At 41.3% G+C, this 65,531-nt stretch overlaps 1 protein-coding gene across 1 annotated transcript; it reads right to left on the reverse strand.

Moving 5' to 3' along the window:
• Nucleotides 1-25,343: 25,343 nt before the first annotated feature.
• Nucleotides 25,344-59,925, reverse strand: SH3BGRL2 (SH3 domain binding glutamate rich protein like 2; the record flags this gene model as incomplete). Its single annotated transcript, XM_082276988.1, has 4 exons — nucleotides 25,344-25,429; nucleotides 26,526-26,606; nucleotides 39,340-39,525; nucleotides 59,881-59,925. The coding sequence occupies 4 exons, from the start codon at nucleotides 59,923-59,925 to the stop codon at nucleotides 25,427-25,429; spliced, it is 315 nt and encodes a 104-aa protein (XP_082133114.1). The 3' UTR covers nucleotides 25,344-25,426.
• Between the last annotated feature and the right edge of the window lie 5,606 nt (nucleotides 59,926-65,531).

The raw sequence follows: 65,531 nt of genomic DNA on the forward strand, positions 1-65,531 counted from the left end.
GGTTTTAAAACCCTGGCTTCCCCAGCTCAACCTAAAACACTCATCCTTAAAAAAAATATCTTATTCCCTGGTTATTGATGAGGGTGAACCTCCCCATCAGAGCACATGCTGCTCTGCCTTGGGGATCGCTGACACAGAACGTGTCTGCCAGGAAACTGTGTGATGTGTTCTTTGCACCATGACTCAGACTATTGCATGAAAAATCAATTCCAACACATTATGTCATTGTGAATAGGGCAGCTTATGTATCTACTTAGCTCATCTCATCCCATCCCTATATTTTTTAATTCCTCTTTGAAAGCAGCTGGCTTTCTGCATTCAGCTGAAGTTATGCCAGAATTTATATCACACATGGGTAGAAAGCAGTGTAACTTTGTTCATGGCCAGTTTGCATCACTTGTCCTTGTGCCCATGTAGTCTGTACTGGAATAACTCCATTCAGGGAGTCCCAGGAGGGATGAGAGTCCCATCAGGGATTCTTTCTCTCCCATTTTAACTCATTATTCTCATAAGTAGGGAACAAAGTTTGACAGATACCATGAGTATCACACAAAACCAGATCATTCACACAAATCACTTGGAATTATTTAGATTTCAAATAATGCTTGGGAATAGTGGACTATTGTTCTGAAATTCATGTCAGAATAAAACAGCCCTTAACACCACTGTACTGCTCTAGACAGTGACACTTAGAGGCACTTGCTCTACAAACTACCATGCCTTGTAACTCTGCCTTCTGTGCCACTGAGTCTCCCCCTAACTCAAGGGACTCAGCACAACTCAGCAGGATAAGCAAGGCCAGCTGGTAATGATGTAAGTAAAAATAGCAGTGAGTGATGCCACTTCTCCATTTTGAGTACACCCTTGTTGCCCTGCTCAGTTCACAGAAGAGGTTGAAAACCACCCACTACCAGGCCCCATACCTGCTTTTTAAAAATGCAGCATGTCACATTCCCCCTGAACCAACAGGGCTGGGCAGAGCCCAGACCCAGTGCCCCCTTCAGACAGCACACAGATGTGCCTGGTGAGGCTACCACATACCTGAAGAGAGGACAGGACCACAGAGGCACCTGAGCCTCCCTTTGCTGCATCAGCCCTCCAGAGATCTTCCAGGGAACCATTGCCAGTACTGAAGTGGAGTTTGTTATGGATCTCCTGCAATTCCCAACCCAAAGATTTTCAAAATCTTCTTTATCATGTGGCTCACCATTATGGAAACAAAATGTTGTTTCAGACTAGTTGTTTTATTCATGCAGCCATGTCATCCAGCACTTCAGATTTTCTGCAAGAAGGTTGGCTGGGTTTTCTTTGCTTTCATTCTCAGTTTACATCATATTTATTGTGTCAAAAATATCCTTAATTAAGAGCTTTATATATAATGTCCATATGCAAAGGACTCTACCTCACCATGTTTGACAAAGCTGCTGACCGTAGGCAATAAAAGGAGATTACAGTGTTACAGAGGACAGAACTGTCACTGCCACCACTTTTCAGGAGTATGAGAATGCATAGCCAAAGCCTTACTCTTCAATAATCTCTCTGAAACAGATTGTTCCCTCTAACCTATTACGTAGCCTAGAAAAAATTAACTACGTCGTTGATGTGGAGACACTAGAAGGATCACCCTCTGCTGCCCAGGGATTCCTCTGCACTTTACAGACATTTGTGCCAGTAATGCCTACTGCAGGGATGGAGAGGAAAAAGAAGGGTTTGAATATTAGGAGGCTCAGATAAACATATTCCTGGAGAGGCTTTTCATATCACTATAGTCTGATAGAATAATTTTTACAAATGAGAGAGAGAAGGGAGGGAGAAAGTCAGACCATGATCTCTACCACCGACACCCCTGCAACTACAGATATAACTGATACAATTTTCAAAAGAGCATGAATAAGTAAGGTACAAAAAAAAAATCTTTCAGTTTGGCTAAATTTGTTCTGTACAAGGACTCTCATAAACACTGCCTAGCTTCCAATAGATACAGCCTTACTGTAAATTTTTTTGCTTCTAAGACACTTCTGCACATGCCTCTGCCACCTGATTTGAGACAGACACTCCGATGTCTGTACCTTTGCTGATAACTCTCAGCAACACTTCAGGTGTTTTCCTGGCTGAGGCTGGAGAAGATCCTAAACACCCACTGTCTTGGCAGATGGGGAATTCATTTGCTGTTTCATGTGCTAGGCCTGGCCCAGAGGCATTCTGGAGAACACCAGCTGCTTTGAGCCTCTGCGAAACCCCACCGCAGAAGTGTTGCAGAGGAGACCATCTTTCCCACGCTTGGTTCCCCTTATGAATGAAAAGGACCTGAAAACCTGTAGGAATATGCTTAGGTAAATGCTTGAACCAGGACATGTCCCAAATTACCTCCCTGGGTCAAAATTGTGTGGTGGCACACATATTACCTCCCATGGTTATTTAAGGGGTGAAACACACACATCCTCATTGCCTCAGTTCCATGCCTAAGGTATCATACCTTCTGTCTCCTCCTTAGCTAGATGGATAGCTGTCACTAGCAGACTTCCTACTCTTCACATAAGCAGCAAAGAAGCTAATATTTATCATGCAAACAAAATTGTATGTGCCACTGCCCTGCTTTCCAAAGGTGCTCCTGTATGTGCAATGATTAATTCCATTTATCTGTAATTCGAAAAATTGGAGCTGAGTAGTGAAATTTCTCCAAAAGAAAGAGAAAAAACTCTGGGCTTTGCACTGAGTTTGTATTATTGTAACTGAAGATGAAAAACTTGTTGTAGTTGGGTTGGTAAGGACAGCCAGATATAGCTACAAGTCTTCCAGGCAAAAGAAGGCCAATGCTCCTCTAAAATTCTTGAATTTTTCTTTTGCTTCTTTCACTAGGAAAGCAAAAGAAAACTTGAGAATTCAAAAAGCGCATCTAAATTCACAGTGAAATGAAATCCAGAATTGCCACACTTTATAGCTGATCACTGGAAAATAAGCTAAAATAACAGTATTTGGGATAAAAATAAGTATTAAAATAGGCAGTATGGAGTAAACTTTCCCTTTTTTCTTACTATCTCAGAAATAAGATACTTTACAAGGTGGTTGTTGCCTTTCAAGGAAAATCAAGTTCCAGCATTGCCATTTCTTTGTGACTTACCAGAAAAAAACCCTCACAGGAACATCCAGCAAAGCAATCTGACTGTTTTCCAGCAGAGATAACACATCTTAATGGGGCAGTGCTCTCAGAAATGCTGAGAGCAGGTTGTATGCCCTGCTTTTATGAAAGATACCTTTCAATCACACAGCTTCCTTTTATGCTGCTTTGGCCATGGCAGTCAACTGAAAATCGTGCCAAATGGAATAGAAGAATAGAGTGACATAGATCCAACCTGAGAAGTGACTTTTTGAGCTATTTGGCAAGAAATGGAAGGTAGGACTGCAAAGATAACTGAATTTAATATTTCAAAGTTGTAATTATAAATGATGAGTGCACTCGGAAAATGGAAAATACTTTGAGAGAATCATCTGTCAGAGGAGGAAGAGAAGAGTGACCCAGCAAGAGCACAGGTCTCAGTGAGTTACCCAAAAATGAAAACAAGGGCAGGAGGATACAAATAACAAATATCTAAAAGACACTGACAAAGAGAAAGGGAATTACTCTTTCTCATTTGTCCTTGTTCCTTCCATCTAATTGCCTTTTTACACTGGCTTGCTTGCTGGGCTGTCTCCTTTCCTGGGCAATGTGCCCAGGTGGCCAAGAAGGCCAATAGCAGCCTGGCCTGTATCAGCAATAGTGTGGGCAGCAGGACCAGGGCAGTGATTGTCCCCCTTGGCACTGGTGAGGCCACACCTCAAGTCCTGTGTCCAGTTCTGGGCCCCTCAATTCAGAAAGGACATTAAGGGGCTGAAGCGTGTCCAGAGAAGGGCAACAGAGCTGGGGAAGAGTCTGGGGCACAAGTCCTGTGAGGAGCAGTTGAGGGAGATGGAGTTGTTTAGCCTGGAGAAGAGGGATCTCAGGGATGACCTTATCACTCCCTACAACTTCCTGAAAGGAGGCTGTAGCCAGCTGGGGGTCAGTCTCTTCCCCGTGTAACAAGGAACAGGACAAGAGGAAATGGACTCAAGTTGTGCCAGTGGAAGTTTAGATTGGATATTAGGAAAAAATTATTTGAAAGGGTTGTCAAGCACTGGAACACTGGCTGTCCAGGGAAGTGTTGGAGTCACCATCCCAGAAGGTGTATTTAGAAGCTGTGTATCTGTGGCAGCTGGGAACATGGTTTAGTAGTGGACTTGGCAGTGCTGGCTAAATGGTTGGACTGGATGATCATATAGGTATTTTCTAAACTAAATGATTGTATGATTCTAACTATTTGATTTTTTTTTTTTACTGTTGCTTTTCCTCTTGATGCCAGGAAAGTGAAACATAGAAATACAAGATACTAAAATCATGCCAGAAATACAAATCTGGTAAACAGTCTCATGGAATCTAGAAGAGAAGTGAAAACACAAACATATAAATAATGTTGTATACAATATAGATAACATTATGTAAATAATAGAAATTATATACAGTATAAAAATATATATATATGTGTAGTTTTGGTCATTAAATTATAGATTAGAAATAGAAAATTATTGAAATGAAGCTATTATCAGAATTCAAATGAACCAGTCTCACAGAGGTATAAAGCTTTCTTTCCAATGGATATTTAAGAAGAATATCACTAAATAAATTAGAACTGTGAGGCACCTGCAAGAAAAGGCCCATTTCTAAGTCCTGCCATGATAACCTCTGGAGACAGTTCAAAATAAATGAATAAATAGAACTAATACATGTGCTTTTTTTCAAATATGAATCTTGCAGTGTTAAATAGCTCAGGGTCAGTAAAAATCAGTGGCTCCCATCTCAGTGTGTCTTCAGGGGAAGTCTGTGCGAGGGGACCCTCAGGCGATTGGGGGAATACATGATAGCATGGCTTGGTCCATCATGCACACTGCTGAAGTGCTGGCAAGGGAGGAACAGTGACCCCTGAGGAAAAGACGTTGGAGGGGAGCAGGGATGGCATTGGGGACAAAATACTGGAAGGGCCAGAGGTCTGCTTAAGTATCAGAACTCATATCAGACAGCTACTTGTGCCTACTGAGAAGGGGTGAACGGCCCTGGTAGATGTGTGTACGGGTTTTCCCCAGGGGGATCTCTCAGCAGCTGTGCTCTGCAATGATGCCTGGGTGAGTTGGCAGACAGGGAAGGGATGAAGTTTGCTACCAGCACAAACAATTCAGTCTCTTTATGAAGGTGAACAGGGTAAGACATGGTGGTACTTTTAAATTAGGAAAGGAGTTTTAACAGTAAAACTGTTACTCAATCTTTCACTAATCTTTACCAGATCCACCTTAAAAACAAACTCGGGCATTCCTCAGTTCCAACATAGGGAAATCTGTCCTTATTCTCCACTACCCACACATGCTGGTTTCTCATTTCAGTGTAAAATAAGAAATAGAGTATGCTTTCATTTCACAACAGCATTATTTTTTCTTAGGAAAAACCAGGAGACATCAGAAAAACCAAATAGGATAGAAACAAGCAGGGACAATACCACTTCAAAGCCAGGAAAAAAAGTCACAGCACAGGTGGAAAGAGAGGTGGACAGTTAAAACTCTCCAAAGCTGAATCCAGTGAGAGACATCATGCAAGGGGCTTTTTCAACTGTATCATCAGTAAAAGAAAAGCAGGATAAATATGGGCCTGCTGAGGAATTGTACAGGAGACCTGGTGACAGAGGAAATGGGAAAAGCCAAGCTTGATGCCTTCTTTCCTTGGTCTTTATGGGTAAAACCAGTCTTCAGGAATCCCAGGTTCCCAGGACTAGTGGGAAGGTCTAGAGCAAGGAAGACTTACCCTCTGTGAAGGAGGACCAGGTCAGGCATCATTTCAAGGAATTGGACACGCACAAGTCCATGGGACCTGATCTGATGCATCCATCAGCGCTGAGGGCATTGACCAATATCATTGTAAGGTCAAGCCTGACCATCTTTGGAAGGTCATGGCAACTGGGAGAGGATCCTGAGGACTAGAAGAAAACAAATGTGAGTCCTGTCTTCAACCAGGGGAAGAAGGAGGATTCAGAAAATTACGGGCTGGGCAGACACATCTTCATCTCTGGGAAGGTGAAGAAAAAGGACAGTGTCCTTAATATCTTCTTTGCCTTGATCTTTTTCAGTAAAACCAGACCTTAGAAATACCTGGGATTGGATGTGGCTTCCTTCTCAAAGGGAAGAGGAACTATAAAAGACCTAATATTACACCAAGTAAATGGTCATTATAGTGTCCATGTCCGAATAAATAAATATTTAAATTGAGGAAACAAAGGTTGTATAATGAATATTTTTAAAGATAACTTGAACAAGTATGAAAATGCATCATATCACACTGACTTTTCAAGATAGAGGCATAATTCTATTCCACTCCACCCAGTCAGTCCCTTAGAATTTACACTCATAAATATATTTCTTTTTTTTTTAATCTAAATAAAATAAAATGTATAGGAAAATTTGTGCTTCAGGGCATTCAATGAGCACCATGGAAAAGAAATCCCTGACCTTTACCTGAATTTAGTGTTATTAGTTCTGCTGAAAAATGCACATTTGTTTCCTCCTGCAACCATTATTTGCCTTTTGTCAATTTTGTCAAACTCTCCAAATTACAGCAGATTATCATCACTATTGCACCCATATTTCTTCTAAACACTCACACAGACAAGGCAACCACACAACTCTGATGCAGTAACAATAATTTTGAGCAGGGCCAGCATGCTGCCTTTGCAGTCTGAGACCTCTGAAATTTGTGTGGTCTGAGATGACCCCTTGGGCAAGGTCAGCAGAATCTCAGCCACTTGCTTCCCAACCAGCTTAGCCAGTAAGTAGATTATGGATGCACTTGGAGAGTTTCTGAGTGCTTAACCCAATGAGAGCCCTGCCGTGTTTTGCACTGCCTGGCCCATGAAGATGTGCAAGGCTGCAGAGGCTATGCCATTTTTGATGACAGTGCTCAGTGCTGAACTATTATCTGCCAGGACAGCTGGTTAATAGGGAACCATCCAATATTATTTGCTTAAAAGCCAGCTCATAAATGATGAACACTACTCAGTCACTTCTTAATCCATTCATGTTTCGTCATCATTTATCATAAAGAGGAAAAGCCAAGTTAACTATGTATCTGTCAACAAATGTTTCACCTTACCTGCCCCTGCATTAAGAAACACCTATTGAATGCAAAGATTTTTTTTCACAAACAAAAAGAATGTTCAAAGCCTCATGCAATACTTATTTTATTTTTAGCATAGGCTACATGAATTTTATTATATTTATATTTAGGATGGATGATAACACTATGATTTTTTCCACTGAATGACTGCAGTTTTATCTACCTGTTTATGAAGCTGAAAAATGTAATGGGAAACTCTAACAGACTGACAGATCACACCTGGGTAATTTCCAAGGTGTTCCAGTTCTGCCACTCCTCCCTGTGCCCTCCCACTCCATGTGTCCCTGTAGTATGCTTCCACTCTGCTCTTCCCTCCCACACAAATCCTTTTGACTGATGGGAAGTCCAGCGGGTTATCCAAGGTGTTTCCTTCAGCATCCCGGTGGGCTTTGGATGTGCCCATCATCTTCAGCACTACCTGTAGGTGTCCATGCTCCTGCCAGTGAATTTCCCACCTCCTGATGTTCACAGAATGGTTTGTTGCTGCCTTCTCCTTGGTTTTTTTCCCCCCATTTCTGCTCTTCTTTTCACCACCCTTGCCTCCCTTTCTCCACCCAGTCTCCTCCCAAACAAATTACCTGGTTATCCCTGTTTTGCTACATTTATTTCCAAATGCCTGACACCACTACATGTGCAATCTCAGCATTAAATGACATTAATGATATGGTTTCCTAGGCACAGCTGCCCTTACAAGGCTCAATTTCCCAGAAGATCTTGAATTCCCCTTGAATTGCCTGGTTCATACTAGTTTCAGTTGGCTTGTCTTGGATGCTTTCTGAGACACAATATCTTGCCTGTGTCTCAATTCCCCCATTCAGCTTCAGGTAAGCTCAAGCACTGTCTTGTTCCATATAAAGTTTCTCCTGTAACATGTTTTTCTCACCTTGTTTTGTGTTCACAACACATCCTGCTCTCCCTTCCCTTCCCAGTCACAAGTCATTAGCCTGAACATGTCCTGGACACCATCCTGCTTCCTGCAGAGGCACCATCTCAACACCATCCTTGTCCTCTGCAACCCACAACGCTTTCCTGGTGTTGGAGGGACACCCAGTCTGAGCACTGTGCCAGTCCAGGCAGTGAGGCAGGGGCAGGGCACCGGGACAGATACAACCTCCTATTGACTGGAAGCTACACAAAATGTCCCTGGGACTCAGGTCTGTCCAGATCTGTCACTGCTGGAGGTGGGTTTATCTGCATCAAGGTTTGTCCTTGAACAGATGTGCATGCTGCTGCTTTGTTTCAGGGAGGAAACAAATTTTCTGGGTGATAGAGCTTTATGGAATGAGGGCATTGGTGGACCAATGCCGCATTTTTTCCCCAGGGTCCCCCATGGAGGCACTTAGGCGGCACTCCGATAGCACCTATGCACGCACCCGATCTCACCCTCGCAGGCAGTCGTGAACAGCCCCTCACACACACAGGCTGTGCACAGACCGGAGACAGAGGCGAGAAGGATTCTCTGCATGCAGTTCCAAGGCCTTTCATGCAACCAACACACTTGAAAGGGAACAGAGGCAAAGAACCAATAACAAACCCCACGTGTGTTTTTATCCCGAAGGGTCCCAGGGGCAGGCAGAGCATCAGAAGCCAATGGTCTGAGGGCCAGGGGGCAGAGGCAAGGGTGAGTGACATAACAGGGGCCAGTGGGAGAAGGGATGGGAGGGGGGAGAGAGCCAGTGACCACTGGAATCTCAGTAAAGGGAGAACTTTCTAGGACAATGGTGTGGGGGGAGACCACTTTGAAGTAACATGGGGGTTATAAAGTGGACTTAGCCACTGCAACACAGCTTTACTGAGAATTGACCAAACGTGGGTTGGCTAAAAAGGGGAGTAAGAAAAGCAAAGCATTGTGCCACATTACTTGACACCTGATGGGGAAAATGCAGTTTTCCTTTGTAAGTATCTGGGGGAAAGTATTTTCTATTGGCAGATATCTTGCTCAGAGGTGATAAATAATTTATTGTAGTAATTTTAGTAGGAACACAAGTTTTGGGAGACCTCTCTTGTCCCTGCAGCCGGTCAATTCCCCTCTTAGGCACCGGCTGCAAATTCAAGACAAGCAATTTTGTAAACACGAAAATAGGGTGTTATGATCGGGACATCTGATGGAAGGGGAGAGGAAAACACAGAAGAAACCTGGTCTTCCTTAAGTGCAACAATTAAAAACAGGTGGTGATGTTTCACTACAAAAGCACAGGTGAACAAGACTTCATTTTTATTCCTATAGTTTATAAAAAATTTTATGAAGACAGCTGGCCAGTGTGAAACAAATCACTTGCTCCATTGATTGATCTTCCTTCCTAACAGCTAAACTAGATGAAATGGCAGTTGAGCAGAAAAGCCTGAGTAAGCATTTTCCGTGTAAGAGGTTTCATTGTATTATCTGGAATCAAAAAAGACCTGATTATATTCTTACCTGATATCAGTAAAGATCTGATTATATTCTTTCCTGATCTCTACTTCATAGGAAACATTTTTAAAGGTTATCATTGCTCGTGTCAGTGATATTTCTGCTAAGCTCCGTGCCTCTCCTGTTCCCTCCTTTGGTGCCATGGCTGCATTCCCTGTAATCTCATCTAAAAGGTCCTTCTGTGTTGTTTCTAGTTCCATAATCTACTGTGGTAACAAACCATGGACAGTGGTAGTATTTATAGAGGTAGTCGGAAGAAGGAAATTAATTAAAAGCCATTTTGAAAGGAAGATGGTCCCATTGCTTTAAAGAAAAAGATATCAAGACCTCGGAGCTGTAACTGCTTTGGAAGGTTTACTTTCACTTTTAAAGCAGATGTCTCTGTTGTTATTTAATTAGGAATAAACTGGAATAGCTGGATGCTATGGGAAATCTGCTCAAGAGCAGATGTCATCCAAACTGTTTTAGTTCATGCAAAGCACTTGCAAACTCCGGAGGGTTATGGCCTCTTTTAGTTAAACCACAGAGCCTGTAACATGTAGTGCTTATTGTTTTATTTAATGCAATTCGTTAAAAACAATTTATCAGGGAACGTTGAGATTGTCCCACTCCCTGACTTGTCTTGTCCTTCCCTCAAGAACAATTCAAGGATGTTCTGCTCTTTTTTGATATGTAAAATCAGGCACAATCAGGTAGTAACCTTATTAGCACTAAGCGCATTTTCAGTCGAAAAGAAATGTAATGCAAACGCACAGGTTCGGAGAAAACCTTAAGCGCAGCTGAGACCTTCGAAGTTCTTGTAATACCAAATTGCTTTGACTGGCCTTTCATTCTATGCTGAAATGAGTTTTTTTCACTGACAGATGGAACTTCTAAAATTACTCTAAGCAGACTTTTTCTAATTTCCCTCCATCCTCAAACTCTTGCCTCACAGTCACTACAGCAAAGTTTTGGGCAATTGTAGTAGAGTGGTGAATTGAAGCAGGAAGAAAGCGTGTCCCTGGAGGTCTGGGAGCTGTGACACTGGTGCATTGGAGATGGACATGGAATAAAATATGAAGAACTGTTATTTTTTCCAGAGAATACAGGATTTGGGTCCAGGATTAGATAGCCTGCATTCAAGTAGCCTTCCCTAGATGTCCATTTGCAATAATGAGATGCCTTGTTCACATAAGAACATTCATTTACTTACCTTAAATTGAGCTAAGCTACATCCCACCATTGGTATGTTTTCTAAATTGAATAAAAGGCTAAAGGATGAATTCAGTTTTTGGACTGTAATTAATGTCCACAGAATGATGACACATTTATTCAGTAGTAATGCCAACTGATGAGGTGGAGGCATCTATAGATCATGATGGAATGATCATAATGGAATCGTTAATGTTGAAGGGTTGTAACCAATATTTAAACAATTGAGAACAGTGCTGTTTATGCCTTGTGGCTGCTCTGACTATGGTTTGCTTTAACAGAGCTTGTGCTTCAGCTGGTTTGGGTTGTGAGAAAGCACACTGCTATTTTCAAGATGTGCTTGTACATCTGTTGGTCCCTCTGCCTACACGGCCAAGCAAGCTTGCAGGGGCACCATTTATGGAAAGCTTCTGCTTCCTGCAAGTGCATCTTTGAACCCAGCAATAAGGAGGGCTAACTTTACTCCAGGAATTTTGGTGAACTTGTGTCTTTCTACATAACTTCAGTCTGGCTGTTCAGTAATGTGTGTAGGAGAAGCAACAGAGATTCAGAGGGTCCTGTCTAATTGCAGCCTAATTTTCTGTCTTGACAGCAGCAGCACTGAAATTCTCTGAGGGGTTTTTCCCATTTCTGTGCGCCTGTGCAAGGAGAGGCATTTCACTCTGCCTCTCCCCCAGCGGCACAGAGCTCCTGTCAGCCTCAGCAAAACAGCTGCTTCCCTGGAGAAACCACTCCTAGGCAAGCACATACTGCTGTGGAGCAATAAGGCAACTGGCTTAAAATTGCATTTTTTAACTTGAAAAACGTCTGGGGTAAATACTTCTCTCTGCATATAATTATTAATCTGTATTTCAGCTTTTCTTTAATCTATTTCTAGGCAAAGTAGGGATGAAAACAGGACTTTATATAACCCTGATGAAAACATCTGTCAAGTAACAGGAAAGAAATAAGTACAAAAGATTTGTTAATAAAACAGTAAAACTATCTAGAGACATAGCATTACAATGAGGGAGCTTAGTGCTCTAATTGAACCATCTGCTTTTAGAATTGATTTCCTTTAGCAACTGGCTTGATTGCTGGGGCATCCCTGCCTAGCACTGAGCTGAGCCCCCAAACTTGCCTCAATCAGTCTTCCCTGGCTGTGCAGGCACTGTCCTTCACACCAGCTGCTCAGATGGTGCAAAACAGCCCCCAGAGCCACCGTCCTCATGCAGGAACACTCCAACGAGGTGCCTCCTGTCCCAGGGGGTTGATGTCCCCTAAGCTGGGGCCATTTCTACCTTGTCCATACGTCTCCTTCACTAGGGTCTATGCTGAAACACTAAATGACAGCCCCATCGTTTGGGAGAACAGGGAGGAGGAATAAAGTAACCTTCCTCCATCCACTGAAGAAATTTCCTTGGTTTAAAGATAGTGGCTACTGACTGGTTTATGACATTGAACAATAAATATTTTGGAGTTTTCATCCAGAGCTTAACTGGAAGAACTTTGCAATTTTAAAGCTTTGTGAAGAAGTCAATCCCTGTGCCATTCAGCTCTGCTGAAACATCATCAGGCGTCCACTGCCCAATTTCTTTTCCAAACATAACATGCTTTCACTGCAGATGAGCAGGTTTTCCTGCTTTCTTTTTTGTTGTGTTTGTCTGCTTTTCCTGGCATGGTGGGCAGGAGAAGCAGAAATGCCATTTCTACTACCACAGGCATGAGGATCATGCTCATAGTTGACTTCTTTTTACTGAAGATCTTTCACCATCTAATGAAATAAAGTAAGTCCCTGCAAATGTCAACCACTGGGATCCAATGCTTGCAAAACAAATGTGCAGGAGCCTCCCCAGCAGGAAAGTAGGCAGCAGTGGGGATGGCTGGCCAGAGCCAGTATGCAGAGCTGCTGGGAAGCAGTGGCACAGGTTACACATACTGCCTTACCTGCCCTCGCTGAACTCAGCCTTGTAAATCCAGAGAGCAAAGCTGAAAGCATGGGAAATGCTAATTAAATGCAGCACTCAATTAAAGTCCCTCTAAAAATTTTTATTAGTTTTGTGCAAAACAGTTTACTCATCCTTTTACTATTCTTCTCAGTTTCTTTATGAGGACAGACTGTTTAGGTGAGCTGAAAAACCAAGGTGTAGGGTAATCCCTGAGCCTGGGCAGTTAACCCTTTATGTGCCAATTTGATGTGGTCTAAGCAGAGTGCTGAGCTCTGCATGTATGCTCAGCTACCCAGAGAGGAATCATAGAACCATAGAATACTGGGTTGGAAGGGACCTCATGGACAGTCTGGTTTAACCTTTCTTGACAAAAACATCATCTAGGTGAGATGGCCAAGGACACTGTCCAGCCAAATCTTTAAAGTGCCTAATGCTGAGCAATCCACTATTTCCCTGGGGAGTTTCTTCCAATGGCTGATTGTTCTGATTGTAAAAAACTTTCCTCATGTCTCTGGTCAGAATGTCCCCAGGAATAACTTTTACTCCTTACCCCCAGTATTTTCAATGTGACTCCTTGTAAAAAGGGAGTCTCCATCCACTTTGTAGTCACCCTTTAAATACTGGAGCATGGAGTTTCTCAAGGTTGAACAAGCGCTCTTGGCTTTTCCTCATGTGGAATCTTCCCAGTCCTTAAATTATCTTTGTGGCCTTTCTCTGGACCTTCTCCAGCCTGTCCACATCTCTTTTTGCCTAATGTGGACCAAAACTGAACACAGCATTCCAGGTGTGGTCTCACAAAGTGCTGAGTAGGATAATGACTCCTTTACTGCTGCTGGTGATGCCCTTGTTGATGCAGAAGCTTCTTGGCTTGAAGTGATTCCTGACCACTTCCTGGGGTGAAAGAATCCAGCCTAGCCCAAAGAGCTGCAAGCAGTTTAAAATAATCCCTCTAAAGCTTCCTGGAAAAGGGTATGAATTGCTGTTTGAGCCCTTTCTGTTGTTTTCTACACAGTGTTGGCAGAAAGACACACAGAAGGTGGTATGTCTGTAATAACTTTTATTTTCTTCCCCTTCAGCTATGCCAAGAAGAGGAGCCTAGTGTGAAAATATGTCTCTAAAATTAAAGCTAATTTATCAGGAGCACCCCTAGTTATTTTCTTTAATTTTAAAAGCTGCCTTATGTTGCATTAACAGAGGCTTGAACAACATGTTCTTTATAGGCAGGCGTAAAGTGCTTGTAACTCGGATGACAACAGGATCACACAATGCTCCTGGATGCTCCTCCAACCAGAGGGATCCCATCCAGCCCCCAGCCAGAGTCCAGTGGGGCAGGGGACACACCCTGTTGTGGGGCTTTTACCCTACAGCACCCAGCAGCACCCCACAGCCTCCTATCCACACTGCAGTAGCACAGGGTGCCAAGCAGTGCCCATGGACCCCGGCATTAGAGACAGAGGGCTCTGCCAACCCCTGACCTATCTCAACTGACTGAGTAAAGCCCATGGGCTTCACAGCCATGGTGGGTGATGGCTCTGCCAGCATGTTGCCCGTGAGGAAACTTCTGTTGCTGCGAGTTGGTTTGGTCAATCTCAAATTTTGTGTTTGCTGCGGAGAAGACGATAAAGCACGCACAGAAGACAGCAGTGCTGATGCCTCACAGACTACAAAAGATGCCATGTCAGTGTTCACACTGGGTAAAATGCTTAAAGGTGGCATGAGTTTGGAAAACCAGCAAGTTCCAGGTGCAAGTATCTCTGTGCCTGTGAGTGGTGCCGGGCCAGGGGGCGCTCACCATACTCAGGGTTTGGTTACCTCATGTTTCACAATGTACAGACTGTCTGTGCTGTCCTCTAGATGTCAGTGACAGCACATCCCAGCTCCCTGCTTCCATCCACACCCCATCATGGCTGGGCCAGGCTCTTCCCTCCTTCCCTTTCCCTAGCTTCATTGTCTCTGATACAGGACTGACACTCTGTGGCAGCACCAAAGGAGATCATCCTCCAAAGCACACCGAGATGGAAATCTGTGACTTCCATTTTTTGAAAAAGCTGGTTTCCAGTTTTCCTGTGGGTTGCCACTCCTTGGTAACACAGTGTCTCACTATGCACCAGTGGACCGTCCAGATGTCCATGATAAGATGGCTGTGCTTTCCCAAAGCAGGTATGCTCTCCTCAGAGGTGATCAGGTGATCCCTGACCAAGATGGGGAATGCCACACCAGTGTGTGCTGATGGTGTTACAGCAGGACCTTCCAACAACGGATAGCTAAGGAGGTGCAGGAGAAACAGAAGGCTATTGAACAATTTCCTGTGCTAATTTATATGAGGCAAACTTATTATTAATGGAACTGCTGGTAAAATAATTTTCCATCAAAGCCTTTCTCAATGAAAAATGAGGTGAGTGAAAGTACACATAACCAAAGTCTCTCTTTGGGGCTTCTATCTTTCAAGGAAAATGTGAAAAATAATGATTGCATTGGCTTGTTTTCCATCTCTTTATTCTACAAGGAAAGTGGGTGATGTTTTTTCTAAACATCTCTAATGTGAAGATCTTCAGTCAGCACAGCATGAAGACCATATTCACTAGAGACCTCATTCTCTAACTTCACCCTTTCTTCAGCCCTCCACCTCCCTTTATATTCCCCAGGATGTGAAAAAGGTCTTCAGAAAGGTACAACAATTACACAGTTTGCCTTTATTGATCCCCTATAGTGCTAAGTCTCTAAGAGCATCTTTTATAAGGACTGCTGCTGATTGGTTGAAGATATTGCTAAGATACTGTAATGCAGTTGGGTGGGATAGAGGAAGCTAAGAAAACCTGAAATATTTTTCTAGTTTCAACTATCACCATCCCTGGAGATGTATAAATTTTAGGTCATCCTAACCCTGAGAGGATGTTGAGCAAGTCTTCATGGTAAAGAAGGTCCTGTAAAGTTACAATGATCAAAACTCTCCCCAGTCTTTATCTGGGAAAAGCTGCTGAAGCAGTCACCATTTCATGTTTTATTCTCCCTGGTTTTAGGACATATGCAACAATGTTTTTCTTCCTATTATTATTGTTAAACATAAGAGCATACGTCCCATTGGGGTTTGGAGAGCATGAACTCCACAGCACCCCTTGGAGCAGTGATGCATCTACTCTGGGGGCTTTTGGCTGCCACAGTGAGAGGTGTTTTCTCATGAGCAGTGCATTGCAATGGCAATTGATTACCCTGGGAAGAAGATCATCAGTATGTTTGTTACATTTCCCTTATAAAATATCCCAAAACTTCTCATTCATCTTCATAACTTCTCAGCTGGTGACACAAGGCAGGGAGACTGATGTGAAGCTGGGGGTGGTGGCAAAGAGAAGACACAACAGCACAGAGATTGCATTTGAAGGTACAAAAAGGTGTAAAGCAAGGAGAAAAGACAGGAAAATACTCTGATGAATGTGTTGGAATTCCAGGTAGGATAGTACAACAAGGGGTGGGGGATTGAGCTGTGGGAGCCTGCTGAGAGATGCATGCAGGGAGTGGGTCAGAGCAAACACCACAAGAGTGATTTTGTTGGGACAAACCCAGTGATTTTGTGTTGACATTAGGAAATCTAGGCAGCAGCACTGTGCTGGGGATGAATGAGAAGCAGCAGCAAAATCTGCCAGAGAAGGGGAAAAGGGGAGAGCCTGAGCCCTGTGCAGAAACAGAAGGCAGCATTCGGCTGCTGAAAGGAAGGAGACAGACTGTGTATGTGCTTGGGGAAAAGTGGCCATTGCCCTTGTCTTGCTCACCACAGCCCACAAAGAGAGCCATGACCACAACAGATCCCAGGCCCCTCACATACAGGGTTTTATGTTGGAGTAGCTGCTGTCTGCCAAGGGTAGTCATGTTCCTTGTTCAAACTAGTGGGGAATAGGGATTTGCCTTTACAAACATTTTTTAATATATATGTCTATTAAACTGAAATAAAATTTTTAAAGTTTTTTAAAAGCTAGCTGGCTACCCATGGTCTTTCCAGATCTGTATTTCACTCCTGCAGCTGTTGTAAGTTCAAGGAGCGCATCCCTGGCTATCGATTTTTCTGACACCTTTGAATTAACTGAAGGTTAAAGTCTATCAAGAGAATGTTTAATTCATGTATTTAGCAGGCACAGTTCTTTCATCTGCCAACACAATATGCCAGGAAATATGCTAAATTGGAGCAATAGCTCAATCAGGGCTAAAACAAGAAACTGTTAAACAGCAATGCTTCTGCCAAGACACTGAGAGCTAGTATCAGGATCATCTCTAATTATGAATTCTGCTAGCTGAAGTAATTAAAGAGCTCATTCTGGACTTGCTTCATGGAGCTTCTCCATGCTATTGACTAGTGGGAATCTCCTCATCCTGGCAATCTCAATTGGCCCTGGATGTCAGTGGTGCCATCAGGAGAACTGGACTCTGCACCAACTCAGCCACTTCTTCTACCTGACAAAAGCACAGCTAAGGCAGAAGAAACCAGCTCATATGATAGGTAATTCTGCAAGGGAGACTTATTCAAATGAAAGAACAACCAGGACAATGAAGACAAGCTGCCCACGAATAAAGTTCAGCTGGAATTTGGAAGAAAGTTTATTTTTTGCTGCAAGAGAAGCAGGATTTTGAGACAACCTTCCAACTAGCACAGCAGAGCCAAAAAAACTACAGGAAAAAATATCAACCCAGACCCAATGTTGTGCTTTTAGCTGGCGTTGGGTAGTTTTATGAAATAGACTCTGTGGCAACATAGGAAACAGCATAGGTCTTGGCTCTGTAACCCAAGAATCTCCTCTAGGCTGATTATTTAATGCAGACCATGAAAATTGTTGCACTAAAATGCCATCCCCTGTGTAGGTTTCAGTGGGTGTGATGGATAACCACACTTTGCTCAGAGCAAGAATGTTCCAAAGGACATGAAATGGCCACTTAGGGCTTAAGTATTATAGTCCAGCTGGAGCAGCACTGATGCTACAGCAATTTACCTTAATGATTCAAGAGCATATTTCACAGCAATGCTATATAGCTCTTTCAACCTAAAAGCCCTTTCATGGCTTAAACTCAAATTTATGCCACTCACGGAATACATCTAAAAGGAAAAAAAAAAAAAAAAAAAAAAAAAGCATATCCACCAAAACCAGGAAGAAAAACAGAGGATTTAGAGCTGTGAAAACCCAGAGGTTAAAATGTGCTGAAGGAAAATTGTACAAAGAGTGCCAATGATTATAGAAGTCTCATAGTAGGAAGACCATTACCTCAGGGGTCAGCAATGAAAGCCATTGAACAGACATTACGGGGTACAGTGTGGTAGGGCAGCAGCAGGATGCCCAGACTCTGCAGCACCAGTCAGAGGCAGTGCTTGTGGGACTTCAGCCAGCTCAGCAAGCAGCTTTGCTGTCCTTTGGAGATGGCACATGGCTGTGTCACTGCTGCAGGCAGGTGATATCACCAAAGGACTCTGCGAGGGCTATTCCCAGCAGACAGCCATTAGGCAATAGCTGAAAGAGGACAATATGGGTGGGTGGGCAAAGGAAGCTGAAGCAGAAAAACTAGAGCCCTGTCCAGATACAGCTTTAATTAGAAAATCCACCATTAAATGATAAAAGTTATGTATCTGAACACATTAGTATGCTGTTTGTATCATGCTCAAGACTGATTCAGCTTTCTTAGTTCTCACACCTGAAAGGCTGACCTCTTCACAGCCACATTCTTTCCACCTCCCTCCATGAAGCATATAAAACTGAAATTCAGAGAATCTAAAGAAAAAAGAAGGGAAGAGCTGGTAGCCTTAATATCAGGTTTCATGGGACGGATTTTGCAAGTGAGGGATGGACTGGTGCTTATGTGCTGCAGACTGGAGCCCGATGGTGGCAGCACCCATGCCATATCCAGCACTGTGTGTGCTTTCCTTGCAGCTTTGCCCTGTGAAAGAGAAGTTGACACACAAATTTGCAGGAAAGAAGGAAAATTGGCTGAGGCTATCTTGGAAAAGCATGCAGAAACCATCAAATCTGATAATTAGCCTTTTCCTATTGGGAAGGTGTGGACTGGAAGTATTTAATGGAGAGGAGTAATGGGGTAGCAGCAGGTGGAGAAGCAGAATGGGACAAACCTGAGCCATTATCTTCAGCAAACCTCACCTGCTACAGCTCCATGTTATTTGTCTGGCCTTGCCCCTGGGCTCCTGATCACCTTCTGCAGGTTTGTCTCCATGCCAGCACTGATCTGCTCCTCACTCCTCCAGTGGTGAAACAAATCCCTCGTGCCTAGGTGCAGGCAGTGGTGGTCTGGTCCCTTTGGGAGTCAAAAACGTAGTCATGGCTTTTGCCTGGCATCTGGGGCTGGAAGTCCTCTTACACCCTCAGCTCTGGCACTTCACAGTGATGTGATTGCAAAATCTTGCTGATACTTAAAGTCACCCAAAGAAACCAGGCAAAAAAAGAAGCTACTAACTTTTTTTTCCTTTGGGTTCCCAGCAAAGTAACTCCATCTGCCAGGTTTATTTGTGGAAGATGCTGTAACACAGAGAGACGTTGTCTCAGCTTTTATTTTACCCATCTTGATATTCATTGATTTCAGTGGAATTGGTCTTGATCTCCAAAGAGTTACAAAAGAATGATAAGCACTGGTTGCTGTGCAGGATGGTTGAAGGGGATGGAACCGGACCTGGAAGTGTGTGCTTTCCCTGGAGAGTGAGGTTCCTCTCCTGAACTAGATGTGTGTACTGTGCACAGCTAAACTGGATGGGGCAACCAAGCAGCTAGAGATTGGCACACATTTCTCAAGGTCTCTGCTTCTCAACTCCCTGTTTCCAAATCAGAATGTAACAATTTCTTTCTTGTCTTCTGAACACAATTTTTCAAGGCTCCAGATGACCTTTTCTTTACAGTACTAATTCCTTAAACCTATAATTTTCTGTTTCCCAAATTCACCAGGGGATTGAATCACATGCAGTGGGCACCTGTGAGGAAATCATATAGAGGACTTGCACCCAAAATGTTTGCTTGTGCTGCACCATGCAGCCTGAGGAGGCTACTTCATATGAGACCATCAAGGCACCTTCAGTTACAGCTTGGTTGAAGTCTATGGAATGAACAAGGCAAGTCCTTCTGGCACCTAAAAAGCAAATCAAGCAAATGAAAGTTCAGGAGGAGCTTGTCACAGCCCAGACTGACTGCTCTGGGGTAGGAATGAGATGCAGACAGACTGGCACACACACACGCTTACATGTGTACAAACACAGCCAGGACTTTCAAGCACTTTTTTCCACTGATGCTCCCCTGGCACAGGGAGCAGACGCAGAGCTGGGATGCACGGAAGGATGACAGCCAGTGGCAAAGCATCCTGCTCCGTGTGACCTTTGCCTGCTTTCTGCTCTCAGTGCAGTCTGTGGCAGCCAGGTGGGAGGAATGGCAGTGCCACTGGTTTTCACAGAGTGCAGGCTGTGATGCTACATGAGCAAAGTGACCCAGAACATCACTTCCTCTGCAAATCTAGAAGCTCCTGCCCCCCCGTGCAGCAATATCTGCTTCTACCCACCATGACATAAGAGCTGAGCTACTACAGCTCCACTCACTTCAGAGCAGTGCTACTGATCCTACATCAGCTGAGGACCCCACTGCAGGCATTTCAGGTTTGCCTGTAGCATCTGTACCTCTTTTATGCATCCTGCCTAAAGCAGGTGGCACAGAACCTTGCTCCAGGGTGCAGCAGAAGTCACAAATGGAGTTTTCGCAGCAGCACTCACAATAGACAATGGGCAAGTTTTAGACAGGAACAATAAGGTATTGAAAAATATTTACTAGACTGAGAATCAAGGAAAGACTGTAATGATAAAACCTGTACCTTTGGTTAGCCACTTAACTGGTAAAATGTATTTAATTACATTTATGGATTTAAATACATCTATGGATTGGCAAAGTGGATAGGCAAACCAGGAACTCACATTCCTTTCAGACAATAAAAAGCAGTGAAGGTTTTAGCCCTAGGAACAAAACTTCTTTGTGTGAAAACTTCCTGGCGCCCAAGTCCAAGCCACCCCAAAGGATCTGCCCTTTATTTCTGTGGTATTTATCAGCTAACCCAAATATAAAAGCTGGAAGACAATAAATCATCCCTTTTTTCTTTTTTTTCTTTACTGCTCTTTACCTGGGGAGACTCCAAAGCAGCAGGTATTCTGGACACATTGCAATTCCCATGCAGCCCCCGGGGTTCAAAGCCAATTAACATCTTCCAGAATCAGGCTCACCCATCCCAGGTGAAAAGTTCTGCAGTGCTTCCACCTGCAGAGGCTGCCCAACCCAAAGCACCAGGCTGTCACCAGAGCGAAGTGCAGCAAGAATAAAGACTCACATTTTTTCATTGTTTCTTTTAGCACATACAACAAAGTGCAAAAGTCTTTTCTGAATTACAATTTTTTATTAGATGAACACAGTTTAATACATAATGTGTACATGACCTAGGATGCAACATGCTCCCTCCCCTACCGAGTTACAGAACATTGATGCCGTGAGGGGGAACAGCAGCTCTGCATTTGTGACCTCCCAGGGGTGTTACAGGTGGCCGGGAGTGGAAGCTGTGCACACAGGCAGGTCTACACAGGACAGGATGACACACATGAGGAGGAGAGAAAGATTAGGAAGAAGGGAGTAAGCTGGATCTGCCCTGGCTGAAGGACTGCTCTCAAGATGATGTTCTCTGTTCTCCCTCCCAAATTTCTTAGGGAGCAGGAGGGTGAAGCATAGGCCATGATGCAGCTGGAGTCCTGGAAAGCAGTGCTGGGTGGTGTCACACATGGCACTGCCAGCCAAGGGCCCCTGTGAGAGCCACTGCTCAGGGTGCCAGAACAAGCCGTGGGCCATTCTGCACTGGGTCTTCCACTCCTGCTCTCTGTGCAGGGTGAACATATGGGGTTCCATCCTCCTCCCATTCATGCCAAGACCTAGTGAAATCAGTGAATAAGTCACTGAAGATTAATGAGATTTGGCATTTTCTTGGTGATCACTCCACTCTTGCACTCCTGTGAAGGGCCACAAGGCCGTTTCAGGGTCCTGCTTCTGAACCATGGTATTGCTTGAATAGGACACCTCAAATAAATGACCTGATGATGGAAAAGGACAGGGAGGGACAACCAAGAAAGCCACTGAAAGCTTGGCAGCTACTCTTCACTTCAGTGAGTTGGGCTGCTCAACATTAGAATCAGATACTTATCTTAAAGTAAGTGTAAACTTATGGGCTTTAGTCCAGGTTCCTGTCCCTTGGAAGGTTTGGTTCTAAATAGTCAACAAAAAGGAAAAAAAAAAGAAAGTCACCTAGGAAAAATCAAGAGTTCAGAAGACTCATCAAAAACTGTTTCAGTCTTACAAAGCACGTGCCTTTTGACTCAGGCCTCAAAATAAATTTACTGTGTTATTAAAAAAATAGCAATATAGAAACTACCCCTTTCTCAGTTCAAAGTTTAAGCACATCTAAGAAGACCCTACAGAAACAGTCCTTTTTCTGGCAAGGCACTATCCAGTAGTGTGTGGCACAAACAAAAATACCTCTATCAAAGCCACTGATACAGTGAATGTGCATGTGCATGTTAGCCCACACAGCAACTTTAGCTAGGTACAAAGATTAACAGTTTCACTCACACTGCTCTCCATTTTAAAAAGTGGGGTAGTTATCAGTATTAGCTAGACATTGGGATCATTTGGTTCTTAAGCATAACTTTGTATGTCAAAATTTTAAACAGAATTAAGGATTTCCTATTTCTTTCAATAAATGTCTCTAGTTTCCCCAGACCTTTTCAGTTACCTGATAGTTACATTTCTTTACTACAAAACTGATTTAAAAAATTCCAGACCATCTTGCATAACAAACTAGAAGTCTACTTGCTTTAGTTACAAAAATAAGGCTGTTGTACAACAGACAAAATTCACATCCAAATATATATATGTACTTCTTTTTTTTTTTTTTTTTTTAAACTAGCCATTTATAATTCAAAAGCACATATTCTACGGGACTTACACTGCCAATCCATACAAGCAAGCAGGATATCTTTGGAGCTAGTGTTGCCCTTCATACAACTGATTATGCCCACATGTGTGCTCCGAAATAAGCCAGGTTTACTTAACAGCTGAAACAAGACTAACTCTCCACTAAATGAGAGCCTTCTACTCTACAATTATCAAAATTCAAAAGGAGGTTTGTGAAACTGATTTCACCCCTGGAGAAATCAGTGTGGTTTTTCCTTTCACATCAGTAAGCCTGGGATTTCACCCAGGATTACTCATGTGCATATGCTTACACACTTCAGTACGTTTTTCAAACCTGGGACTTCAGGCAGTTCTCAAAGTTTACAACGTATCAAGTACATGATAAATCCAGGATGGCTTCTCTGTAATCAACTGCAAAATTACATAAATTTATATCTGTATTCATTTACAAAGTTAAATACTTTTTTTTTTTAAGAATAGTTATATTGAACTTGGTGAAGTTAACAATGTATAATTACACCTCATGTCATACTCCCTTCCTATAGTTCAAGTCTCATGAAAATATGGGATTGGTTACAAGAATGTCACAGTACCTTAGCACAGACAACATAATTCTTAAAAATGCACGTACATATATCAATGCCCATTCAGGATTCCTTTAGAGAAGGTGCTCTGGCAAATATTTGGACCAGTAAATACAACCATGGACTTCAAATCTGTGTGTGCTCTTGCTCCATCCAGCCCTTTAGATGAACCGAGGAGCCAGGTTTGTTCAGTCAGGTAAGAAGAAGGCTAAGAGGTGATCCAGTGGTAGCTTTCAACTATCTTGAGGCCATTAAAGAAAGAATGGTGCCAATCTGTTCTTGAGAGTGCCAGAAAAACACAAAGCAAAGGCAGCAGCCTCAAATTAAAGCCTAGGAGTCAAAGCTGGACTTCAAAAAATAAAGTTTTCACTAGGAAAGCACTGCAGCAATGTCACAGAGAGTCACAGCAATGTCATAGAGAGTTATGAGATCTTCATCTCTGGATATTCTTAATGCTCTGCTAGACCAACCCATATCTGATCCAAGCTAGTGTGGTTCTTAAGCCTGATTTTGACAGTGCTGGACCAGATGACCTTCAGTTGTCCCTTCCAGCTGACATGTCTAGTATGCCATGGTTACTGATGTCAAGAGAACAGGTGATTTTTTCTCACAGTGTTGCTTCTGTTGTGGTAGTGTTGCTTTCTGACACTTTTTACAAGTCTGGCTTCCTTCAAACCACATGGTCTGAGTGATGCTGTGATTGCAAAGAAGCTTTTCCACACAGGGTTGTCTTTCATTCACCCAAATACATAAGGACATTCACTGTGATGGCACTGCCTTGCCAGTATGAAATCCCTTGAGTAAAAGCTACATTACAGGGTAGGTGTTATTTATGTAGCCAGACTTGATTCAAAATGCGTGATGCAATTTTACTTCTGTCTAGAATGCATTTTGTAATGGTTATTGGCAATTCATGGGCCTAAGTTCTGCTATGTGGATCAAAGCAGTCCCACTGGAATAATCTCTACCTCCTTTACTTGGCTCCTGTTGCTCAGCTGAGCAACCCCTGTGGCCTCACTCAGCAAAGCACACACTCAGCTTTCTCACTGTCTTGGAGGCACCTCCACATGACCACATCTGGGGATACAACCAGGACAACAGATAGGCAGGTTAGGCATGCTCTTGAACCACAGTGGAGTGTTTAACCATCATGGGACTGAAACCTGGCTCTCAAAGCAACCCCCTGACTCTCATGTGGCTTGTGGTGGAGCTGTGTGTTATTGAAGGTAAACTGAAGGTTTTGGCAAAATTTCATTTTAAGACAGTCCAGCTCTAGAGCTCCAATACTGGGTGTTAAGACTTTCTCAGTTAAGAGAGAACTTCATATTATTATTAGCTATGAGACCTCTTTAGTTCTTCAGAACTCCCCAGTACCACCAAGTATTTTACTGAACATTTCACCTGCATTTGGAAACATGTCAAAATATTTCACTTTGGCACCTCCTTCATGAGAGCAACTTGTTTTAAACAGTCAGTTGCAATGTGCATCATTAGACAAATCAAGTCTTCATTAACAAGATTAGCAGCCCATGTCTCTTAAAATAACCATGATCTAGAATAAGCATCACAGTAAATAAATGTAGAGCAAAAATACAGCAGTTTTTGGCTTAGACTGAGATCTCAAGATTGATACTTTCTATCTTCTGGGTAATAACCAGCCCAAACATCATAACAACCACCAGCACTTTAACTATCATGATGTGCTAATTTGAACTACAGTAGTGGGAAGAATTAAAAAAGGTAAGGAATATGACTATATAAGTATACCCATGAGTGATAGAAGCCCTACACTTCCACTCATTCTCAAACATACATGTCTGTTAGAATATCAGGGCCAGTTGCAAAAGCAATCCAAAGACAAAAGTGAAACATCAACAGTGAGCATTTTTACAAAGGAAGATGAGTAGCCCAGCCTTAATCCTATTTCATGTGAGTGTTATTAGCTCCACATTATTGGAGAGCACCATCTCATGGCAAGCAGACTACTACTAATGATACATGTTTGCTCTATCACAGTGATCCATTAGGGAAGCTGTTATGTGCTGAAGAACGGAGTCATTCATTCAGGAATGTGCTTGTTGATACTTCATGTGGGCTTTCTAGGGTTCTGACTCCTACTGAAAAGAGAAAAAATAAAGAGTATTATTTATTATTATTAACATAATATTAATGTTATGAATACATTTTCATCTCCTGTACCTGTGACCTTTGCATATAAGGTGACCCTAACCCTGGACCACAGAGGAGCTGAGGATGCATCTCTCTGAAGTACCACCAGACTGAAGCAGGAAGTTTATAAAGACACCCCTCCAGGCCTCCAACATCATATTTTCTAGTAACAGAGCTGCATAGAAGCTGCTATTTCAGATTGCTTCAGAACATCATCTTTTTCCTAGGACAAGTTCTCCGAGCTATAAAGTGAGGCAGGCTGCCAAAATAACCTGCTTCTGTGGTTCTCTGCTGAGGCTCCTTCCTACTCCTGTCCCTCAAGGGGTCCAGAAATAAATGAATTCCTGGCAGAAGAACTCTATAGATACCCAAGAGCTACCACCCAGGCCTGAAACAGTGCTAGTACCAAATATATCTACACAGTATCCAAAGGCAGAAAAATCCTCCCCTATGTGTCTGATCTACTGCAAAAAGGTGCACCATGCAGCCTCTTTGAACAAGTGTCCAGACTTCCATATGGCAGTAAAATTTCCTCTATTATACTGCCCTCAACAGAAAGATGTTACCTGGCTTTGTGTTTTGATCTGTATATATGTGTTTGCTAAAACTGAATTCAAAAAAGTTAATATAACTTCTGACTGCTCCAGCATTTCAGCATTAAAAAAAAATTAATTAATGCCTAATGAATAAATGCTGAGCTATTATGCCAGGCTGCAGACAGTCCAGTGATCAAGATCCTAGTTTTGTCTCCTTTTATAATTAAGCCAGTTGCTTACAATTTAGATTGATCATGTGAAGGAGAATGTAGTCTTTAAACTTAATTTATCTACTGTCCCAAATTACTCCCACATATATGCTTGTTTTTGTTTAAAATGCTTTAGTCTCCTTACAACCATTTTGATTACTTCATTAGCATGAAGCTGATACAGACAAGGTCTGGATCAGAGCAGCAGTGCTTCCAAACACACAGGGTTCCTTCCACTCAAAAACATTCAATCTCAACATTTCAAGAGTTCCATGAAAAATCTGCAATACTACACTGACCTTTGATGCCAAAGTTGGTTTCAGTCCAAGAAAGGAGAACACAGTGTTGCTCTCCTTTGATTCAAAAAAACCATCGTAATCCTAGAGAATTAAAAGAAGATGAGTCAACATTCGTATTCGTATTTTCCTAATTGATATTACCACACCTTGTATTAGTCTAAAGGGTGACATGTAATAATGCTCAGAAAAATACTGATACAAACCTAAACTGCAATGATATCACAAACTACAGACTACAGTGGCAAAGAAAACCACATCAATTCTTTAACTTCAGCATCTCTCACTTTGACAGAAAAGTATAAGCATGTACTTGCATCAAAAGAAACTCTATTGTGGGTATATTTTAAAGGTATTTAAGTGCCTGGCAATGCAATAAGTTTCTGACCAGGTTTTTGTCTTTTAGCAAACAAAATACTTCCTAACATGGAAACCCCCAAGAAGTCTTAAGGCAGATGAATTCCTCATTCCTTCTGTGGTAGAACACAGACTTCATCTTCACTGTATCCCTTGAAATCATCAATTATATCTCAGTCTTGAACAACATAGTTAAATATGTTACCATAAATAAACTCATTATATATAAAAATAAAGAACAGGCTTCATTATCAAGTTACTTTTAGGAGTTTTGATCTCAAAGTGTTACTAATACTTTTACTGTTTTGGTTATTGCATTGGACACCTCCTACTCTTGTATCATCAGATGAGCTGACAATACTCAGTTTTCAAGGGGAAAAAATAGGGAAAATCAGAGCACAGTTTAGTGAATGGATTTGGCACATGGCAAGAAGCTTCATGTGCTCCTCGTGGTTTGGCAGAGATTTCTTCTACAACCACTAGCAAACGATAAAGCATCCAGCTTAGGCTCTTTTCCTCCACCACGTAATTGCAAAATGGAAATACCAATCCTTACTTAACCACTCCTGACATGTAAAATACTCTGTAAATGTTTGGAAATTTCAGGTATGTGCTTATCACTTCATAGCCATTATCTCTTAAATATTCAAGATTAGTAGTTATGCTTAACTTGAAAGTATTCAACAAGATATTGACTGTGCACGTACATGCTTTCAATATAGAACAATAACAGGCAGTCTCAGTGCCTCCACATGATTCCCATCTGTGCAACAGCCATTCCCAATGCACCTGACCCCCAAAGTTAGCACTTCTTTGGCTCCTAAGATCTATTCTCATTACTTTTTGAGAGCTCTTCTCTGAGTGTTAATTTGTCCTGGATTTGGCTGGGACATTAAGGTGCTTTCCCTGAAATTAGATCTCAATTTTCCCCCAGCAGCAGCTGCTTTGCCCACTTGTCTCCATCCACTCCTGCATTCTCTTAAACCTCTAACTTCTCAAAACAGCCCACAGTTACAAGAGACCATGGGCAATAAACAGAAGCTCTAACTGAAAAGAAAAAAATCTTTCTCTGACCTGGTTAGTCTTGGAAGGAAATCACAGGATATGCAAAGATTAGGAACCTTCTTTTATCTTCCAAGCAGATTGCCTAACCAATATTCATTTGTGTTTACATTTTGGCTTCTCACATCCTAAGCAAGAAGCAAAAGTGGTCTGGGAAAGCTTTCTGCTTCCCAGAATTCCTTTGGATTTCCACAGTGTAGTGTGAATCCCCAATAGCTCTTCATTCCACCTGCCAGACCCAACTATAAGATACACCAAATTATGTCCTTGCAGAAGAGTGACAGGTATTTCATTAAATAACTTTGTAAGGAAAGAGTGTGCTTGTAGATAAAGAATTAACTTCTCTTCACTCTTTTTTTTTTCCCTCCACCAACATAAATTGATTGTTTGGACAGAAAATACATAGACACCATAGCAAGGATAATACACCTGCCATGAATCCATAACTATTCTACAGGTGAGTGGAATTTCTCATAAAACCTTTATGGTGCACTAGATGAAGATGCTTTTTCAGCATTTTAATAATGATGTACTGCTATATCAGTGTGAACTGGGATACTCTGCAGATGCATAATTATTCAAACAGCCTCAGCCCCCCCCCACCCCATAGCTGCACAGGGGCAATTTCCCAGCCTGACCCTCAATAATAAAAACATCTGTGAAATGCACACAGAGGCCAGCAGGAGTATATAATGGTCCTCAGATATATTAGCTAACATAAGTAGAAAGAGTAAACCTTCTTAAGATGACTTTTTGTTGTTTTCTTCTTAAAACATGGCATATGTTAACTTACAAATCAACAAAAATTTCCAATTAATTACCAGAAAGTAAATCCAAGTAAAATAAGCAAATCAACTAAGCCATGATGTAAAATGAAAGATTACTGAAAGGAATCCCAACAGTACCATGGATTAAAAAGGGACAACATAATCACTGAATACCTAGAAGAGCAATAAGTAATACTGAAGCTCTGCAGAAGGATGTTTGATCAGCCCTTGACCCCTAAGAATGAGACTTCAAAAACTGCATGGACACTATTAAACCTAAAAAGGTCTGTTCTGACTCTTCTAAAGCAGATGAAAACCCATGAGGGACACAGGCTCTATGAGCAACACACGAGAAGACAGCGCATGATCTACCTGAGAAATAACCTTCATTTGCTCCACTGGGTTCATGGACAAGTGAGTCACACCATCTCTGGAGCTGAAGGTAGGGCAGCAGTGGATGAGTACAACCCACAGGAAGAAGGACCCTTTCTTTAACATCAGGGCCGGTCTAAATTGCCTGAAGATGCCCATTACAGCCTTGTAAACTACCAGCAGCCAACCTGCAAGCATGCAGCTGTTGTGGCAGACACCTTTTTGGGTCCCTGCCAAGAGCACTCTCCCTCCTAAGCACACAGCCAGTCTTCACTAACCCCCAGACATTTCTTTCTCTCAACAGTTTGTCCAAGGAAGGTTCTGTGTTTGTTTGGGTGAATCATCATCTCCCAGCACCATCTTCAAGTTCTGGCATTCTCCTGAAGTCTCTTAATCCCAGTACTTCAATTAGCTCTAGAAGTATCACTACTCTAAGACCATGGTTTTTTCACTCTTTGTTAATAAACAGGTAAGCAAACAGAGCAGAAAAGGACTCAGAGACTGAAAATAATGTCATAAGGAAATAGGCTGCACCTGTGGCTCTGACAATGACTTTGACATTCAGCTAATCCACCAAAATCTGTGAACATCTGTTTAACCTAACCTCTGTAAAGCAACTTAATAATAAAAAGCTGTTTTCAAGTAGTAGTTATTTTACTTTCAGAATTATCAAGTCCTGATTTAGTATTTAGTTTTTCCCACATTTTTACTGATTAAGAAACCTGGATTCACTTACTGAAAAAATTGTGAAGGTTAAATGGTGAGCTAAACTGAGTAAGTCTGTGTTTGAAAGAGCACAAAACCCAGTGGATTGCTTCATTTTAGAAGGACCTGAATGAATATTTAAGAACCTCAAGAGATTATCCACCAGAAGCAATCTCCCTGATGTTTTGAAATATCTGCATTGCAAAAACGTATTTAAATGCTATTGACACTTACTTTCATGGGTGGTGGGGGAGAAGAAACATCATGCTTTTAGATAAAATAGATTTTAAATAGGACAATTTTCCTAGTGATGTCTGCAATTAAAACATATGATCTCAAAATGTTCAAATGTGAAACAAAAAATGTTATAAAAATGCATAATAGTCCTCTAAAAATTTTAAGAAATCACTTTAGCAAAGTAGTTTCTTAAGAGTTTATTGAGAAGTATGATCTCAATGACTCAATGGCTGTGCTTTGGCATGTGGTAGGAGTTCAAAGTGGGCATCCCTGGCTTTTCCTGTAACACAGGCGAGATAAAAGATGCTCCAAAAACACCCCGCCTTTGATCTTACCATCAGAAGGAGAGGAAGTCTGTGCAGATTTGGTCCACATGTAAAGACACTAAAACCATGGGTGAGGACATGAAAATTATGATCTCAATAAAGAACATCACACTGCTACCAGCAGTAGATGCAGAGGCTGAAGAAGGAAAATCAGGCAAGCTCAGTGAAAGCTGAGAATTTCATAGCCAGGCAGGAGCCCAACTCCAATGGTGACCCAACGGGTTCCATATGGGAAAACTCTGTGGGACATTCTCCCTCCCACAGAGAAAGGACGCCACCATTCACTGCTTTTGGCAAGGCAGTGGTTCCCTCTTTCTGCACCACGCTTCACCACCAGCAGCAAGTTACCACAACCCTCTTGTCACCATCCCAAGCAGCTCTACCCAGGCAGTGCTGCGGCTTTGCTGGGATCAGTGGAGCAGCACTGTCCTGCCCCTGTGCAAGGAAGTGGATCCCACTGACAATGGAAGGCACTCAGAGAGCAGCTGTTAACCTAAAAATACACAAGTATGGTAAACTGCTACCCACTGCCCCACTTCAAAAGGCAACTATGTGTACAAATATAATTTTAACTGTAGCGTTTTAAATTATGAAGCTTGGTGCTTTCCAGAGCTGCTAATCACACTTCACTAATGTATAAAATTCTGGCAACATCACTAGCTGATTAAAACTGACTAAAAACTGAGTACTAAAACTAGTAGGACATGGAGACAGTGGACATGAATCATCAGCGATGCAGAGATGCTCAATCCCTCTGGAGAAGTTGAAAAGCCAAAAATACAGATGATAAATCCCACAACCGAGGGTATTAAATGTTACCAAAAAAGATGAATGTCAGGAGAAAAAAATGTCTCAGGATGGTTTGAGGGGATAAAGAAGGGACAGGAGGATAAAGAAGGTAAGTAAAAAGCTATTTCAAGGTAGAAAGGGTTTTTTAACAGGATAACAACTAGCTGACTGCTTCAGGCATGGCTCCTCACCCTTAAAGTTGGTGGCAGGTCCCCCACCCACCATGTAACCTGAGCAGGATACAGCCTCTGTGTTTTAACACCAGAACAGTTACAGCTCAATATGCTCAATGAGCTGCTAGGAAGTGGATTAGCTGACCTAATAAGCTCTTGCTTTGTTGAAAATAAACTGAAGCCACTGTAGGTGAGCTACTTGTCTGTAGCTCACCTATAAACAAACAAAATCTTGTTGGCCTTGTGTGGCCTAAAGCTCTGCTTTGCTTTCCCAGCTTCTGCTGAGTGACTCTAAACTGGGATAGAGAGACTAGCTGTGGCTGCAAAGGTCTTCAGGACCAAAGTTACCCCAGAGGATAATGGGAGGAAGGCTAGGAAGGCTGTGAAGCTCACTGTGGTGGCAGGACGCTTGGTACTAGATGACACATGGAATCCATTTCCAGAAGATGCTAAATGTTTCCACCAGAAGGTTCAAGTTCATGAAAGAAAAATGTAGTAAGAATTACTAATTATGTTAAAGTGACATTTATTTCCAAAAAATAACTAGAGACAAGGAAAATACTCAAGCATTTTATATCTTGACTTGCTTGTGGTCTTTCCTAGGCTTATGGCCACAGCTGGGACAAATCTGGGCTTGATGGACCTTCTGTCTCACACATGTAAGGCCATTTATATTAATCTTAAGGTGTACCATACACAAAGTTTTAAAATTATCATAGAATCAGAGAATTACTTGGGTTGGAAGGGACCTCAAAGATCATCTAGTTTCAACCCCCAATAATCAGCAAAGCCAAGCGATGTTGTCCATTAAGTAGGATGATAAAGGGGAAAAAAAATAAACCAAAACTACCCAAGCTTCCAAGCCTCACACTTACACAGCTTTGTTTTTAAAATTTGAATCTTTGTAGTTTATCCTGAAACTAAGAGGTGCTGTGGCTGCTTTGCACCTCTTTAAAACCAGATTAATCAAAGACAGGTGAACTTTGTTAATGTCTACATTATGCAGAAATCCCAAAGATTATCCACTGCCCAAATGCTACAGAAAACTAGCCTCAGCTTAGTCTCTGAGACACTGGACAAGCATTCAGGAAATCTGACACAAATGCCTTAGGTCCTTCTGGCTTTCATGTGGGTTTTATGCCAATTTACTACAGCAGGAAAACCACTGGTCCTTGGGAATTCTCTCCTCTTTAGAAATCCCACTTCCAGGATAGGTTCCCTCAAGAGCAACTGCCAAGTTCACAAAGCTCAAGCTGGCTACAGCACTAGCTGTATCCCAGCCATGATGATCACTAGAGTTTCAGTGTGCTGTATTCCTGGTGCTGGGAAACCAGATCACTATAGTGATGTGATTACAGACACTGCCATGATTAACGTGGCTCAGGATTTTGTTAAGCAGGTACACTCAGGCTTGTTTAAATAAACACTGTCACTGCTGGGAGAAACTATTTACCAAAGTTAACCAAAGTTAAAATTGGAAGTTCTACAGATCAGCATAAATTATTAGTTGGGCTTCAAGGAACATAACAGAAGTGGGAAGACATTGGTTCAAAGTAAAACATTAACACAAAATAGATTTCACTTACAATTAGCAATTATACCTTCATTACTGCACTGAAATCAGGACAACATTGCATCTAATGAAGTTTCAAAGAGAGTAACTGTGAAGAAAATTCTTTCCAGTAAGTTTCTTTAAACAAGCAAGTTGGTTTTGTTGCTGTTTGCTTTTAGTTGGCAACAAGAGTGAGCTTGTTAAACATCTCAGACAAATCTTTATTGCTTACCACACCAAGAAGCAGAAAAACAAGAAACCCACCCAAATGTAGCTTGCACGGCTATTCCTACAGATTGTTAAAGTGCAGTGATTATTGGACAACACTTACAGATTACTCCATTGGCATGCTGTTCAAATTCATTTCTCTTTGTCACTATTTTTAATATAAGATTATGATCTCTCTATTCTTATAAAAGGGGCAACATAATTGGTTCTTCAAGTAATAGCGAGGAACTCATAATTTAAACACATTGAATCAGCACTTGGCTACTGACTGAGTTAATACTGTATGCCATTGAGAATGAGCTGTTAACATCCTCCCTGAAAAGGGAGTTCAGTTCTCCAGAACAGATGACATTCATTTACTGATCAGATTAGGATTACAATGGAAAACTCTTACACAGCACAGCTCTCCTTGGAGAATGTGTATGCATGTGTGAGTCTCTTTTAATATTATATAAATATACAAATAAAAGAAGATCTTGTCTGCACAACACAGGACAAGCTAAACATGACTGCTTTCGTTACCTAACCTTCTGATAAGATCTCTGCACAGGATTTTTAAAGAGCTTATAGAATTGACTCTACAAAGCAACTTGTTACTCCTCTACTAAAGGCCAGATGTTTATTTCAGTAATCTGTTTAGTTGTAGCCTTCCAGAGACAAAGGATTTAATAAAAGGGAGCAGATGTCAGCCACAGCTCTATTGTTTGGACAGTACATGACAAACTCAGGCTGATGTGATGTTTGCCATTCATGCAGCAATGGTGTCAGGGTACACAGACATCAAATATCTAAGAACTTATGTCCCTCACCTCCAAGGCAGGGAGTCCAAGTGCAGCAGGACTTCCCCTAGACAAGCACTGAAGGCCTTGAAACTAGTGCCCAATGCCTGCCTGGGGTAGGGGAATATTCAGGAGAATTAGTGGCAGAATCCATAAGTATTATGGATGGCAACAGCTGTCACCTCCACCTTTTGTGCCCTTTCCAGCTCATCATGTCATATTACAAATTGTTTGGATAAGAATATGATCAAATCAGACCCACGACAGGAATTTGAGAAAGATGGAAACATCAGGGAGTTAACTATGGTAGTTACATGAGGTAATGACTAAAAGACACAAAATGACCATGTTGCACAGAAGCTCTGCATGCACATGTTTTAACGTGGACACAAGTGGAACAGTAGTGAACTGAATTACTTATTTCATCCTGGTTGTTCTCTGACAACAGCCATGGCCTTTTCTAGACATTGTTCCAAAATACTGCTACGTCCATATTCTGTGCAATATTATGTGACTTCAAAGTATTACTGCCACTTATTAAGATTTCTTGGCCTTTCCTCATATATCATTGATCCTATATTTTAGAACTAGCCTTTTAAAAAGGACTTTAATTAAAGTAGTCACAACATCTTCAATAATAAAACCTGTTTCTTCAAGAAAACATGGCACAATAGGAAGTTTCTGTTCCATGGAAAGGAGAGTTAGGATCCTAAACAAAAATTGTTAATAATTATGTCATACTTGCTAATAAGTTTTGCAGAATATCAGTGTAATGAATATAAAAATGAAAAAGAAATGTGCACTATTTTCTACTACATCCTGTAAAAGTAACAATTCTAGTTTTACACCAGTCCCTTTTAAGTGTTTTAAAATACATTAACACCCTACATTATTATATTTAGGAAATAAAAAATCTGCAAACAGAGCAAGGTATTTCCAGAGATGTCTTTGACAGCTATCATCTTTATGTGAAGGGATGATTTACAAAATACCTGCTACTTCCTTTTGAAACAGCTATTAATGAAGTTTATTTAGTTCAAATAAAAACCATGGTGTTCAACAAGAATGTACTCTCTCTCCACTTCAGGGTAAACAGCAGCACTACAATACATTACCGAAATGAGTCCTGACCTCCCTGAGGAAGATAAAATTCTCAGATTATTTTATTTTTACTTGCTGAGCTTCTACTTTTTAAACCTTGACACTGGGCAAGCTGGCTATTCTACACTTTGCCTCTGGTAGCACACTTCCCTCTATAAAGTACATATTACACAGAACTAAAGCTCTTTTTCTCAGGACACACAAAAGCAATGGAGAAGTGGATGGCAAAAGCATAGGCATAGCCTGAAAGTTATAACCAGACCTTGCAAATGGTCTGAACAGAATCTTCCTATCATAGAGAAGACTCTTGGGCAGGGGTTGCTTTCCAACACCAGCTGCTCTGCCTTCTATATTCCTCATTTGAGACAAGGCCTTAATCAGGAAGACAAACAGTGCATGTCACTGGCCTCTAGTCACATTCAACCTAGGGTTTGTGGATGCCTGTGAGCCCAAAACTGCTCCAATACAACTGCAAAAGGTAATTAAGAACAATTTCACACACAGAGCTTAAATTTGCCATACAGGAAATTCTGCTTTTGATGGCAAAAATAATTAGTCAAGAAAGTTTTAGCACCATCAACCATTAACAACTGTTATATGATCTCTGAGCAATTCACATTAACTTTTATCTAGTGAGATCATCCCTCTTCTAAAAGCAGATCTGGACCAATAAGGTGCTAAGTGAATCAGATAAGACATGTCCAAGGGTGCAGAGAATCAAATGTAGACTTGCTGGATACCAAATTAGCCTCACAACTGCTCTAGCTCCTAAAGTGAACACACTACAGCAGGCATGCAAAGGTGAATTCTGCCATGTTGTTTGAAGATCTAGAGACAGAGTTCAAGCTCTCTGTACCTGCAGGCACATGATTAATAACAAACTCCCCAATGACAGGCCAGGGCAGAAAATCTGAGGTGGCCTCTAGCCAGTTTTGTTAAACTCCCTTCTTTCTTTTATCAGTGACCAGTTACTTATTTGTAATGTGACACCTATAAAAAAGGAAGAAAAAGAAACATGTATGCATCTTTTCATGATCTTAAAAAAAAAAAACCAAACAGAAGAGAATGATACATAACAATGCAAAGAAATGAATGCCACAATAATTGTCTGTGCACTGAATAGTTTCCCAAGAACACTGCACCTCTTTCAGCAGCCTATCTTATTTCTTTGTTGTCTATACGCCTTTGCTGTTTTGTTGGAGCTGACACCCATATATTACATTTCAGGGAAGGACAATAAATACCACATATCTGTCTCTACTGTTGCCCACTAGGCACTCTACCAGGACTTACCATAACACTCTAAACCATAAGAACAGCTTCAAAGGAAAAAAAAAAAAAAAAAGAGTCAGCCTGCTATGTAAGTATTTTCCCTTAGGCTCAAATTCCCACCCGGAGACAGATTTCCTTTTAATTTTGGTTGGCCTAAATTTCAGGCAATCTCCCTTCAGTGGCAGATTTCTGCATATAAAACTGTCACTGGTCAAAGTGTTAACTTGCAGCTTCACAACAGTGCAGTTTCACTGGGAAGTGCGTATTTCCAGTCTTCTGAAAGATCCAGAAGTCACTTCTAGTCTAAGAAGAGTTGTATGTGGCTGTGGAGAATTCAAGAAGAGGGAGGTGTGAGGCACAGGCCTAATTTCAGACATTCAGTTTTCCAGCATTTCTGGCTAACTGCTTAAAGAGTCGGGCTGCTGCAGGGCACTGCTGCCTGGGTAGAGAACCTTGTAAAAGGATGTTATGTAGATACTCACATACCCAAGAGCCATGTCACTGAAGTTCACAAGCAGGTTCATGCATCCGATTTGTCTGAAATGTACACACTCCTCTTACACACAATTTTATAGCAATGCCACTAAGATGAAACAACAGACTGTAAAGTCACAAAAAGATGTAAATTATCATATTGCTGGGGCTCTAACATAGCACTTGTGTGTTAACACAATTATTTGTGTTCTCATGTGCTTGCAGCTCTTATCTTGTTCACGGGAAATAAAAATTGTTCTTGCTAAGTACTTTATTTCAAAATGTTTTAGCATAACTCGGTACTGAAAAATGGTCAATACATCTCAGACGACTGAGAAAAGGAGAAGGTAGATTAATGGTTAATGTATCTGCAATTACATCAATGCAGAAAAACCACAAGGTCTTGCTCGCACTTCAAAACGTGGAGTTTGTCCCTTGGTACCAGAAGAATCCCTCCTCCTGTGGTACAAGACACTCTGTGAACCAGTAAACATTGATCATCTTTTTGTACCTTTCTCCCCTCTTACATGAGCTGTCAGATGTTCAAATGGTAGACACAAATCCATTTTGGATACTTACTGAAACCATTAAAGACAAAAACTTCTTCTAGCCTGAAGTTACATCCTGAAAAGTGATTATTTCAAATGGTGATGATCTACCCAGGAAAATCTCTTCTAAGATTGCACATTGCTGAGGTTTTCTACTAAGGAGAAAACGGGGAGAAAAGAAATCCCAAAACTCTTAATGCTAATACTAACACAGAAAAACCAGTATAGCTATGAACATAACACTGAGTCATGGACATCATATGCTTGTGAACTTCTATTGAAATAACATGACCAAAAGAAAAAGTGTACCTATTTTGCTTTGCACTGTCTAGCCCTCATACCTTTAGAGGAACAGCAATGGACCTGACCAGTTTGTATCGTTAAGTGTGAATTGTCAGCAACAATGCATAAGCCAGAATAAGTACATAGAAAGTCTGTGGTAAGACTGTAGAATGCAGAAAAACAGAAAGAGTTTTTTAATAGAGAAAAGTGGATTAAAAATTGCCTAGACACAAATCAGAAATTATAAACTACAAATTTCAAACTCAACTAACAGAAAACTCAGTGGGGTTTTTTTCAATTTAAATTACTTAATAGGGATTCTGCTTTAGTTATTTATGTCAAGATAAACACATGAAAACACTCACTGTGGAAATGACAAAGAGAGACCAGATGTGCAAGATTTGCTGACTTTATCTAATTGTAATATTTTACCCCCTTTCTAGCACTAACCTCCTTTGCCTTCTGCATAATGTTTCGCTCCACTCTATTACCTAAGAACTTCATTAATTAATGCAGCAGGTGAACTCATGAATGTTGGCGATCCCACACATACTTTCCCCTTCATCCTAGAAAATATAGTTTCTTTCAAAGCACGTTTACTCTTTATAGATGTTCATACAGACAGTGAAGTCTAGTAATAGGATTAACTCTGCTCAACCAAAATGGCTATCAGCTCAGCAGACAGGTTAATGAGATCATCTCACATGTTGCATGACATCTTCTGCCTTGCTAATTCCAAACAGCCATTTCTAAAGCTAGGTTAAAACATTCTATAAAGGCAATCTGAAAGGGTAAGAAACAACAGCTTAAAATGTTGCATTTCCTAGGCAAACTAAAAATCACACAGAACAATATAACGGTTGTTATTTGTAAGTGAGGGGCTGAACCATAAGGGAGGGTAAAATTCCCGTCCACGTCCCAGATACATTTCTTTGATTGACTTACCTTACCTGGAAGTAAGAAGATAAGAGTTATACTGTTGAGGTAAACAAGTAAGGCCAATACAAAGCACATGGGAAGGATGTTAAATACTTTGCTTCAAGAAGCCAGTTAGCTGCTGCATCATACCCAATCTGTTTGTTGCAGAGGATCCTAAATCATTTTTAATGTGCTTCCTGTATTAAGCTAACAGTTGCATTGCAGTCAATAGGCTCTCATCAGATCTGAGCAGCACTGTTGAATCTGGCAGGGACTAAGCCAGAACCAGTTTGGATGTACATATCAAAGGCTACTGCTTCAGCTTGCACTGGTGGATGGAGAAGCTTACACCAAAAAAACAGCCCACCCATCTACCTGGTGTCAGATTTACAGCAAATAGTGCTCATTTATCCTAAACACTCTGATTGCATAAAGACACTCTGAGCATAAATGAAATTTACACCATGACAGCAGCAGAGGAGCTTAATTACAATAACAATAAAACTCAGTCTAGCCAATGTTCTCATTTACTGCACCAAAGACTTCCTACTGAATTTTTGTGCTTAGACTAGACCCAAGCAGCAAGAATACCACAAATCCCCAGCTTACAGCAGTCTCACAAGGCACTTTACCATCAACAGGCTGTACATGAAGCATGTGACATTACTGGCTTTTACATTCCTGGAGGGAATCCCCTAGACAGCTCTAGGACTGACAGAAGAATGAACTGAATTTTCCCTGTATGATCCTTACCTGTTCCTATTGCCCCATTAATTCAGATTCTACTGCAGAAAGCTCAACAGCAAGGCCCATGTTCAAATGGCCAGCTGAGTGTACTAATATATTGTCCACTGAGAACCATAACAGCTACTTACCCCACAGTACCGATCATCACTGAATATCTGTGGTGGCAGTGGGTTGCCTTGCGCAGGCTGCCTGTCCTCAGGAATATTTTTATACATCCATTGTCTCTTCTCCTCTGACATGGTGATATCCACTTCTTCGAACTCTATGCGATTGGCTTCCAGAAACCTCACCACATCCTGCTGCCTCTTCTTTATCTAGATGAAAGAAGGAAAATTTAAAAAACCATAGTCAGAGCAAGTCCTCCATAACACAGATATGCTTACAAATCTGAGAACTTTCCTCCTCTCCCATTCCACTTTCACAGGATCACAACTCAGAAAGACAAAGGAGAAAATATTTTTTTCAGTTTTAAGTTCATAGAAGTTAAGCACTTCTGTTTCTTTATGTGTTGGCAAAGGTTATACTTCCTCATCTCACTTCTATAGGGCTATCTGTTTAATTCAGCTGTGGCAATTTCAGCCTTTACCCTCCAAAGATGATTTTTTAAAAAGCAATCTGTAAGGGTCTCTTCAGAAGTAGAAGCTAAAAGAGGCTGTCAGTTTTCAAAGACATTAGGGGCTACTTTTTTAAAGTATACAGGCACCTAAAAATGCAAGCTAAACAACCTGGCAAGTCCCAGAAGAATTAACTCCTAAACATGTTCCTTGAGATAAACATGTCAGTACATCTGAAAAAAAAAAAACCCACCCCAGCTACACATATTTTTGTTTTCCTAGATACCTACACATTTTTTAAAATGCAGCTCAACAGTTTCCTGAGCAAGACTTGTTGAATATTTAGCTAAGAGTGTCTGTCTGCATAATACACATGCCTGAAAGTAAGCATGATGTCATCTCTTGAAAATGAACTTTATTGCAAAAAAAAAAAAAAAAAGCATGAGGTTTGTATTAAATGTAGGGGGTTTCTGCCCCTCCAAGAGATTATCATCTTTATACAAAAGCCTAACAAAGGCAGAGCACTGGCAGTTTTTAACTCATTGTAGTTAAGATTGGTTGTACTCAATGATCTTAGAGGTCTTTTCCAACCTTAACAATTCTGTGATATTTAGATCAGCCCTTAAGAACTAGCTGGGCTTCAAGCAGATACACTCAGGTAAAGACAATGTCTGCCTCAAATAGAACTTTATATCAAGACAGCAACCTTTGAAATGAAAGTCTGTGGGGCCAAGGAAAGTCACCTGGGCTCATTCAGCTGAGTCTGCTCTGCACTCCTTTCAGTCCATACTGTACTTTTTGCATCAACCTAAGGAAATTAGTACCTTCAGAAAGGAACCATAGATTATATACTGTATTTTTTACAGCTATCATCACAGTGTTATTTGAAAAAAACAATCAGCTTTAATAATTTTTCAGTATTCCTGGAGTGTCATATCTATGCAGTTGCTGGCTGGCATAAAGCCCAGGTGGATGAATCATGCCTGTGGGTATCATATGACCTAGATACTATTTGGAAATCAGAGGATTTTCAAAATGCATGTGCTAGTTGCTCCTGTCACACAACAGAGTCTATCTATCTAAATGCATCACAAAAATACATAATTTTGGAGGCAATACTGATGGAATCCTTATTTCCTTGAAGGCAATAAGAAGGCAGCCATCCCAAGAAACTACAAATACAAAGCTCTCACACAATTACTGTCTTTCTTAACAAGTCGACTGCACAGTAAATTTGTGTCACGGTATCTTATTCTTTCTCCCTTTTTTGCACACACTGGTACAGTTTTTTAGGCAGATGTGAAAGGATCACTTTCACAGAGAAGGCAGCTCCTAAACTTGCATGCAAATAACGTATTATCAACAACAGCAAAATCACTGCATCATCATCGCTGGTGGTACCAAAGGCAACACACCTTTTACTACATCCCTAAAAATTCCAAATGTAGAAGTGAAAAACGAAAACAATTTCCTCTGTTTTTCAACCAAAAAGAAGCTGCAAACGAACACAAAAGAGACAGAGACTGAGATATGCTTAGCACGAATATTAAATATCTGGTTAATCAGAAAGGAGATGTCTAAAATGATGCATGGGAGAGGTCATTTCCTTAAAGGGAAGTACTGTTAAAAGGCACATGAAATCCCTCCTGCACTGGTCAGAGCAATGAGCTAACTCCAGAGTGGCTGGGCCAGCCCTTTGGCCCAAGGCCAGTTGGCATCCTCCGGCCAAAGCTATTAAACCTGCAGCCTCTCAAAGCTGCTGCTTGCAAACTGTACACTGGGAATGATCCCTGGCATGCTGTAACATCTAAATCATGGCCACGGGCTGCTTGTGAGACTCTAAGTTAGCCTTGGCCAAAGCTGACTGTGCCAGCAACCATTCTTCAAACAGTTCCAGAGTACCAGAGCCCTCCATTCTCAGGGCCAGGACATGCACCAGTACAGATGTATCCACACAGGCCCATTTTCATCTGCTTTCTTTCAGCAGCCTGTAAACTGAGCAACTTAGATTTAGTCATATCCCTGTTATTTTACAGTTCACATCATGAGAATTCTCCCACAAACATGAATTTCCTAATGCCTCATTTTATTTTTATAAAACTAATTAAGATGTTGAAGTGAAGTAAATTGGGGTTGTCAGTTCTTTTAGCCATAAGCCTTACAATTCTCTACATGACATCTGTATGAGTTATCAGCTGTGGATGTACCAGCTGCATAAAACTAAACAAAACAGCCTGAAAATTTCAAGCCAAAAAAGTTGCATTTTCTCCTCCCCAATTTATTTGATTCAGGCCTATAAACTGAAACAAGAGCATTAGTTGTATTTAAAATCCTATTAAATTATGCCTTGTTGTTTAAGATGGATGCTCAGAGCATCTGTCACAACAGAAGCCAGCTGATTATTCCCCAAGAAAACCACAGGACCTTTGTCTCTGTCTGCAACTGGATCTGTGCCGCAGAAGTGCGTCAGCCTCACAATCCTGCCTGCAACTCTCATCTGTGCTTACTCGGAGCCCTAAAAGCTCCCAGCGTTCAGCCACAGGAAACACGGAGCAAAGGCAACACAGCACAAAGAGCAGTGTCAGTTCTCACTTCCTCACTAGCCTGTCCTGTCAAGAGCCCAGTGGAGAAAACTACATCCTCATTTGACAAACGACGGAGGTGGATGGTACTCTTTGTAAAGTATCTTGCTGCTACCAAGGCTTCCAGAGTCTGATGCAACTGAAAAGACCCTGGAAAAAATAATCCTATTGTCACAGGTACCATGTTCAGAAAAACTTGGTTTGTGGCTATTCATATACCACTTTGGAAAAGCTTTTGTAGTCTTACATGACAGACTCCTCCAACATCAAAATATTTTGGGTTTAATACCTTTCAGCACACCAGAAGACACTGTAAAATACATCTTCAGAACATATACCCACTGTGACATTTCAGAGGAAAGTTTTTATGTAATACGATCCTAATCGATCTTTAAATGCAGTGAGAAACCTCTGATGGAGTTAATAGTCTGCTATTATCGTCCAATGTTTGCCTCCCATATTTTTAGCAGGGTAATTCTTTTCTGAACATCATTTCTCTGGGTTTGGTTTTATTGTTAATCTATATTTCTATTCACAAAACTAAGACAGGAAAAAATCCACACTGACATCTTAATTTCACCTTTGTATTCAGACCTGGTATCTTTATTAGGATTAAAAAGCAGCAAAAATAGGATGTCCATTGTGATATATAAAACTGCTAAAATGAGCTAATCACTTAATCAGTAACCCGATTTATAAAGAAAGTTGACTGTAGCTAAATTACTCTTTCTGTCATAGTTTTCATTTCTTTACACTGATTTGCAACAGGTAACAGAAGGATACATTTTCACACTGCTTTGTAGAAATATTTCAGACATACTCAGTCCTGTCCAGGTGGGACCAGTGTGATTATCTGTTCTGACTTTCAGCATCCCTGAATTAATTCCTCTTAGGAGTAAAGGGTTTCTTTGGACTGTTTTCCTCTCTAAACTCCATTCCAGAACTGATAATAACAGAGTATCTGCTGGTCTTTGCAAATTGGTCCCACAATTAATTGACTGTCTTTACTTGAAATATTTGCTTGCTTCTGTTCAGAATCCACCTCACTTCAGCCACTTCACTTTTCATGTCTTTGCCCAGACTAAAAACTGTTCTAAGATTTCTGTTTCCCACACAACTAATATCAGATCTCCCAGCTAAGCTGAACAGTGATCTCCAGTAGCAAAGAAATCATATGGCTAATTTAGTAGTAGAATGAGAAAATGAGGATGTTACCATTATAAATCATGTCCAAAGTGGAGCAGAAGTTCAGAAAAATCAGATTACATCCTCTATCCAAAGATCCCTGGAAGCTTCTCATCCCTTCCAACTAGTGACAGTTTCCTTCTTTTTTTCCCTGTCTGTGCTTCCTGAACCTGTTTTCAGTTCTCCTGTCCTAGACAGGCTTGCCTACTGACAGCTGCTGAACCAGAGGAACATAGCATGTGGTCTCTTCATTACTAAATGTCAGCTGCATTTCATCATTCTATACTCTTTCAACCAAGATACTCGATACCCTGCAAACATCTTAGTAGTCCAGGATTTATCTAACTCAGGATAACTGACTATTCCTTCTACTCTACTACATGCAAGATGACTCAAGTAGCAATATTACTAGGAACTGCGCCATGATTAAAGAGAACTTCTCTGTCTTTTTTCATTAGCCCAGTTAATATAAATGGGACCAAGCAGACACATTCTCAGTTTCAAATTTCTTCACAGTGTCAACAGGAGGAATGTTGCTGAGTGTCTGGTGCTCAAGAAGTGGATGTGGAAGGTTGGTCTTCTGTTGTAGACTCTGCCCCCCACCTTCTGGAGGTAAGGCATTCCTTGGGTTTCTGTGCTCCTGCCTGCAAATGGAGGGAATGACAGCAGGTACCACTCCCTGCATTGGCTAGTGACTGAGATGTGTAGCACTGACTGTTTTACAGCCTCATCCTCTTGGAACTGCAGGAACTGAAAGCCTAGCCGGAACTGTCCAGTCATTCCAGACAGATCCCAAGAACAAACAGCCATCTTTCTAACACAAAATCCCACCCCAAAAAAACATTCAGACCACACATGGTGAGAGAACAAAGCCTTATGAGATTATCTTCCAAGCTGGCTTGTCAGACCACAAGCACATTTGAGAAGCCTGACATTTAAAAAACAAAAACTGAACGCATGTCTAAGTTCACCTCAAATACTTGTTTCACAGCCTGGCACACCTGTGCCTCTAAAGATGGTGATGGTCCTGCTCATTTTCTTCCTTCTTTTTGATTTCGTTACTCTTTCCACACACCTACCCTCACTCCAGAACTGCATCAGCCACGTTATCCACCCACTGACTCAGCCAAAAACTGAATGTATTGCATTTGGCAGGGGCCAAATGCAAAATGGCAGTTTGATGATACAACTCAGCAGAACTCACCACTGGCTGTCACTGGAATGACACAATGTTCCTCCCTCCTGCCAAGTAGCTCCTGCAGCTTTCCTTGCACAAGCATAATGCAGGAACCAGGGGAACAAGGGAAGGAGCATCAATAATGTCAGCACCACAATCTCATCAGTTTATACCAGTAACAAAACTGCATCCTAGGAAAATGGCTCAGCAGTGGCTGAAGCATGACCAGTTACAGGTATTTGAAATATGAACTGCATAAGCAGCATTTGTGTTACATAAACACAAGCTCAACTCACTCCCACAACTGAAAATATTATATGTGAGCCTCTGTCTTTACAAGTCATGCAAACAGAACCAAAGGGACTTTTGCAGTGTAAAATGCAAATGTAATATAGCTACTGCAGAGGATTACTTATCTTCACTTCTCACACAGATGAGGCTTAACATACACTCCCAGATAATGAGATACTACACTCTAACAAACAGATATAAGCCCTAAACACAGTAAAGGAACAGAATCTTAAACAGTGTTAACACATCCTCTTCTTATGTGTCCTCTATCTTTCTGCTCTCATAAAGAAGCAATAAAAAACTATCCCATGGTTTCACAAGGTTGAAATGCAAATCCTCATGGTCCTGTTACATTTGAGACCTGTAGTGACAAGAGATTTTCAGCCAAATTTCTCTTTTCTTTGCCTGACTTAGGAAAGGAGAGCACAACTGACCACTGGCAATTTTTATTGCAGTGAAATGGCAGCACTGTGACAACTTTACAAAGGTTCATATGATTAGTTCATTGTTTTTGGAACAGAAGAATACTACTCAGCTATGTACATATGAAAAAAGGATGAAAAGCTGTGATGAAGAGAAGAAGGTTAATAGTGAAGGACATTTTAAAATAAAAATAAACAAAAATCAGCACTGCATAACTATTTCCAAAAGTAAAGTGAGTGGCTCTCTGCCGTAGCAAACACCGCATTGCATCTGACAGAAGGAAAATACTGCCTTCTCATAACAGGCCTCCAAATAGCTAAAAGCACCTGAATACTTCATCCTCAAAAAAAAAAACAACAACTTGTTTCAATATCCTAAAAACTGACCACAGAACTTTGCAACCGGAAGAGAAACAGAATGGTGTGTGAACAGTGGCCACATGCAGCCAGCACTGCCCTGGTCTCCTGCTAGCAGCAACCTTCCGCTTGCACACAGAGATATAATTAAGGACACACAATATGAAGCCCTCTGTTGAACTGGGAGGGCAATCTGTTCAGCTTTATGCAAAATCAGTCTGCAGGTCTCTGAGAGCTGCTGAGACACTGCTTAGCCAAGGACTCTGCATACCTTTGCCTCTGTGCAATGTATGTATGGTAACTCCGAAAAGAATCCAGTATTTAAGAAATGCCATTAAAATTTGAGACAGGTTTGGTTTTTCAGAGACTCTTAACCATGAGCAGTGAGCAAAGGAAAACATTTTCTATAAAGCTACAAAGATAGTTAAACTGATCCATGCCCAATGCCTGCTAGCCTCATATTTTCCTAGCCAGACGTTGCACTGTGATAAATGCATTTAAATCTATTTCTGTGTATGCACATAGGTCTATCACAAGGTGAAGGGAAAAGTTTATTATTTAAAGCAGGTTATCTGAAATCATTGTTCTCTCTGCAAGTAACAGAATAACATTCTGAAACACAAAAGAGTCTTTAGCAAGTATAAATACAACTATCACTGCCAAAACCACGAGATGATGGGAGTTTGCTCAGGGGTTTACTAGGTATTGCTTCAGTAAGCATAAAGGGAAAGGGAGAGACAAAAATGGAAGAAATGGAAAAAGGGAAAATACCAAGAAAGGAAAAAGAGAATGTTCTACAGAAAAATCACCTAGAGACAATGCCACACAGGGTGCCTTTGAGATGTGTGCAGCTGAAAAAGTCTCTGAAGTCATACCTGAGTCTACTTCTTTTGAATTCTTCTGTATTTTGGGAAACAAGACTTGCCACTGATGTACACAAATGAAGTAAGTGATTCCATCATTTTCTTATTGCAGTAGGAACAATGTGTTCTTACAGTGTTGAAAATCCACTTACACACGAGTCTCTGCTGGACTGCAGGAAAACAGATGCTATAAACCTCAAATTTTGTCTCATTGCTTCCTCATCAAAAGAATGCCATTGATGCCAGATCTACCTTCCAATTAATGGTGTGAATTTTTTTTCCTATGGCATCAATGTGGAACTAAAAAATATAGCATTGCGGTGGAAATAAAAAATGGCTAAAACAAAGTGAAACTTGAAGATTTTGAAGCAGGAATTGAACCAGAACTTCGAAGTCTCACTGAGTGTACAGGCAGCTCCAAATTAGTGAGGCAGATTAAGAGCCAAAGGACTCCATGCAGACTGAGTAACACAGCCAGAAGATTCCCTGCCTAGACTGGCAAGGAGCAGGTGACTGCCAGATTAAAGGTCCGGATGCAAAGCTGGTTGTTCTAGCAGGGGAGCTTGCAAAGCCTGCTGCCAGTTTAGACTACAACCTACAGGAAGAGCTCTGATCTGTGGAATTACACTATCCTGAAAACATTTCTATTTGACAAAATGCATACTTGAAATGGTATTCTTGCCACAGATACAGGATCTTTCCTAGTCATAGGTATTTTCTTGGGAGGACACTCGGAAAGCGTGCTGGTTCTTCTACGGTTCTTCGCCTCTAACTAAAACAGATGGCACATTACCAGAGCTTGCTCATAACCTGATCTGATTTTAAAAATGTCTCAGCCAACAGTGAGCAAAAAGTCAAAATTATTAGAATTATGTATTAGGACCTTTTTTTTACTTTTAAACAAAGTTGAGGATCTTAGTGGCCAGCACAAGAGACAAGAGAAACTTTGAGCAGCTTGAAAGACGTCAGGGATTCATACAACATCCTCAGCTATAAAGAACTCCTGATGGAACCATCCTGCAGGGGTAGACTATTGCTTCAAAAGGCTAACAATTCAAATCTTAGCTGGCAGCTAACTTCTTTCAATAGACAGATGTTTTTGTTTGCAATTTACCGTATGTTTCAGTAGTTGAAGAGAGTAGTTAAAAAGAAAGTGTCATTTTCATGCATTTTTTCTGCAGAAACCTTTCAAAGATGCCAGAGAATAATTTAAATCTCCTGTTTAGCATTCTACATTTAACTCATCCTCATACTACTCCCTTTTGTCACAGTGGCATATTTATAGCAAGTATTTTGCATCACGAAAGAAACCCTTTCAACAAGCAACAACTATCTTCCTTTTCAAAATACAATCACATAAATACAAGTATGATAACTGCAACCCTTATTATTTCAACTACTTTTCAGTACCTACAAACTAAATGCGAGTTTTTCTCTGATCTCCATGCTATATTACATTTATTCATGTTTATTTCTTCTGATTTCTCCAAGTTTTTTGATTCTGAGGAATATCCTTTGCTCCCCTGCAAAGCTCCAGTTCAGCAAGGTAGATGAGAACTGTCAAGTCTAAACTATTGGAAACTCAGCCTCCACTGATGAACAGAAAGTCGATGTTTCAGTCTCACAGTTCTGCAGAGAAAGCAGAGTGGGGAATAGTTTGGTGTCTCGCACATGGGAGTCCAAAACTGCTACAGCTAAAAATCTGCAGGGATTTCGGTATGTCGCTTTGGTGTGTGCATCAGATTGCTCAGTAGAATTATGATTTTGTGAAGGGAAGTAAAACACGATTAATCCCTTTTGTTTCTTTATTTTCTTAAACTGTTAAATATTTGGTAATCGACTAAAGTTCACTGAAATAACATCAAAGAGAGCAGCTCCATAAGCAGGTTTTGGAAAGTAAGCAAATGCTCTAACACTCAGCAATGTGCCCTGGCAGCCAAGACAGATATCCGCATCCTGAGGTTCACCAAGCACAGCATCACCAGCAGATCCAGAGGGGTGATTGTCCCACTGCATTCAGCCTTGGTGCTGCCTCACCATGAGTACTGCGAGCAGTTCTGGACCCCACAGTTTAAGAAGAATGTGAAGGTCCTTGAATGCATCCAGAGGAAGGCAACAAAGCTGGTGGTGGGGCTGGAAGGAATGTCCTGTAAGGAGCACCTGAGGGCCCTGGGCTTGTCTGTTCTGGAGAAAGGGAGGCTGAGGGGCAACTTCATGACTCTACAGCTTGCTAAGGAGGGGAAGTGAACAATGGGAGGTGCTAATCTTCTCTCTCGTATCCAGTGATGAGATGTATGATGCCTGTGTCAGGGGAGGTTCAGACTTGTCATTAGGAAGCCTTTCTTCACAGGTAGTCAAACACTGAACAGGCTTCCTAGCTTAAGACACATTTGGACAATGCCATTAATAACATGTTTTCATTAACTTCTGGTGAGCCCTGATGTGGTCAAGCAGTTGGATTAGATGATCATTTTAAGTTACTTCCAACTGAAATAATCCATTCTACTCTAAATTCTGCAAAGAAAAATAAAAGTTTAAAACCAAAAAATCCCCCTAACAAGACATTCACAGACATTTTCTATTATGTAACATGTTTATCACCTGAACTCTGAAGATGAGTACAGAGAATTGACTTTTTTTTGTGACGAGGTGAGTCAGCAGAACACAGAAAGTGTTTGAACTAGTTCTGTGTATTTATCAGTCACATTGTTTTGTCACAATGAATAAAGCATTCCCAGCTGTATTTTCTGGATATATTGCAAATGAGATACAAAAGAAAATTTTCAGCACTAAAAAAAGTAGGTCATGTTTCTTCCTTCTCATTAGCTTTAAGCATCAAAACCCAGTGGCACAGGAATATTTATCTATCAGAATGGGAAAAAACACCTAGCAGTCCAGGAGACAGAACAAATAATTACCCTTGTTTCGTCTGGGTGGGGTCTTAGTTCTGCCAGCTCAAGATACAAGTTCTTCTGGCCATCTCCTACCATAACCATGACCTGCACCCTCTATATTTTGTCACTTAGGACCCACAGCCCAAGACCCAGGTACATCCAACTGCAGCTCCAGCTACTTCTGGAACAAGAGCTGGTGGATGCAGAGTGTGGGTCCGTAAGATGCCAGGTGCAGCAGTCTCCTGACAGCAAGGCAGAGGGGTTAAGGCACATCAAGGCAAGCTTGAGGACTGCAGTACTGTCTAGCCCTGCAGTGGAATGCTGTGTTTAATGGAGAATCCTTGTGTTCCCACATGAACACAAGGTCACAGCCATGTTTCTCCCATGCAGGTACTAATCCTGCTCCATGAATTTGGGGAAATGGTAAGTCCCCTTGACCACTTGGAAAAAACATCTAGCCTTTCCTTAAAAAGGACTATGCTTGTATTCTCATTCTCTCACCTTAAAGAAGTGGCAATACTACGATTCCAACATGTTCCCAAGAATTTCAGAAACAAGTTTATGAAATAAAGTTGTCGATGCTTTCGCTATTTTCTCCTGACAGTTACTATCCACACAGCACAGATGTGTCATTCTGCCAACTACAGATATACACACCCCTGACATTGCACTCTATAATAACAGCTGTAACAGCAGTGCAAGTCATTCAGAATTCATTGTGCTAAGTTTTTGTGGATATTTACCAGTTTTCTCAGCACTATATGAAATTGCAACAGAAAAATGCACTTGTGGCTCTAGATAAATGTCATATTTCAGATAAAACTGGACTATATTACTGCAACATTCTCTCATGTTTTTGTAAGACTAGGAGGATGGATTTTCTAAACCAGGGCTGACTGCCACTGCCATTATTCAGATCAGTAACAAAATTATCTTTGACTCAACTAAGCAGAACAAGGTATCTAACCTTATTAATAAACATCAACATTAGTTCTCTTTCAACAAATGCATCTATATCTGTGCAGCTTGTGTGTTTTTGCAGCTCTGTATCTGTAAATTCTCTTTTCTTTTATACTTCTGCAGACCCGTTTCTTAGTGACAAGGTGCATCCCCAAACACAGCAGCCATCTGATTGTTATTCCAGAAACTGCAGACACATCTCCTGTAAGGTCAAAAGGAATCACCTCCACATAGCCAAAGGTATTGCTGAATACCACACTGCATAAACCCACAGACTTTCAGAAGTCCCTGGGGCCTAATGCTGGGAACCTTTACTAGAAAACATACCTTGCTGCAGGCAGGCCAGTTTGACTGAGCAGGAAGGGACTGCTTGCACATCAGGGCCATCATAGCAGTTGTCTTCTTTGATCAAAGACTAGTTTTGTATCTCGTTTCTAACTAATTTTAGCTTCCTAGCTGGTTCCTACTGAAGAATGTGATGCTATCTACATCCTTTAAAGGCCACTCCTGTCTGTTTCTACATAAACCTATCAGATCACTCATTAGAGATATTTCAGAAAGGCTGTCTGACCTTAGGAGATCCAGATCAAAGGTTTAATGCATACTTCAATTGCATTTCTTTAGATTGGACAGGGATGATAATTTCACTAACCCTGCAGCAATTTAATGACAGGTTTCAGTTGCTGATGCTCTATTGTTCATCAGATCAAAGGAAGCTTCCTTTTAAATGAAGATACACAAAAATTCACCTGATGTTCTCTGAAAAACACAGATTAAGAAACCAGTCTTTAATTGATTGTAATGTTACTATTAAATGGTTCCAAATAATCACTCATAAAGGTTTTAAGAGCACTGATAATACCCAGTATCATCCGCTGCAGCATATGAAAGTGCCAGGAAACGAAACAAACTTGTGAAAGTTCTAATAGAATTTACACTGTTAAATTCTGATGAATTTTTCTGAGTCACTTTCTCTTGCTTCAAGTGGGACCTATCCAGTGGGTTCAGAGGACCTGTGCTACACAGACTGGTGAAAAGAATCACAGCAGGCCATAACTCCCAACATATGAAGGTAAACAATCTTCTACCTTTTTGTAACAGCACAAAAATCAAAAAGCCAAAGGGAAAGCATATTAGCACATGTGACTGGAACATACACAATCATGTTTTGCTTTCCATTTAATATGAAGCACAAGTTCATGGTTTCAGGTCTCTTCTCACAAACAAAAGCTCTGAGGGTAACCCTGCTGGCAGAGTTTGCAATAGAATAATCCCATGACATGGGACATCCAGAAAGCCAGAAACTGCCTGGAGTTCTGCAGCAGGCAGAAGAGCAACTTTGAAGTTACCAGCACAGAGGTCTTCAACTGCCCCTTCCATCCCTATCCGATAAAAATCTTTGTAACATTGTTTACACTGATGTTACCTTTTCCTAGGTAGGAAGGGAACTATTTTACTCGACTGTATGTCCCCATTAGCCAGCAGTCATATTAATGGGCATCTTATGTTGGTATAACTATTCTGATATTCTGCAAACAACTCATTAGCTGAAGTAAGGTACATAAACAAAGCTTTTAAGTACAGGCCAGACACATGGAACAACATAGAATAATAGAGATAGGTGAGCAAGCACCACGATTTCAGCCCTCTAGCTTACATTGAAGATAGACATCCACAGCTGCGATGAAGGAGAAGGCATTTTTGACACAGCCTCAACAGGTGCTGACATATCTTGAGCATCCTAAAGGCACCAGGACTTTATTTCTCTTCTGGGAATGCTAAAATCAGTGGTTTATTTTTACTGAGGGATAATTAGCATTTATAGGTGATGCAAAGGTTCAAGTATACATACATAAACATATATATAGCCATATCCACATATATACATATATGGATATTTGTATCTTTCTGTATATGTGTGTGTATGCGAAAGTACGTATCTACATACACACATTCAAACAAAATGCAAGTTGACACATATGCAAATGTCACTCCCAGGCATTAACTTCTGGAATTTTATTCCTTGCAATAAAGTAACAAACATCTTGTCTTTTCCCATACTGTCTTAGCAGGAATGATAGGGATTAGTTATCCAGGGATAGAACAGCAAAACCAACAATAACAAACCCTGGAACTCAACTGTGGAGACAAGGTCTGTCCTACCTCAGGGAGATGGGCAGCAGCAGAAGGGCATACTGTCACTGATGATTCACACGACTCTCCCAACAACCTGCATCTCCTATGAACTTCTCTTCAGAAACCAGCTAGCAAGACAGTTACTCCCTTTTCTCTGTACCAAATTAAATTATAGTGAAGTACAATATTAAATTTAGACTAAATAAGCTTGTTTACTGATGTAAAATCAAATTGATTTTCCCTTCCCCCACTAATGAGATAGAAATTAACTTGTTTTGAGAAGGTTCCTCATCACTGTAGCTCTTATGACCACAAAAGGAGGATACACACATGCTTTAGACTCAGCCCCATCAGAATGGTGAGAGATGTCTTACAGTAAAGTAGCACACCTGAATGGAAGGACTGCCATAGCTTTGAACAGATTTAAAAGATTTCACCCCAAAATACTTCACAGATGGAGGTCTACAGCCCACATAAGATAAGAAGGGAAGTTTAGTGTCTGTGTTCTCTTGCAATAAAATAAACTACGTTAAATGAATTGCCTGTACAATGTTTGTATTTCAGTCACTGCTTCTGCTCAGTCACCAACAACTTTGAGTCATTCCTTGAAAGATCAGGTCACACTTTGCTCATCTACATGAGACAATGAAATCTGATGTTTTCAGAAATGACAGGCAACAGTGACTTAGGTTTCTGAATTGAGTCCATCTGCCCATCCAACGGGTGCCAAACAACATACCAACCCCAGGAGAGAAGATTATGGAAACAATCTCTCAGCTACTGAGGAATTCGGAAGCTCTTCTGAGCTTTGGCAGCTATCTGTAGGCTGTTTTCATTGACAGTCACAGGTAAGAAACACTACCACCACCTCTACATTTACCCTCACCTCACCAAGGAGGAAATTTGCCAACTTAAGGGACTTGCAAAATGTTAACTGTCTTCTGTAAAACTTATTAAACTATTAAGCTGTTAAAAAACACTGACATACTGGAACATGATCATGGTTTTTTGGATACCGGAGATTTCAACTAGGAGTAGATTCCAGGGAGTACTGTGTTTCTGTGTTCATTACTCTTCTCAGCAAGCTTCCACACTGAAAGGAAAACAAAGATTGCAGCATTTCCTTTCAGACAGACTCCCTGAGGAGGCCAACACTTGAGGCTGCAGGTGAGGAAGCTGTTGCCCTTGGTGGACCTGCTAGTAAAGAGATACAATCTGGGTTACCAGCTCAGTGACAATTCTCTATCTTCAAGCCGCGCTCAGATTGATAAACACAAAAGTGATACTGATTTTATACAATGAAGAACTTCCTTAAATGCTATTTTTCCTCAGCTCCCAAATTCTGGACATTCCTGAGTAATTTGTACTAACAAATTGCGTGTGAGTTAGCTTTTACTTCAACACTCTTTTTCATTTATTATAATCAAATTCAGTTATATGCAACATCCAGCAATCACTGGCACTATGATCAGAGTCAGGAAAAAGAATTTCTAGACTTTAACAATATGGATGGAAAATTAAGGAGAACATGTCACCGTCAGTGAAGTGGGACTTGCACATTGATACTGCTGTACTCCACAGAAAAACAAAGGGGAAAAGTCTTTATAACCTCAGTCAGAACAATACCTCCTTTGAAGTTTTATTACAGCTAATTGTAATCAAAGGTCAGTAACCATCCTACTGCACATGACTCTGTGTAGTCCAAACCATGCTCTTTAAAGTAGCATTATTTCTGACATGATCTATCTGCCAAGAAGAAATGCAAATATTTGAAAAGCACTACAGCATACAAGAATGGTGCAACAGTTAGGTACTAAAAACCATACACAAATTCAACTGGCATCCTTGTGACTAGAGTTCACACTCAGTTCCCTCCTGAACACATTCCTTAAGCGATGTGAACTGCTGTTCATAGGCTCACAGTTCTCTCCATCACAAGGCAGGAGAATGCAACTAGAGTTTAGACTTATTTGCAATACAGACCTGACACCTAGATCCACAGATAGTCAGTCCTTAAGGTGAAAACCAGCAAAAGCCTTTAGCACTGACCTCCCTGCCTCACAGAATTCAGAGTCACGAGTGAGGCTCTCAGGCTCCCTATGCCACAACCCTGCAAAATAGGACTGACAGAAGCCAGCAAAGATGAATACGAGCCACCTGACCTGATAATAAGAAACTTGAGGAAGGATGAAGGAACTAATTTTGTTCATCAAAGGGACTAGATCCAGAAAGTCCCCAGATCTCTCCTACGGTCCTAATGTCCAAGATGTGGATACACTTTGTGTCCAGTCACTGAGCAAAGATCCAGCTTTTTTCTTCCAGTATCACTCCTGTGGTCACAGCAGCGCTCTGTAGGTGCACAGCCAAAAGCACCACCACCTTGAACAAGTGAATTGACACATGTGGGATTCATAAATCAGGCTTTGAGAATCCAATCCAACCAGTGTATCCTCAGCATGCTGCCAGATGTTAGACAATACTGTGGTTAAGCACTTAAAATACTGCTACTTCCCATGTAAATATTGCAAGATCACTTCTAAGTATAAAGATTATTGTCTCATTTCTGAAAAGCTAGCTTACCTGCTGCTCTGATCTGATTTTACAAAATTCAAATATTAAAAAATCATGATAATATTTATAATTTACAAAGCTTATTATTTTACATTATAGATAGCTGAACTTCGGTAAATCACATGCAACAAGTTGTAAATCCTCCCAAATGACCACGATAACTGATACTGTGGTCTCAAAAGGCACTTGTATCACTCAACCAAATCACTTTCAGTTTTGACTGTTTATGCTTTTGGGGTGCAGAGAGGCAAAAAAAAGAAAAAGTTCAGATGGTGGATATTCTAAAAGTGACATATTCTAAGTTAACTTATTCCACACCTCCAATAAGAAGCACAACCTTTCTGAGAAGTCCTGTAAGAAATGTTGAGTTACAATGACTTTTTGCAAACAAGGGTGGAGTTGAAGTTCATCACGATCGGAAACCAGCTTATCCTTAAGAATGCTAGCACTGTATTTGTCTTCATTGCATTACCCAATAGCACATGAACCAAACAAACATGACTACAATTATTTTGACATTCCAATGTTTTATAATGTGATTTAAAGGAAACAAAACAGGAAACAAAAAATCCAACTCATTTGACCTCCATAATACGCTTAATCAAAAGCAGAGCTTTAGTCTCATAAAACCAATATTTGCTATAGAAACAATTTAACTATAACTGCACCCATCTTATCAAGCTTCCTAGTAAAAAATCCATAATCCTCTTCAGTAGCAAGAGTCAAAGTTCAAGTTTTGGTCATTTTAAAAAGTCTATTCTTTTCAGGTTGTTGCTGTTCCTCCCCAAACTCTTGTGTCCTCCCAGACATGTTCTCCTGAATAATGTGGCTGAGCAACACTTATCTTTGTGCACTAAAATGAATTCATTTCAGCAACGTGTTTTTGTCATCTTGTGAACATACAAAAATGTCAATGGGAAAGTGTTTCACATCTCTCACTAGTCAGAGCAGATTCTAGCTGCTGTGCCATTATTTCCCTAATTCCCCCATATTATCTGTTCAGCTCAACAGATGAAGCTTCAATTAATTAATACCACAAAGGAGAAAGTACAAATGAGGCTGTTGTTCAAACTTTCTCCATAATTTGATAGCTCTTCAGTGATATTCCCCTTACCTTATCTTCAGTCCTCTAACTGCAAAACTGAAGTCTTCTCTGGTTTGGCATTTCTAGGTAACTGTAGGAATTCCACACTTAAAGTTATTTAGCTCATACTATCACCTTCCCGACAAAGGTAGAGCTGCTTTAACACTGAAAACCATTTAACTATGAGTCCATACATAGTACAGTAGCACAAGTGTAAATTTTTATTGATAGACTGGAGAAAGTGAAACACATAAAATTACAGTCACCTTGGAATGATTTGGTGAAAAACACAGGCATAAACTATTTCCTGAAAACAGTGAAGCACTGCTGAGGGAGAAAAGTAAAGGCTACTTTTAAAGTAACCTTTCTCTTAGGCACAAAAGAACATTGATTGTCCTTATCAGGGAGGAGTAGCAAAGCCTGCCTCCCCAGCCCTACAAAGAAGTGCATGGAATTCGAGACAGGGCTTACCAACACAAGTAGAAATTCAGGTCAGAAAGAGCAGGAGACAGTAAGGCTTGTAGAAACATGCCTGCCTGCCTGCCTATTCAGAGGCTTCGCATTGCCATTCAATTCAATCTGCCTAATTCATGCTTAAAACAACACGACGTGATTTAGAAATGTACTCACACGCACAAATGCCTCTCTCCTCCCTTCCCACAAGAAGGTCTCAGAAACTTCTCTACAGCGTCCCTACAGGCTAAACCCACAGTCCAGCTTCCCTAACACTGAAGATCAACGTTGCCACTCAAGCAACAACTGCATTTTGGGATTTGTGAGTTATTTTAAGCTCATGAAGCATTTCTAGTCACAAGTTTTATTAAACAAACAGAAAGCAGTTACTACCACTAACCTCCCGGGGGTCTAAGAACTTTCAGATGTTTGGAAGATGCTGCAGGGAGAACTCCGAAACCAAATGAAGGGAAAATTCACATTATTCTTGGCTCCTTCTCATTCCCTTCAATTACTTCCTTATCTCATTTTTTGGAATGACCCTCAAAATGTTTTATGCACTAGACTCTTAGAATTATGTGTGACAATTATATATTTTTATCTTCTTTAGCACAAAACAAATTACACCAAGTATCGGGATCAATAAATACTTTAGTAGCTTCCAGAGAAAGTTACATTTATGCAAACTAAAGCCTTTTCTGAGTAGACAACCACTGTATTTCTCAGGAACATTTCAGCCAAATGCCTGTCATTTGACCAGGATATTCTGAAGATTTCAGAAGGAGTCATACACAAAGAGTTTAGCTCATTATATTTGCCAAAACAGAAGCTTACCCCAGAGACTACGTGGACTTTTCATTTTAAAATAAAGAGTAATTTAACAAAGTATGTCTAGAGAGATTGGGAAAATTAATTATATCACAATTACACTGCTTGTTTTTGTCAGTCAGTATTACATGTAAAAGTTTTTGGTCAATTACAGCAGGTCAGATACTAATCTGAGAAACATCCACTCTTACAAGCAGCTAGCCTACAATTTGACTTAAGCTGACCTACAGACAGAAATTAAACCATGGATTCTGACATTTTTAGCAGGAGTGAGAGTAGGATCTATATGGGGTACTCATTTTTCTTGACAGGGAAATAATCTTGTCTCGTGAATTGCACAGGATCCCAAAAAATAGCTGATGTAGTGCTGAAGGCTGGAGGAGATGACAACTGTTTGACTTAAACACTTTTTGCTTCCTCTCACTAATGTTTTGTTCTAGAAGGATAATAATAAGTTTAAAACTTCCCTTTAAACTGTTTAGAGATATGAAATACAGTAACCACCTTCTTCTCCAGATGCAGATTTCCACATAACTAGCTAATAATAGTGTTTTGTCATTTTCCTCCATCGCTTAGCCCAGATCTAAGGACATCCCCTGCAAGGCCCACAGAAAATAGAAAAGCCTCCATGATGCAACACTGAGAACAGCAGGAACCTAGCCCATAATTAAAGTTCTTAAATGCTGTGATAACACAGATGAAAGAAAAAAAGATATGTCACAGCTCTGGCCCTTTATAACAGTACCTTCAATCACTGAATCATCTGTTCTGGTCTCTAGGCTGCACTCAGATGTACTGCTGTCTAGATGAAGAAAGTTTACTATCACCAGCACGCAAACTGTTACCCATATTCTGTCATCTTCTTGCTGTCCTACCCAGAAAAAAAGTCAGCAAGAGAACAGATGTGCAATTTAAACTGCTTGTCAAACTCAGATTTGGTTTGCTGGGTTAATAGATAGTTAAAAGGGTTATTTTGCTCTGCTAACTGCATATATGCATTGCAGGAAGACAGGGTAAGGAGAGAGAAGAATCAAAAACTCCTATCAGTAACCTCCTTGCAGACTGGAGATGTGGGTGAGCAAACTATTGTGGCGCTTTTCTGCCCCTCCAACAAAAACAAAACACAAAGCTATGTATATTGTTCAGCCCATGAGGCATGAAACAGAAACTAAAACTAGCCTACCACAGCATGAACCAACTGCCCATGCAGGGAAGAAGATGTTTCTCTTATGGATGCTTGATGGACATGGATTATAGAGTTCTGAAGATGCTGTGTTTACTCAGTTGGCTACTGAAATGGATAATTAGTTTTTATTAGCTGTAATACAGCCACTAAGCATTTTGAACACTTCATGCCAAAACATATCAGAACACATACCTGTCATCGTGCCACTGAACTGAAAACTAGATCCACACAGTAAAAGGCTGAAGGAACTGAATACACAATAAACCTTCAGATAGGAAAGTGCTACGTCTTTCTGCAACACAAAAAATGCAGCTGTCTTCACTGCTGAAGCATAAAGAATATCAGTTATATCTAAATCCTTCTGATGTTTCTTATTTAAGAACGAATTCAGTAGGATGCTTACGCCCAGATTTCCTTAACAGAAAGCTGTCACTTTATATGAAAATATGGAAATTCATAGGTCACATGCATAATTAATTTAACAAGAGAATGATGTACGAGTTTCAATTAAAGAGAGAATGCAGTGATGCCCTTCAAAAGCGAGTTTGAGAAGAGCTGTACCTATTCCAGAGTATTTCTTAATGCAGAGAGGTGCTGGTGGCCTGAAGTCTGTCCCTAGGCTCTCCTTGTATTTATCTGTCCAGCCTGCCGTGGGTGGCAGGTACCGAGGCACCGCACCTGCCCGGCTCGGCTCCCCTCGGGACGGTCTCCCCTGCACCGCGGCGCTGATCGCCTCCCAAGAGGGAAAGTTTAGCCCCGCTTAATGACCTCTAAGACCCTTTAAACACAGCCAAGATTAGTCCCCTACAAAGGTTTCGGGGTGCTTGGTTTGTCAAAGGCAATTTAGGAACTACTTAAGCTCCGGCAGCCTTGCGGAGGAGAGTTGTCTATTCCGCCCCCATCGCACACGCAACCGCGGCAAATTCACCGCCGCGTTCCAGGGCAGCTCACGGACGGACTCTGGGGTCCGTGCCGGCGTACGGGGACAAGCTCGGAGCCGAGGGCAGGCTGGGCAGCGCGGGGAGGACGAGCTGCCAGCCCCGCGCAGTCCCCGGCCCCGCAGGCTGAGCCCTGCCCGCGGCGGCCCCGCGCCTCTCCCTCCTCCCCGCCGCTCGCCCCTACTCACCGCCACCGAGCCCGAGGAGGAGGCGACGAAGACGCGGATCACCATCTTCACCTCATGAGCCGCGGAGACAGGAGCGGTCGGGACGCGGCAGCGAGGCTGCGAGGAGCCGCTCCCCCGCACGGGACGGGGCCGGGGCCGCCCGGCTCCACCCCGCCGCCGCCCCCGAGGATGGCCGCCGCCCTCCCGCAGCACCCCTGCCCTGCCCGGCCCGGCCCTGCCCTGCCCTGCCCGGCGAGCGCAGCCCCTCTCGCCGAGCCGGGTCCGGCTACCGGCTGGCAGGAGGCAGCGATAGGGGCGAGAGGCGGGAGTGTGTGGGCGGCGCGCAGGGACCGACGGGCGCTGTAGTCCTCCCCGGGCGGCGACAGCCGTAGGACGGAGCCAGGAGGGAGCCTGTCCGCCCCCGGCTGCCGGGGAAATGGAGGCATGCGGTAGCCTGCCCGCCCCAGCTGCCGTGCCCCGGCGCCCGGGACTGCCCGGTGCCATCGTGCGTCTTGGAGAGGCTGAGAGGGGCTTGTGCCGCCCTCCAGGTGCGCTGTCCACGGGCCGAAGTGAACAACGCCTGAAATTGCTCCCCACCCCCGCCACTCCTGGCTCCCAGTTCAGGCTGCTCCTAGTCCTCCCACCCCATGCGGAGCCGCCAGATCTGATCCGCTCGGTCCGGGTCTGGCCCCTTGGTCGCTGCTTACTGCGGCAAAGGGTTGGAAAATGAAGCCGTTCTGGACCGGCATTCCTGTCAAGGCAAGCAACAGGGACAACGCAGGAGAGGTAGGACACTGGGCGAGAGTGCCATATGTCCCAAAGGAGTTAAACAGCACTGCCCATTTCCACTCCCTGGTATGCATGTACAGTTCCCAGTATTATCAGCTGTGGAACAGATGCTATTAATCATCAGGATAAGGAGATAACCCCAAATAACCCTTCATCACTCAGATCATCTGCAAGTGACTGAGGGGAACTCAGTCCTCATCAGCTTTTGGGTCTGTGAGGATGCAGCCTGCCTTTAAATAAAGTCAAGAACCACATAGCTGATATCTTACTACAGTCATAACCCTCATCCTCTTACTTCCCTGCGCGCAGCCAGATGGTTACTCATTCCCTTTAACTTCCCCTTCCCACCGTTTCACCCACTGATGAAGTGTGCTGTGTCATCCTCCTTCGCACCTTTGCATTGCCACTGCCCTCAGTGAATTTCCACTGTTCAGACAGTGCACAGACCTCGACTTGCTGCTAAATATGTCCTTAAAGCTTGTTGTACATTTTAATATTATTTATTTTGAAATCCTGAATTCCTTGGGGAAGGTACCTAGCAAGAGCCATAAAATACTCAATGTTCTCTTAGAGCTTGATTTGTCTTGTGGAAGTCGTTGGAAAGATTTCCACTGATTTCACTGTCCTCTGGACTGAAGCTTAATATCAGGAATATAAAGTCCTAAAATGGGAATTCAAGTAGCAATCTTGGAAAGATTTATGCATTACTTTGCTTTTGTGAGAGTGCTTGTTGAAAGAAAAGGAGAGTAAACTTTATTGGAGTACACTTAGGTACAAAGGTTAAGATTTTCTGGCTTCAGTGCTCCTGTCTTCACTTGAGCATAACACTGGGAACCACAAACCAGTGAACGACCAGTGTTTATTGTTTAATTGCTGCTGAATGACCAGGGAAAGCAGCAAAGGAGACAAACTTGTTTTTATGTTGGTTTATAAGGCAACACCAAGCAACTTGTTAAAATTCTGTGATAGGTGAGTAATTACAGGAATTTGCTGGAAAAAATCCCATTACCTTACTCAGTGAATTTCCTTCATGCTGCAGGATTATTTCTGACAACAAATTTTCCTGTATTTCTTGAAGTTTCCTTTAAAAGGTGAAGGTTCTTACTTCCTACTTATTTCTCTGTTTACTCACTACTAGAAAATATTTGGTTTAATATTCTGTTTTGGCCGTACTCCCATTTTATGAAACAGATAAAATCAGGGCAATTCACTGCAGCTGGTTGTACATGATTTGCTCACAGTACTAATATGTAGCTTTAACTATAATATTAATAACTCCTGCTTGCTAATAATATATTTCATAAATACAGCAAAGCAGAAAAAAAGAGCAAGACTGATTCTGAAGGGTGCTGGACATCTTTAACTCTCATTAAACAGAAGAAAAGAATGTTCCTACATCTCAGAGACAGCCTTGACACGTAACCAATAACCTAGAGAAAGCATGTGGCAATGGCATTATATGGAAAAAGCATGAGCTGTAAATAAGAAAATTAAGAATTCTAATGGGAATGTGAAAACTGTAACTTAAGATTGTTTCCTCTTCCTACAAGAATCCTCTATTTTCTTAGCTCCAAAAGCTACAGATTTAGCCTCCTTTCCCATGTGGAAAACAGACAACTTTCATTTCAGTTCACTTGAAAGTGTTTATAAGCTGCATAAATTCTCAAAAGCTATGGGAAAAAAAATGGCAGACAAGACAATCAATGCACATTTTTCTTTTTTATTGTTTTTAGAGTCTCCGTTCTGTTCCTGCAGCCCTTGGGTTGATAGGTTCTTACAGTTTGAATGTCAAAACAGAGTCTGAGCAGCTAAACTCATGGCCAGAGCTGATAGACTCAAATTGAGCTAAAGTACCAGAGCTCATGAAGATCTTCCCTCTATCACACTTGAAACAGCTTTAGCCAAAGCTTCAGCATCTTTATTCCACACGTGTTTAGAGAAATCATCAAAGAACTGGGGGCTCCCTGCCCTCATTCAACTTGAAAACAAATGCAACAACTTAATTAAAGCATCCTTTCAAACAGTCTTTGGAACTGATTTTGAACAATCTCAGCCTGTATTTCAAAGAATTTTCTTGTAATTCTCAATTTTTAAAGTATATTTATAATATTTTGGGCTAAAAATTTTGCACCTATGACTCAGTATCAACTTTGATGCAATGTGGGCATTGAAAATCCAGACAGCTTTCTCATGTCTCTCTTTTGCCAGTCTTTCCATACACATAAAGAAGCTAGTTCGTTGTGGAAGTAAACCAGAAAGTTAGGAAAAATAAACATTACACTGAGAACCTTGTAGAGCAGCCTCTTACTTTATGTGGCTCCTAAGCAGAGAACTAGTCCTCTGTGGAGTGTAAAACCTACTGGACAACACCATGTGATGTTTTGCATTCCCAGGTGGTGTACAGGTTAGGACTGGACATCCCCTTTGTCCTGCAGCTGCTGCTGATAAATGTCCTGAGGCGATGCTTTTAACTCCATTTCTATTGTACAGTTCTGGACACTTGAAGACAAAATGGTATGAGGTTTTAGTTAAGTAGAAGAAATGTAATAGATTAAAAACATTGCTAAAATTATTTATGAGCAGTTTCCCATGTTTACAGGAGGTACAGGAAGGCTGGAGTTGACAATGTGAATTTATGGGGGGCAGGGGTAGTTTCTAAAGATTTTGTGGTAAGAATGATTCATTGTTATGCCAGATCTTCATGGAAGATTAAACAGAACTTTACTGCTGCTAAGGTAACAAAGTACACACAAAACCAAGGCTTACGAGTATATGGAAACAGAAGTATAAAAGTACAACTTTGAATAAAGAACACTGTAGTTAGGATAAAAGATGATTGTAGCAAGATGCAACAGGCATAGGATAAAAATATGGGAGAAACAGAATGTTATGTTCAGGACTGAAAAAATGGTTAAGATGGCTTTATTTCCACCTGAAAGAAGCAGTCTGTCTGAGGGATTTTAGAAGTTTTCTGGTTTGTGGGTTGCTGGTACCAATCAATTATTTCTCTGGGTTCTGTGAAATATTGCTAAGAAACAGTGAAGTCTCATAGACTCTGCAACAGTCCAGATACTTTAAATTTCTAAAGAGGTCTTTATCACTTTTTAAAAATTCCAAGTATCAAGACATGTTGAAAATTACAGATTTAGAATGCCATTAAAAGCTCTGACAGTTCAGATCAATCTTTTTTGGTAGAAATGTGTCATGGTATGGAGCAGAAAATGTAGTTAAAGGATAGAGAAAACACAATGCTCCAGCTTCAACAGAGCTACAGAGTATCATCACCTGCTCTTGCACTGCAGAACAGCAGAGAAAGATAACTTAAAGGCTCCAAACCATACCAAATGGCCAAAGTAACATGATGTAAGTACAGGACTGTTTCTCTTGTTGTGTAATGGCACTCGGCATGGTGGCTGATAGCCCATAAACATTTTGTCCAGACACAGTTTGAAAGCATATGAAACAATGCTGCTTGGAGCCTGATTCTCTGCATACATCCTAGAAGCCACTGCATTTTTAAGGTATTGTTTTATTCACAGAAGTAACCTCCAGGGTACATTTTCTCAGTTGTGCTTAAATGCCTGCAGCTGTGGGCTGTGCATGCTCTTATGAATCCTCCTCTACATGCACAACAGGTCAAGCAGCTCCCAGTCAAGATCACTCTATCCTTCGCAAATTTTTTTTGGATGTTTTATTAATCATTGATGTTTCTCAACAACAAACTCCGTTTCATGCAAGACTCTGTTCTTTCCAGAACCTTCACTGTGGCCAGAGGTTAATACTCAGAGCACTTCCCAGCTTTCCCCACAGTAAGATTTTAGAGATAACATCCCAAGATAAAACTCCTTCTCTTTTGACTTGAATTACTCTGAAACTACTACAAAGCCCACATGTTAAAGCAGGTTCTTGGCAAGAGACAGAGCTGGAACAATTTTGAGAAAGGTTTTGATTCTTACATTTATAAATATGTGGCATGTTGAGGAGAGCAGAGAGGTACAGCTGTTCTTCATTTCAGAATTATTTCTGTACCATCTCTATAACAGACAGAAGAAAATACACCCAAACAAATAAAAAAAAATAAAGATTCCAGGGATCTTGAGTAAACCTTCCTTTGGGTCATTTAAATCTGAATGTACCTGGATAATTACAAAGCTGTATGAGTCCATTCTTCTCAGCTGCTGCCCTTTAGCTGAAGTCACAATCTGCTGCTCTTTAGTTGAAACATGACTAGTTTTAGTATCTGTGGCTGCTTTGATTCTCTCCATGAATTCCTAATACTAAGGACCTTTGGAAAGAAAAATATTTTCCTGTGAAATTCCACATCTGATATAGGTCAGTCATCTGACTTGCTCAGTCAACTGAACCCAGAGATTTAAACATCTTTTGTGTTCTCTATTAAATCATTCATCATTCCTTAAACTTACAGCTATGTTGTGTAAGAAGTTCTAGAGTTCATTTTCTACTTGTGTCTTTAAAGATCCACTGTTACTGAAGTTGGTGGCTCCAACTGAGGAGCAGGAATCCAGGCAGGTTTCGGTCAGTGTCAAGCCTTCTACGCTGTCTACGCTTTCAGAACAAGATACTGCAAATAAATCAGGCCCAACAATGTCAAGTTCAGCAGGTTTGTATCTGTATTTCTGCTAATTTGAACAACCTTTAGTAATCTACATTATTGCACAAGGATGAGGGATGAAAGCCCCCACAAATCTCATTTCCCCATCTGCAGTTCCAATGAAACCTAAATTAGCAAGTACTCAAGATGTGAAGTGCACTCAAAGAGCAGCCATAGAGCATTACATTCCTGCCAGCCCTTTCCAGGAGGAACCTTCTGCCAAGCCCTTGGAAAAACAATCTACCACCACATTCATTTTGGCTTTTTTTCA

This window comes from Coloeus monedula, assembly GCF_965178545.1.
Source record: "Coloeus monedula genome assembly, chromosome: 2".
In the NCBI taxonomy this organism is placed as follows: Eukaryota; Metazoa; Chordata; class Aves; order Passeriformes; family Corvidae; genus Coloeus; species Coloeus monedula.